Source organism: Zea mays, chromosome 3, assembly GCF_902167145.1.
Source record: "Zea mays cultivar B73 chromosome 3, Zm-B73-REFERENCE-NAM-5.0, whole genome shotgun sequence".
NCBI lineage: Eukaryota > Viridiplantae > Streptophyta > Magnoliopsida > Poales > Poaceae > Zea > Zea mays.
The window spans coordinates 7,117,087-7,189,000 of record NC_050098.1 but is presented as its reverse complement, the minus strand read 5'-3'; the positions used below and the strand labels follow the sequence as shown (position 1 = coordinate 7,189,000).

Below are 71,914 nucleotides of genomic sequence, written 5' to 3'. Positions count from 1 at the left end.
CAGATCAACCTCTGCACAAGGTGGTTAGACAGCTCACCTGACTCCATGTATATGCTTGTTCAGCAGTGCATTCAGAATGCGAGGTTGGGTTTGACAGTGAAAAGATGATAGGCCTCTGCATTTACAGTTAGCAATATCAGAGGTTAGCTTTCCATCCTCACAATACACCGCCAACAATGTCAGGAAAACAGAAAAAAAAAAGTTACCTCGTTGAAGGAAGACATGGCCTCAATGATTTCTTTTGTGAATGTTCTTCCAACTCCAGATGTCCCGATCAGAACTGTAGGTTTGATGGACTGGAGGATATGACGAAAGGTTAGCAAATTCCTTTTTTTTTGGTGAAAACAGCACAAACAGGACATCTCTAAGTGAAGGCAGCAGCTGCTAATGAACTGAAATACGATCTTAAATGCACATGAGCGTGACTACCTGAACAGCATCATACAAGGTTTTCAAGGGCTCGTGCTCATGCGCCCAAGGTTTCTTGAATGGCTGAAGGGAGCCTTTACGAGAGTCAACAATCAAACCCTGTATACAAAATATCGTGTTAGAGCAACTTCAAGAGATTAGCTAAAAAGACTAGCCAAATTTACTGATTTAGCTACTCTCTAAAATAGATTTTAGAGAAAAAGTGTAGGCTAATCCAACAGACTCGTTAAACCTACGAACTGAATAGAGAGTGAAGCAGGCTATCGAAAATTGGAGAGCGAAGATGGAGAAATAGAGAGTCACTAAATTTGAAGAGTCGTTTACAGAGTCTATTGGATACAATTTTCTTTTAATATTAGCTAAATTTACCTTAACAAAACCATATACCTAGTCTTTTGGAGTTGCTAGGACGTCAAATAAATAGGTGAGCAAATATTGCGCGCATTTTCCTTTGGATACACACCTTTGAGTCCACCAGCCAAACCTTCTTGCGGCACTCTTCAATTGGAGCATTCGTCTATAAATAGACCCGACCAGTACATGTCAGAGTAAGAACTAGGACAAAGGAAACCCACCATACATTCAGATGCTAAAACGATTAGCTAGTTAGTTACCTGTTTCGAAATCTCAAGAGCAATAAGTTCTGCAATACCAGTTCCAGCCTGAAATCAAATACATTACCAAAATCTTATTGATGGGTCTACTTTCCTTGATAAAATAGAATCTTACTAATGGTCGCAATCTCAATTCAAAAGATCCTAGTACATAGTATGCTTCCACTGTTCCACAGTTGGGTGACAAAGGAAATAACAGTTCACCAAGAGATGTTTTAACTAACCTCCCCAGCACCAAGGAACAAATACGTCTGCTCTGCCAGGGTCCCACCAACCATCTTGAGTGCTGCTAACAAACCTGCAAGGACCACTGATGCTGTGCCCTGCAAACATTCATATTTCCAAATCAGTACAAATCACAGAAGGCAATAAACTGAAGGATGACGATCTCAATTAATTAAGGCTGCCCCATGGTAGCAGCAAAAATAAAAAATACCACAGCTGGTTCCATTTACCTGGATATCATCATTGAAAACAAGATGGCTCTTGCTATATTTTTCAAGCAAATCAAAGGCATTGTGATTGGCAAAGTCCTCAAACTGTCCAAAATTTAGAGCATTACATTTTGGGATAAAGACTAAATTGATCCGCCATAGCAAAAGCACAGTGTTGAGTCTAACTCACCTGAATGAGGACTTTCTCACCATAGAATTGCTTAACAGCAGACATGAACTCTTCAATAAGCTCATCATACTCCTGCCATTAAGAAAAATGCACAGGTAAGATCTCAAGCGTCACATATTTTGTCAATTCCTAACTCCTAGCAATCTTGACAGAATTACATACCTCGCCAGTCGCACGTTTTTGCCGGAGTCCAATGTAGAACTCATCATTAAGCAGTTTCTCGTTATTTGTACCAACATCAATTGTGATAGGCAAGCACTGCAACGTAATTTAGAATTCACAACTTGAGATACTTTAATTGTTTGTTGGTACCAAACATACAGCACCATTACAAGAGATGCAACCAAAAAGGGGACAACAGATATAAACACTTACAACTGATGGGTCAACTCCTCCTAGAGCAGTGTATAGAGCAAGTTTGCCTACAGGAATTCCCATTCCCTATAGAAGGATTCAGTATAATATAAGCAAAGGCCCTCAAGTAATAAGAAACTAACGAGACAATCATACCTGACAACCCAAATCTCCAAGTCCCAAGATTCGCTCACCATCAGTAACACAGATAACTTGAATGTTCCTATGTGGCCAGTTCCTTAGAACTTCTAGGACCTTCCCCCTGGAATGCACCCCGAGGTCAGTCCAGATCAAACAGGTAGATGGTAGACAGCTAGATCTTATTGTAAAGTTCAAGCAAATATAGGCACACATACTTGTCCTTCAGGCTGACATACAGACCCTGTGGTCGTCCAAAGATGGACCCATACTTCTGGCAGGCCTCACCTACAGTTGGTGTGTAAACAAAAGGAAGCAGCTCCACCACATTATCAATTAAAAGCTTGTAGAAAAGCCTCTCGTCCGTTTCCTGAAAACAGGAAGTGTTAAGCACAACGATCCAACCAACCATTCATTCTAAATGATCATCTCATATCAATTACGCTGGCCATCACAAGCTTTCATATAAGAGTAGAAAGGATAAACTGGGACTACCTGAAGGTTCATCATAGCTATATACCGCTGCAAAGGGGTCTGGTACTGCCGCAGGGTGTTCATGAACTTCTTAATCTACATATACAGTAAAGTGACCTTCATTAAGTATAAAAAGAAAAAAAGCGCAGCACAAGAACATGTACTGTTTAATGTGCCCCATACTTGGAGTTCCTGAGATAGTACTGCCGGAGGAAGCAGTCCACGCAAGTAGTGTCCATCCCTTTCCTCCTCTGTGAAAGCAAGACCCTTGTTGTGGTGTGGATCCCTCAAAAGGGTGTAACCGCTGATTTAGAAATAAGAAATGTTAGCATGTTTTTTCAACCAGGTGAATGAAGCTTATTCAGTGGAAAGAATTAGGGTCGTAGATTCAAAGAAAAGCTTTGCATCCGGCCACGAACATTCTAGAGCCCAGATTTTTTTTTTCTTTGTTTGACACGACCATATTGATGCTCCACAAGCTATCATTCTGCGGGGCGAACGTTGTCATTCACAGTAGATTACGTGACAAATTCGATCATCGTATTTCACTGTCCAAGGCGTAGTGGAAGAAACCAGACAAATTCGTCATAGCTGTGGGCCAGCTTAGAATATACTTGGACGGAACAGGACAAATCCAAAGCAAAGCAGACAACTCCTAGCTTTTTGTTCAACAACTGTGGACCAAACTCAGCATGAGGTTATCTGACTCCAACCCGATTCAGAAGGATTCAGAATTCTACGACAAGGCCAAAAAAAAACATTCCAAAACTGAAACTTGCTAGAAACTCCCATGTGACATACGGTGATCTAGTCTAGTATGTAACAAATCTAGACTATATATATATCAGGCTGGAGCTTCTTAGTTAGGCTGAACTGAAGCATGTTTCGATAAATCGGTATTGAAACTAAAATAAAAGGCAGACTAATTGTAAAGCTGACTTGGGTGAAGGCGTCAGGGCAGGATAATGCAGCTAGTCAAAAGCACGCGAGCAAGCAATTGTTAGACGATTGGGCGCGGCTCACCTTGCGACGGAGGTGGCCCAGGGCATGACGGGCAGCTCCTCGCTGGCGGCCGCCGCCTCCTCCTGCTCCTTCTCCGTCTCCGTCTCCGCGTTGGAGACCATCGCGACCGCGTCCACCCGCCTGGGCGGCAAGGCGCGCACCTTGGCGGGCGCGGCCCTCCTCCGCAGGGTGTTCCTGTAGGTCCGGCATCCGTCGCAGCTGGCGCCGCCCTCGCTCCGTCCTCCCAGCTTCCACTGCGACACACACACACACAAGCCCAAACGATGAGGCGGTGGCAACCTGCGATGCCCAAACCGCGCGGGAGAAGCACCGGGAGGGAGTCGCTAGCGGAGGGAAGGTGGTGGCGTCGAAAGGTGGTTAGTTGGGCCGGGCCGGGCGCTCGTGGAACGGTCCGGAACGTACCGGGGAGGCGGGGGACGCGGAGGCGGCGACGGCGGCGGTGCGCGTGGACAGCATGGTGGCGTCGAGTTCCCGCGGAGGGAGGGGAGACGGGAGCGGCGCGGCGCGGCAGTGGCAGTGGCAACCGGCGTCGTCCTCCTCCCTCTTCGGAGCGAGTTGGCAGTGTGGAGAGGGGGGGATGGAGCAGGGGGATGCGGGTGGCGAGGGGTATAAAAAGGGAAAGCCAGGGGCCTCGGCGGCTGCGGCTCGGCGCGGTGCGGTTTTGAGCAGTTGCGCTTGCGCGTGTGCGGCGCACGCGCACGTCGGGACGGACGGGGAGTGGAGGGCTGGCTGGAGGTACTGCTGCGCGGTCTGCGGTCTGCGGGGGCTGCTGGCTGCGGGCTGCGGGCTGCCGACCACGGGTATTGACTGCGTGCTTCCCCCGCTGTAGCCGACGGGATGATCGATCATTCGTTGGGCGGGATGATCATATCCTTAGTCAGTGGGGTGCACTGCTGCGTTATTAATCTAGCCCCCCATTCGTTCTAAACCACACCATACGTCCATACCACGCTTTAGCTTTTACCATTCCATACCATCGTTAGGAGAATTAGGACACCCAAATTTCCTATCTTTATATGTTGCTGGTGATGATGTAAAACAACGAGGAAAATATATTTGAATGACACAGACGAAAGTTGCTGTTTTTCCTTGGGCTTTTCACGTGTGACGGGGCCACTACGTACGTTAATTTCCCGTTGAAAACAACGTCACGTTTATGATGCCGCCAATTTCCAACACTGCGCCTCGGCCTCATGCGGCAGCCGCGTGTGGCACCTTAGCCAAAACACGCCCCTATGTACGTGGAAAGCTATATATATGGAATAAGTTTGTGACGACTCCATGTTTTGGTTGGACATTGTGATTTTTTTTCTGGCTGTGAAAGGAAGCTGTAATGTTGAGACTAGCACGCCCCTATTTTTCATCGCAATTCTTCAACCAGGAGGGAGGGCCGCTGGATGAGCTTGGCTAAAAATCGCTGTCGTTGGCGGACCAGCTAGCCTGACGCCGTGGTCCTGCCCACTAATCAAGTCGCGCAAAGGCGGTGGTGAAAGGATCGCCGCCCCGTTTCTTTTGCTACTCATCACTGATCACCGATAGAAAAGCGGGGCGGCCTCATCCCGCTCCTTTGGTTGCCGATCACTGATCAAAAGAGAGGCTAACACGTACCGCGCAGCCGTGGCGTGCTCGCTCATATATCTAGCTAGCTACCGCCTCTGGAAGAAGACGCAGCATACTACCCATACGATTTTGGGTTGGGCCAGCGTTTCAGCTCGTCTATCTTGCCTAGGCACCGTCATCTTATCCGTCGTCACGCGGATGGAGGCAGTCAACTACCAGCATCAGCGGACGGCCACAGAGATCGACCAACACCCCCCACTGGCTGTTGCCTGTTGCCTGTTGCCGGATGGAAGCGGTGGCACTGAAGCGTGGGCAAACTTGCCTGCATTTCTTTCGTTAAAGCACTAGAACATCGGGCGCCCAATGCAATGCAATGACTTCAAAACATTGGGTACTTACTGTATAAATCAACCAAAAAAAAACATATCGTACCACCACTGCCTCTTTATAAATAAACAGCCTTATTTGAAGTGCATGGCAGCATGGCATACATAAGCCAAAGCAAGAGCTTGCCGCCTTAATTCTTCGCGAAGTTGAATCTTTTCACCAGTCTTTTTTTTCTTTCCATTGCGTCCAATTGATCGGCACGCAATGTTTTCTGCTTTTTGGTGTCTTTAACATAAACTCTGACAAAATCAAAACGTGTGTGGTGGCTCAGGACGAAACGGTGCAGATAACTAATCAGACGAATAATGAACCCGACAAATGGGTGGATCGACGGACTCACCCAGAACTAAAAAAACAGGAAGGGCATTAGACTGTGTTCAGCGGTTACCTCTAAATTTTCTTCCTCTATATCTCACTCACGTGTCACGTCAGCGTTCTCTTACCTCCTATATCTCTACCCTATACAGCGGTTCCCCCTAAATCATTCCCCTATACCCCACTATAATCATAAAATATCATTTTCCATACCTATTCACTATCTATTATCAATTTTTTCCCAACTACTAAATACATGTGTGCACTAATAACGAGGAAAGGGGGCTAGCAGCCGCGCCCTTCATCTAGCGTGGTGCTGTGCCAACCGCTACCACTGTAGCAGTGGTAGAGGGCACCGTTGAATGCGCTAGCGGCAAACTGTAGCCATCACAGAGAGGGGAGGGGGACGCTAGCGTCAACCATTGAAGACAGTCTTAGCACTTTATTTAAGTATAGCATGTGCTAGAAAATGACAGCCCTTTTGGCTGTAACTAATAAGCAAAGAAATATTGATTGCACTTCAATAAGTAATACCCCGTTTGGTTAGAGGGACTAAAGTTTAGAACCTAGTTTTTAGTCCTGTTTAGTCCTTTTTACCAAACGGAAGGACTAAAGTGTGGTTTCCTTCTTTTCTTCTGTTACCTTGAATGCAATGAGTTGTGGCTCGGAAGTTGAGGTGGCACCATGAGCCTATGTGTTTGGAGTTTTTGACCATAAGTTCAAAGCTCACAAACTTACCAATCACCTCATCGGGAGACATCTCTTCATACGTAGGATTTTCATGAATTAATTCCACTTGTGTAAAATTGCGAAGAACAAGTGACCTTAGGATTAGCTTGACGATTTCGTGGTCATTCCACTTGTGTCACACCCAGATTTAAGGATAAATCTAGACGCGTCTCAAATGTGTGCTAGGATCAATTATTACAAATATGATGACTCATGGTACAAAAATCAATGTCACATGTTTATTATAGAATATGAGTCCTGTAAAAAAAGGTAAATAGATTACATCATATGACAACAACGATCCTACTCAACCATAGTTGACTGGAATACGGCAACCTAGACCTCTTCGAACTCATAGTATCATCATTCATGTTCCTCATCTTGCGGTATATGTTCTTGATCTGGTGTGAGTTTAGCAAGAGTGAGTTCTCATACATTCATCGCTCAACAAGTTGTGGAGAATAATATACATGAACTCATTTACAGTGGGGGCTCATGTGAAGTGTGAGGCTTACCAAGAAGAATGTGAGTTTGCGTGTCTTTACCTGAACGTGAGCATTCTCCTCCCCCTCTAAACTTATATAGTCATATGACTCTCCAACTAAACAAAGAACGGAGCGGCTCCGCTCTATTGTACTCTTTAACCAAATAAAAAATAGAGCGGCTCTATTCTGCTTGCCAAAAACAAAATAGAATGGATCCGTTCTCAAAAAATGGAACGAAAATCCTTCATTCTAGTTAACTCTCTAAGTAAACGCACTCTATATGCGCGCTAAGGATCAATAACTTTGTCAAAGATATATGCGAACTGTCGTACCATTGATTGAGCTAATCGGGATTGAGAGATGAAGTGTGTGATTGGTTTCCTTCTGGTACGATAGTTCCCATCGTGTTGGGCTGAGCCCCAAAAGTTGTTTTGGCTTTCCTGGCCCAAACTCGTTTGTCGGGGACCATAATTAGAGGTACCCCCAAGACTCCTAATCTCAGCTGGTAACCCCCATCAGCACAAAGCTACAAAGGCCTGATGGGCGCGATTAAGGTCAAGGCTCAGTCCACTCAAGGGACACGATCTCGCCTCGCCCGAGCCCAGCCTCGGGCAAAGACAGCCGACCCCGGAAGATTCACGCCTCGCCCGAGGGTCCCCTCAAGAAACAGACGCACCATCGACTCGCCCGAGGCTCAGCTCGGGTAGGCTTCGCGGAGAAGCAACCTTGGCCAGATCGCCACGCCAACCGACCGTATCGCAGGAGCATTTAATGCAAGGATCGTCTGACACCTTATCCTGACGCGCGCTCTTCAGTCGACAGAGCCGAAGTGACCGCAGTCACTTCGCCGCTCCACTGACCGACCTGACAAGAAAACAGCGTCGCCTGCCCCGCTCCGTCTGTCGTGCCACTCGCCAGAGTGAGGTCGACAGCGGCTAAGTCTAGCCTCGGGCGACATAGGAAGCTCCGCCTCGCCCGACCCTAGGGTTCGGCCCCCCGTCTCGGCCTCGGAAGATGGACTTCGCCTCGCCCGACCCCAGGGCTCGGCCTCAACCATGACTTAGAAGACGACGAACTCCGCCTAGCCCCACCCCAGGGCTCGGACTCAGCCTCGGCTCCGGAAGACGATGAACTCCGCCTCGCCCGACCCCAGGGCTCGGACTCAGCCTCGGCTCCGGAAGACGACGAACTCCACCTCGCCCGAGCCCAGGGCTCGGACTCAGCCTCGGCTCTAGAAGACGATGGACTCCGCCTCGCCCGACCCCAGGGCTCGGACTCAACCTCGACCTCGGAGGAATCGCCACCTCGCCAAAACTCGGGTCCGGACCGGCCACATCGCCAGGGGGGCCATCATTACCCTGCCCCTAGCTAGCTCAGGCTATGGGGAACAAGACCGGCGTCCCATCTGGCTCGCCCCAGTAAACAAGTAATGATGACACCCCGCATGCTCCATGACGACGGCAGCTCCCAGCCCCTTACGTCAGCAAGGAGACGTCAGCAAGGATCCGACAGCCCCGACAGCTGTACTTCCGCAGGGCTCCAGCGCTCCTCCGACGGCCACAACATCACATGAACAGGGTGCCAAAACCTCTCCGACTGCCACGACGGCGTGTACTTAGGGCTCTAGCTCCTCTCTGCTAGACACGTTAGCACACTGCTACACCCCCCATTGTACACCTGGATCCTCTCCTTACGCCTATAAAAAGAAGGTCCAGGGCTCTCGTACGAGAAGGTTGGCCGCGCGGGAGAACGGGCCGACGCATAAGGCTCTCGCTCTCTCTCTCTCTCCCACGCGAACGCTTGTAACCCCCTACTGCAAGCGCATCCATCCGCCCTGGGCGCAGGACAACACGAAGGCTGCGGTTTCCCCTTACTGTTCTCCCCCCTTTGTGTCCCGTCTCGCGCCGACCCATCTGGGCTGGGACACGCAGCGACAATTTACTCGTCGGTCCAGGGACCCCCCGGGGTCGAAATGCTGACAGTTGGCGCGCCAGGTAGGGGCCTGCTGCGTGTTCATGAACAGCTTCCCATCAAGCTCCAGATGGGTAGTCTCCAGCAACCTCTCCAACCTGGGACGATGCTCCGTTTCGGGAGTCTCGAGTTCATGTCCCTCGACGGCAGCTACGACATGATACTCCTTCCTCCACCGCGCGACAGCGGCAATGGCGGCCGTCAGCCCGCTCACCGGCGGCGGAATCAACGACGTCTTCCCCACATGGCGGAAGAACAACATCCGGATTTGTCCCGTCACCTCCCCCACCGACGGAGGAGAAGGCGGGGCAACCATGGCCAAGCAGGAGGCAGCACCTCGTCGGATGTCGAGCAAGTCGACGACGCCGGCGCCCCAGCGGGGGACACGTCGGGCTTCGACCTTGCGTCTGAGACGAAGACGAGCGCCGTTTCCCCACAACACGCCAACCCCAAGCAGACGGACGACGCCAGCACGCTCGCGAAGGACTTGCTGGGCGTCGCCCTCGTACCTAAGACAATGGTGCAGTCCGCCCCTAACGCGACTTCGTCACTGCCCGTCGACCAAGAGGTACCGACCGATTCCCATCTCGTGCCTTTTGGATTCAGCTTCGACCCACCAAGCGACCTCGCTTCGGTGGAAGCCTTCATAGAGGCATGTACTGTAACACCCTGAATTTGGGGGTATAAAATTTCTTTGCTCATATTCACAAATTCAGGTGTTACTTCCCTTTTCTCATCCTTCCTCATTCTTTTCTTTCTCATTTCTATAGGAGAAAAGTGCTTATTTTATTTGTAATTATAGTTTAATAGGTTAAACCCTAAGGGAGTATGAATTGTTGCATCATGTTGAACCCTAGATTTCACTTTTGCTTGGTGCATAATTCTTGGAAAGTCTAATTTGAATTTGTGGCTTATTTGGATTTGAATCAAATAGAGAAAATAAAAAGAAAAGAGAAAACAAATTTCAGAATAAAAAGAAAAGGAAAGAAGCCCAACCCCGCCGCCCCCTCAGCCTTTCGGCCCAGCTAGGCCCATCCCGCGCGCGCGCTCTCCCCCCCCCCCCCCCCCCCCCCCGCTCTCTCTGCCCTGGCGGGCCCACTCGTCAGCGCGACCGCCTTCCGCGCGCCCGCCCCCGCTTTCCCCTCTCTCTCTGCTCGCGGGCCCGGCCTGTCAGCCCCGTCGTCCTCGCGTAACCGCCGCCCGAGCTGCGTGTGGCCGCCTTCTCCGCGCCCACGTCGCGCGTGGAGCTCGCAACCGCCCCGCCCCTGGCCACTTGAGCCCAGGACCCCACTCTCCCTCTCCCCCTCCCTCATTTGCGCACCCGCAGACCCCTCTTCCACCTCCCCCTCACCGCGCGCACGCCCGAGCGCCACCGCCATAAACCCCCGCCGTCCCGAGCTCGTTTCCCCGTCGCCGTTGGAGCTCCGCCGTGCCCTTTGCCACGGTGAGCTCCGCCTCGACGTCCGCAACCCGGGACGCACCCCAATTCCCCCTCCCCCTCCCTATTTCTCTCTGCCCGCGCTCACCCGACGTCCTCTGTGCAGCCGCGGAGGTCCGCCACCGTCGCCCTGGGCCACCGTCGCGCCATTGCCGCCGCCGAGGAGTCCCCGGAGCCCGCCTTGAGGTAAAGAACCTCTCCCGCCCCCTCCAAACCCGTGTATTGCCTTCTGCCACGTTTGATTCCTCGCCGGAGTTGTTTTATGCCGCCGCCGAGCTGCTCCGCCGTGAACCGCCCCCCTCCGGTGTCCCTGCCCCGATCCAGCCCCACCGGGCGATTCCCCGTGCCTTCCCCAACCTTCCCGGCCGCTCAGGTCGCCCCAGAGACCCACCGAGCGCCCGCGCCCCTCGTCTCCGGCGAGCCCTCCGCCGCGGGGACGAGCGCCGCCGCCCCAGCTAGTCGTAGGAGAAGCCAAGGCCGGCCACCCGATCCCCACCATCCGTCCCAGATCGGGCGGCCCCGTTTTAATTAGGCCGAGCCCAATCCTGGCCGTCCGCCGGAGATCCAGCGGCCCAGGCCCGCTTCCCCCACACCCCGCCTCCCTGCCGTTTGGGCCCCGCCTGTCAGCCCGCTCGCGCTCGCGCTGCCCGCCCGGCCCCGCCTGTCAGCCGCGCGCTCGCGCTGCCCGCCCGGCCCCGCCTGTCAGCCGCCCAGGCCGCCGCGCGCTCGCGCTGCCCGCCCGCGGATCTAATCCTGGCCGTCCGCCCGAGATCCGACGGCCGTAGGAGCCCGATACCCCTTCGCCCGCGCGTTTTCTTAAAGAGACCCCCGGTTTTCTGGAATTTAAACCCGCCGTCCCTGGTTTCTCACAGTTAGGTCCTCGGACCTTTTATTTAATTCAAAATAGGTATTTAGGGTATATTTTTAACCCCTAAACTTGTAAAATTCATAACTTTGTCATATGAACTCCAAATTAGGTGCTTCAAATTGCAAAATGCTCATGATGTTTTTGTCTATCTATTTAAACAATGTTTCCCTGCTGTTTCCATGTACCAATTAATGGTTAATCATTAGGATAGGATTAAGGTTATTGGAACCCTATTTGAGATAATTAGAAATTGGTAGACTTTAATAAAAGTTGGAGTACTTAAGTTTATGGACTTAAACACCTAAGTTTAGGAACTAAAAACCAGGTAATGATTTAATCCCACCACTGACTTAGACCTGATTAGTGGATAATGAATCACTTTGTATAGTCCTCTACCCCAGACCTAGGGAACACCAGAGTGCCTATCCTTTTTCTACTATGAACTTGTGATCTCTTTGCTGCATATGTTTGGTATGTTGCTTTTGTTTGTTATCTTCCCAAGTGCATAGTGTGAATGATTACTTTACGTAGACAACGAGCAGTCTGTGTTTCCCGAGGAGGTTGCAGAGGAAGTCCCTGATCAGCAGTTTGGTGAAGGCAAGTGTCCTCTGTCCCATTATGTCCTATTCATTTATAACTTACCACCCTGCATTACTTACTTGAAACCTAAGGATTGACTAGCTTTACACTTTACTTTATCCTTGATGACCTTATGGGCTGTTATGGTTAGCACTCTGCTATTGCCTCAACTTAATCAATGAACATGATGTGACTATTTATGATACTGTTATCCTGATGATGTTGATGATCTTGTGATACTCTAGAGGGCTCAGGCTGTTTCCTGAGTACCTCTCCGTAAGGACCTGTTCGTTGAGAGACCACCCGGGATAACAGTGCAACCATGAGGGTGAAATGGGATGCCCTTAGCTAATTAATTAGAGGAACTAGAGGTGTAGTTGCTTCGCCGTCGTGCCGTCAATGGGGTCCAGGCACAGTGCTTGCTCTGCCGAGGCTGAGTGCCGAGGTTCTTTCGTTTTGCTTTTTGTTAGTCACTCTCCTGCGGGGAGGGGTACTGTGTTTATCAAACTGGAGAAACCTAACGGGTAGCTATGATCTCTAGGGAATCTTTGTAACAGCTACGTAGTGATACCCTGCCGGACCACCTAGGTAGTGGTCAATGGGGATTAGCTCTCCCCGGGTAGAAAGGGAATCATGACTCATGGGTAAAGTGTGCGACCTCTGCAGAGGGTAGTGAAACTGATATATCAGCCGTGCTCACGGTTAAGAGCAGCCTTGGGATCCTCTTTGATTAGAGATACAGATGGTTCGAGATACAAGGATTGTGTTATGGTTTTGGCTCGACTATGATGATGATGTTCCTCGATGAGGAAATGGTTTACGGGTTGGTTAATGCTAAAATCTGGCTTCTACTAATGATAAATACCTGACCAACTAAAAGCAACTGCTTGAGTCTAACCCCACATAAAGCTAGTCCACTTCAGCCAAACGGGACATTTGCTGAGTACGTTGATGTGTACTCATCCTTGCTTTACCACAAAACACCAGGTTGCCCGCACTGTAACCACTGCTCAGGAGAAGGTGAAGCCGTGGAAGGAGACTTCCAAGAGTTTCAAGACTACGACGAATTCTAGGTGTGGGTTGGCGGCAACCCCCAGTCAGCTGCCTGTGAAGGCCTTATCTTTACTGCGTTTCGCTAGTACTTTGATTTACCTGTTAAGACAATGTCTATGTGGATGTCTATGACTCTGTGATGTAATAAGTTAATACTCTTTTATGTTATTATTCGAGCATTGTGTGATGATGTTCATTTATGTAATCGCTGTGTACGTGAGTTCTGATCCTGGCACGTACATAGTTCGCATTCGGTTTGCCTTCCAAAACCGGGTGTGACATAAGTGGTATCAAAGCCGTGCTGACTGTAGGACCGCTGACCTAGAGTAGCACTGGTCGTACTAAGGACTATTGACCTTCCCTCTCACCTTGACCTCTGATGTTACTTCAAAAGTCGGTCACCTCGACCAACCCTATGTTTTACTACATATATATATATACTATATTATACCTTGTTAAAATTTTTATCTTGTTCTGTCTATGGTTTATTCACTTGTCATATTAGTTCTGCACTTACTCTTATGCTTACGGTGTCTTTTGTAGATGGCTCGTCTTAGACACACTGCACGTAAGTCGGTGATTCCTTTCCTGCCATCTCGACTTGCGGAGCGTCCTCTGCACCGCACCGTGTCCGGTCAGTCGAGTCACCTAGAGAGACTGCACCACCGCCTGCGTGAGGAGCAGGAACGCCGGCGCCAGCACAGAGAGCAGCAGGGCTCTTCCTCCCCACCCCAGCGAGAGGTGGAGTCCGTGAGGCCCCGTTCCTCTGTTGCCCAGCTGGAGGCGCCCCCTGCACCACCGCGGGACGTTCCGGCTGTCGGAGGAGCTACTGGAGGAGATCCTGGAGGAGACCCCGACGACGACGACTCAGACCACAGCACGGAGTCTTCTGAGCCGCAGGAGGCGGAAGGGTGGGTCGCCCGACCCATCACCCGTGACGCCGCTCGCGGTTGTCACTTCCACGACACACTCGACACCTTGCTGCGCCAGGCTTTCGACCGGCACACCTGGTCGATCGAGTATCGTTGTGTAGTCTACCAGCACAGTCGCGGGAGGTACCCGGACCGCTGGGAGGCTACCTGCCTTGTTCGCCGTCCGGAGGAAGATCTCCGGGGTGCAGAGGCCGTTTCGGAGCACTACTCCATCTCCGAGAGGGACACTGCAGAGGCGGCTATGCAGGATGCAGCACGGCGTGCACTCTCCTAGTACTGTTCTTTGTTCGGTGGGGTGGCCGACGGTCTTAACCTTCGGTACTACCCCCGCCGCCCTACTGGCAGCACAGAGAGTGTGGTTGTCTCACCTGTTGGTGAGGCTAACCCTAGGTTGAGCAGCACAGTCAACCTAGTCGCAGTGCTTAACACTGAGCTGGATCACTCTCTGGACGAGCTAAGCAGGGCTCGAACGGAGATTGCAGAGTTGCGTGCTGAGCTGGCAGAGCGCCATCACCAGGAGGGTGGTTCCCCCGCTCCTGTTGGGACTCAGCACCCATACCGCTCGCCGCCACGTGGTCACCACACTTATGGTTCCCCTGCCTGTAAGACCAGGATAGATCTGGATCCTTAGATCGTTAGCGTCGAAGTTTGTAATAATTCTTGAGTCAGATGCCTCAGTCTTAGGTAGTCAGTTTAGTTTGCTTATCAGTCGCTTCCATTTAGTTTAGTTTGCTTATCAGTTGCTTTCATGCTTGTTATGATGAACTTGTGCTGGATTCGAATCTTTGTAATGACTGTTGCCAACCTGTGGGTTCCCCTGCAGTTTGGCCTAGCTAGTAATGTTAATAAAGTCAGTTGCTTAGTTGGGAAACCATTTACTTCTACTTTCCTTTCTATCTGAGAAGCTGTGTTGAATCATAATAAGGATCAGTGAAGCTCTTTGTTCACTCGGTGTCATGAAGAATTCTGTATTCTCTTTTCTTATGCTGAAGGGTTGTAAGATCAATGCTGATGTATGAATGTCTTCCACAGATGTCTGACAACAGGCGCCGATGCAACAGGCGTGCTCAGCAAGAGCAGCATGACCAGCAGGAGGAACATCAGAGGCAGCCTCCCCCACCACCCCCGATGTCAGTGGAGCAGATGTTCTTGATGCAGACCCAGGCAGTGCAGGCCATTGAGCAGACTCTGGCAGCCATGCAGCAGGCTCAACAACAACCCCAACCCCAATTGCAAGTGCAGATGCCCCAGATGCCACGGGATAAGCGTGGCGAGTTCATGAGAGGGCATCCTCCTACCTTCGCCCATTCTGCTGACCCCATGGATGCAGAAGACTGGCTGCGCGCAGTGGAAAGGGAACTGCGCACCGCCCAATGTGACGACAGGGAGAAGGTCCTGTATGGTCCCCGCCAGCTAAGGGGAGCAGCCCAGTCCTGGTGGGAGTCCTACCTCGCCACACATGCTGACCCCCGAAGCCATCACCTGGGAAGAATTCAGCGAGAGTTTCCGCAGGTACCATGTGCCAGAGGGACTGATGATCGTGAAGAAGGAGGAGTTTCTGGCTCTGAAGCAGGGACCCCTGTCTGTTAGTGAATACAGAGACAAGTTTCTGCAGCTGTCTCGTTATGCACCTGAAGACGTCAACTCTGATGCTAAAAGGCAGTACAGGTTCATGAGAGGTTTGGTGGATCCCCTGCATTACCAGCTGATGAATCACACCTTCCCCACCTTCCAGCACCTGATCGATAGGGCAGTTATGACTGAGAAGAAGCGTAAGGATATGGAAGATCGGAAGCGCAAGATGAGTGGACCCCAGACCGGAAGCATCAGCCGTCCCCGTTTCTCAGGCAGTTCATCTCAGCAAGGCAGGCCTGGTCACCCACAGGGATACCAGAATCAGAATCAGCGTCCGCATCAGCAGCAGTTTCAGAGGCAGTACCCGCAGCAGTAGCAGCAGTATCGTCAGCACAGCCAGCAGGGGGGTAATCAGTATCAGAAGCAGAACAACCAGGCACCTCGCCTTCCTGCCCCAGCAGCAAATCAGAGCAACCAAGCAGCCCCAGCACAAGGAGGAGGCAGAGGATGTTTCCACTGTGGAGAACAAGGCCACTGGGCGATGCAGTGCCCAAAGAAGATGGCGCAGCAGCAGACCAACCCCAATGCTCCAACAAGGCAAAGCGTACTGCAGCCGGTAGCAGGCAATCGTAGCCAAGCGTACAACCGTGGAAAGGTGAACCACTTGGAGGCCGAAGCAATCCAGGATGCACCAGATGTGGCAGTAGGTATGTTCTCAGTCGAATCTCATCCCGCAAAAGTGCTATTTGATACTGGTGCAACTCATTCATTTGTCACTGCAACATGGGTAGAATTGCATAACATCTCAGTAGAGGCAATGATGCCGCCCATGAGGGTTAATTCGGTTGGTGGCAAGGTGCAAACAGATAGAATATGCTCAAATATAAGGGTGGAAATAAGGGGGATAGGGTTCCCCAGTGATCTAATAGTAATAGACACCCTTGGGGTGGATGTCATCCTAGGGATGAATTGGTTAATGAAATATGAAGCAAATGTTAGTTGTGACAAGAGGACCGTAACATTGAAGTCCCCGTCAGGAGAAGAGGTAGTGGCCAAGCTAAGGATGCCTAAATCAGCGGAGGGAGTCTGTCACCAGATTTCAGTTGATAGTAAGGAGCCTAACCCGCTCAAGGCTATCAAGGTTGTGTCGGACTTTCCGGATGTGTTTCCCGAAGAGCTAACGGGCATGCCACCCGAGAGAAAAGTCGAATTTGCCATAGAGCTTATCCCTGGTACCGCCCCCATTTCCAAAAGAGCCTATCGAGTGTCTGGACCAGAATTGGTGGAACTCAAGAAGCAGATAGATGAGATGTTAGAGAAGGGTTACATCAGGCCAAGCACCTCGCCTTGTGCCGCTCCAGTGTTGTTTGTAGAGAAGAAAGATGGTACCAAAAGGATGTGCATAGACTACAGAGCCTTGAATGAAGTCACTATCAAGAACAAGTACCCCCTGCCAAGGATAGAAGATTTGTTCGACCAGCTCAGAGGTGCCAGCGTATTCTCGAAGATAGATCTGAGATCAGGTTACCATCAACTCAGAATCCGACCCTCGGACATACCGAATATGGCATTCATCACCAAGTACGGGTTATATGAATTCACAGTTATGTCCTTTGGTTTGACAAATGCGCCAGCCTTCTTTATGTATCTGATGAACAGCGTGTTCATGGACTATCTAGACAAGTTTGTGGTAGTGTTCATCGATGATATTCTCATATACTCTCAAAGTGAGGAAGATCATGTGGAGCATTTGAAGATGGTATTGCAAAGACTTCGAGAGCATCAGTTGTATGCCAAGCTGGGCAAATGCGAGTTCTGGATTCATGAAGTCTTATTTCTGGGTCACATCATAAACCAAGATGGGTTGGCAGTGGATCCAAAGAAAGTAGCAGATATCCTGAACTGGAAAGCACCGAAGGATGTTCGTGGGATCAAGAGCTTCATCGGAATGGCCGGATACTACAGGCGTTTCATTGAAGGCTTCTCAAAGATTGCTAGGCCAATGACAGCGTTACTAGCGAAGAAAGTTGAGTTTAAGTGGACCCAAAAGTGTCAGGAAGCATTTGAAGAACTGAAGAATAGATTGACTACAGCTCCTGTGTTGGTCCTGCCTGATGTTCACAAGCCATTCTCAGTGTATTGCGATGCTTCTTACACCGGATTGGGATGTGTGCTAATGCAAGAAGGAAGAGTTGTAGCATACTCATCTCGACAGCTGAAGATCCATGAGAAAAACTATCCCACACATGACCTAGAGTTGGCAGCAGTGGTTCATGCTTTAAAGACCTGGAGACATTACATGTACGGGCAGAAGTGTGATATCTACACAGATCATAAAAGTCTGAAGTACATATTCACCCAGTCAGAGTTAAACATGAGGCAGCGAAGATGGTTGGAATTGATCAAAGACTACGAGCTGGAGATACATTACCATCCAGGCAAAGCCAATGTTGTTGCAGATGCTCTGAGCAGGAAGAGTCAGGTCAATATGATGGCCACGTACCCGATGCCGTATGAGTTAGCCAAAGAGTTTGACAGACTGAGCCTCGGTTTCCTGAACAGTACGCAAGGAGTAACAGTGGAATTAGAGCCCACCCTAGAGCGGGAGATCAAAGAAGGGCAGAAGGATGATGAAAACATCAACAAGATCCGACATCTGATCTTAGAAGGAAGAGGCAAAGACTTTCGAGAGGATGAAGAGGGAGTAATATGGTTCAAGGACCGATTGTGTGTTCCCGACCTCAAACCTATTCGGGAACTGATCCTCAAGGAAGCTCATGAGACAGCCTACTCCATACACCCAGGGAGCGAGAAGATGTATCAGGATTTGAAAAGGAGGTTTTGGTGGTATGGCATGAAAAGAGAAATCGCAGAATATGTCGCCATCTGTGATAGTTGTCAAAGGACCAAAGCAGAGCATCAGAGGCCTGCCGGATTGTTGCAGCCATTGCGGATTCCTCAGTGGAAGTGGGATGAGATCGGGATGGATTTCATAGTTGGCCTACCTCGTACCCGGGCCGGCTATGATTCCATCTGGGTGGTTGTGGACCGCTTAACGAAGGTGGCCCATTTCATACCTGTGAAGACAACATACACCGGAGCAACGTTAGCTGAGTTATACATGTCACGGATAGTCTGCCTTCATGGTGTGCCGAAGAAGATAGTGTCAGATCGAGGAACGCAGTTTACCTCTCATTTTTGGCAGCAGCTACAAGAAGCTTTGGGCACACATTTGAACTTCAGCTCAGCTTATCACCCTCAGACAGACGGTCAGACTGAAAGAACTAATCAGATCCTGGAAGATATGTTGAGAGCCTGTGCGTTGCAAGACAAGTCAGGATGGGACAAAAGATTACCTTATGCAGAGTTCTCCTACAACAATAGTTACCAGGCCAGCTTGAAGATGTCGCCGTTTCAGGCACTCTATGGACGGAGTTGTAGGACTCTGCTGCATTGGGACCAGCCTGGAGAGAGACAGGTGTTTGGCCCCGACATCTTGCTTGAAGCCGAAGAGAATATCAAAATGGTTTGGGAGAATCTGAAGATAGCCCAGTCAAGGCAGCGAAGCTATGCGGACCGAAGGAGAAGAGAACTGAGTTTCGAAGTGGGGGATTACGTCTATCTGAAGGTGTCACCTATCAGGGGAGTCAGAAGGTTCGGAGTTAAAGGCAAGTTAGCACCCCGGTACGTTGGACCATATCAGATTCAAGCGAAGCGTGGAGAAGTGGCCTACCAGCTCAACCTACCAGAGAGCTTGTCAGCAGTGCACAATGTGTTCCATGTGTCCCAACTGAAGAAGTGTCTGCGAGTACCAGAAGAACAGTTGCCAGTGGAGGGTTTGGAAGTCCAGGAGGACCTGACTTACATAGAGAAGCCAACGCAGATTCTGGAGTTTGCAGACAGAGTCACCCGGAGGAATACCATCAGAATGTGCAAAGTCAGATGGGGCCACCACTCGGAGGAAGAAGCAACCTGGGAACGAGAAGATGATCTGAAGGCCAAATACCCTGAACTCTTTGCTGACCAACCTTGAATCTCGGGGCGAGATTCTTTTAAGGGGGATAGGTTTGTAACACCCTGAATTTGGGGGTATAAAATTTCTTTGCTCATATTCACAAATTCAGGTGTTACTTCCCTTTTCTCATCCTTCCTCATTCTTTTCTTTCTCATTTCTATAGGAGAAAAGTGCTTATTTTATTTGTAATTATAGTTTAATAGGTTAAACCCTAAGGGAGTATGAATTGTTGCATCATGTTGAACCCTAGATTTCACTTTTGCTTGGTGCATAATTCTTGGAAAGTCTAATTTGAATTTGTGGCTTATTTGGATTTGAATCAAATAGAGAAAATAAAAAGAAAAGAGAAAACAAATTTCAGAATAAAAAGAAAAGGAAAGAAGCCCAACCCCGCCGCCCCCTCAGCCTTTCGGCCCAGCTAGGCCCATCCCCCGCGCGCGCGCTCTCCCCCCCCCCCCCCCCCCCCCCCCCGCTCTCTCTGCCCTGGCGGGCCCGCTCGTCAGCGCGGCCGCCTTCCGCGCGGCCGCCCCCGCTTTCCCCTCTCTCTCTACTCGCGGGCCCGGCCTGTCAGCCCCGTTGTCCTCGCGTAACCGCCGCCCGAGCTGCGCGCGGCCGCCTTCTCCGCGCCCACGTCGCGCGTGGAGCTCGCAACCGCCCCGCCCCTGGCCACTTGAGCCCAGGACCCCACTCTCCCTCTCCCCCTCCCTCATTTGCGCACCCGCAGACCCCTCTTCCACCTCCCCCTCGCCGCGCGCACGCCCGAGCGCCACCGCCATAAACCCCCGCCGTCCCGAGCTCGTTTCCCCGTCGCCGTTGGAGCTCCGCCGTGCCCTTTGCCACGGTGAGCTCCGCCTCGACGTCCGCAACCCGGGACGCACCCCAATTCCCCCTCCCCCTCCCTATTTCTCTCTGCCCGCGCTCACCCGACGTCCTCTGTGCAGCCGCGGAGGTCTGCCACCGTCGCCCCGGGCCACCGTCGCGCCATTGCCGCCGCCGAGGAGTCCCCGGAGCCCGCCTTGAGGTAAAGAACCTCTCCCGCCCCCTCCAAACCCGTGTATTGCCTTCTGCCACGTTTGATTCCTCGCCGGAGTTGTTTTATGCCGCCGCCGAGCTGCTCCGCCGTGAACCGCCCCCCTCCGGTGTCCCTGCCCCGACCCAGCCCCACCGGGCGATTCCCCGTGCCCTCCCCAACCTTCCCGGCCGCTCAGGTCGCCCCAGAGACCCGCCGAGCGCCCGCGCCCCTCGTCTCCGGCGAGCCCTCCGCCGCGGGGACGAGCGCCGCCGCCCCAGCTAGCCGTAGGAGAAGCCAAGGCCGGCCACCCGATCCCCACCATCCATCCCAGATCGGGCGGCCCCGTTTTAATTAGGCCGAGCCCAATCCTGGCCGTCCGCCGGAGATCCAGCGGCCCAGGCCCGCTTCCCCCACACCCCGCCTCCCTGCCGTTTGGGCCCCGCCTGTCAGCCCGCTCGCGCTCGCGCTGCCCGCCCGGCCTCGCCTGTCAGCCACGCGCTCGCGCTGCCCGCCCGGCCCCGCCTGTCAGCCGCCCAGGCCGCCGCGCGCTCGCGCTGCCCGCCCGCGGATCTAATCCTGGCCGTCCGCCCGAGATCCGACGGCCGTAGGAGCCCGATACCCCTTCGCCCGCGCGTTTTCTTAAAGAGACCCCCGGTTTTCTGGAATTTAAACCCGCCGTCCCTGGTTTCTCACAGTTAGGTCCTCGGACCTTTTATTTAATTCAAAATAGGTATTTAGGGTATATTTTTAACCCCTAAACTTGTAAAATTCATAACTTTGTCATATGAACTCCAAATTAGGTGCTTCAAATTGCAAAATGCTCATGATGTTTTTGTCTATCTATTTAAACAATGTTTCCCTGCTGTTTCCATGTACCAATTAATGGTTAATCATTAGGATAGGATTAAGGTTATTGGAACCCTATTTGAGATAATTAGAAATTGGTAGACTTTAATAAAAGTTGGAGTACTTAAGTTTATGGACTTAAACACCTAAGTTTAGGAACTAAAAACCAGGTAATGATTTAATCCCACCACTGACTTAGACCTGATTAGTGGATAATGAATCACTTTGTATAGTCCTCTACCCCAGACCTAGGGAACACCAGAGTGCCTATCCTTTTTCTACTATGAACTTGTGATCTCTTTGCTGCATATGTTTGGTATGTTGCTTTTGTTTGTTATCTTCCCAAGTGCATAGTGTGAATGATTACTTTACGTAGACAACGAGCAGTCTGTGTTTCCCGAGGAGGTTGCAGAGGAAGTCCCTGATCAGCAGTTTGGTGAAGGCAAGTGTCCTCTGTCCCATTATGTCCTATTCATTTATAACTTACCACCCCGCATTACTTACTTGAAACCTAAGGATTGACTAGCTTTACACTTTACTTTATCCTTGATGACCTTATGGGCTGTTATGGTTAGCACTCTGCTATTGCCTCAACTTAATCAATGAACATGATATGACTATTTATGATACTGTTATCCTGATGATGTTGATGATCTTGTGATACTCTAGGGGGCTCAGGCTGTTTCCTGAGTACCTCTCCGTAAGGACCTGTTCGTTGAGAGACCACCCGGGATAACAGTGCAACCATGAGGGTGAAATGGGATGCCCTTAGCTAATTAATTAGAGGAACTAGAGGTGTAGTTGCTTCGCCGTCGTGCCGTCAATGGGGTCCAGGCACAGTGCTTGCTCTGCCGAGGCTGAGTGCCGAGGTTCTTTCGTTTTGCTTTTTGTTAGTCACTCTCCTGCGGGGAGGGGTACTGTGTTTATCAAACTGGAGAAACCTAACGGGTAGCTATGATCTCTAGGGAATCTTTGTAACAGCTACGTAGTGATACCCTGCCGGACCACCTAGGTAGTGGTCAATGGGGATTAGCTCTCCCCGGGTAGAAAGGGAATCATGACTCATGGGTAAAGTGTGCGACCTCTGCAGAGGGTAGTGAAACTGATATATCAGCCGTGCTCACGGTTAAGAGCAGCCTTGGGATCCTCTTTGATTAGAGATACAGATGGTTCGAGATACAAGGATTGTGTTATGGTTTTGGCTCGACTATGATGATGATGTTCCTCGATGAGGAAATGGTTTACGGGTTGGTTAATGCTAAAATCTGGCTTCTACTAATGATAAATACCTGACCAACTAAAAGCAACTGCTTGAGTCTAACCCCACATAAAGCTAGTCCACTTCAGCCAAACGGGACATTTGCTGAGTACGTTGATGTGTACTCATCCTTGCTTTACCACAAAACACCAGGTTGCCCGCACTGTAACCACTGCTCAGGAGAAGGTGAAGCCGTGGAAGGAGACTTCCAAGAGTTTCAAGACTACGACGAATTCTAGGTGTGGGTTGGCGGCAACCCCCAGTCAGCTGCCTGTGAAGGCCTTATCTTTACTGCGTTTCGCTAGTACTTTGATTTACCTGTTAAGACAATGTCTATGTGGATGTCTATGACTCTGTGATGTAATAAGTTAATACTCTTTTATGTTATTATTCGAGCATTGTGTGATGATGTTCATTTATGTAATCGCTGTGTACGTGAGTTCTCATCCTGGCACGTACATAGTTCGCATTCGGTTTGCCTTCCAAAACCGGGTGTGACATGTACCAACCCTTCGGGGTACCATATGCGGTCGCCCTGGGACAGACTGACGGCCGTCTCGACCTACGGACCCTCGGGTTCCGAGGAAGATGACGAGCCCGACTTTTGTTGGGATTTCTCCGGGCTCGGTAACCCTAGTGCCATGCAGGACTTCATGACCGCATGCGACTACTGCCTCTCCGATTGTTCCGATGGTAGCCGCAGCTTCGGCGACGAGGACTGCGGCCCAAGTCATGAATGTTTCCACGTCGATCTAGGGGGTCCCAGCGAAGGCAACCATCTTAGTATGCCAGAAAACGGCGATCCCCCTAGGCCTGTGCCTCGCGTTGACATCCTTCGGGAGCTAGCTGTGGTCCCAGTCCCTGTGGGGGGGTCAGGATGCACAGCTCGAGCAAATCCGCGAGATGCTGGCCAGGCTCGACGAGGGAGCAGGAACACTTGAGCAGTTCCGGCGGAACATCGGGCAGGAATGGGCAGACCAAGTTCCGGCCGGAGAAGCGCATCATCTACCCCAGGGCATCCAGCACCGCATTACCGACGACGTTAGGGCAAGGCCGCCACCAGCTTCCAGTGGGGTCGGCCAGAACCTAGCTGCAGCAGCAATACTACTCCACGTGATGCCAGAACCATCGACCACCGAAGGGCGGCGTATCCAGGGAGAGCTCAAGAATCTCCTGGAGGACGCCGCGGTCCGACGGGCCGAAAGCTCTACCTCCCGAAGGCAGGGGTACCCCTCGAAGCATCACGCCGCGACTTCCTGATTCATGCGGGAAGCCTCGGTCCACACCGGGCGCACGCGCAACACGGCGCCTGCGGCCCCGGGTCGCCTCCGCAACGAGCACCACCACCGCAACCGTCGAGCCCACCTCGACGAGAGGGTGCGCCGAGGCTACCACCCCAGGCGTGGGGGACGCTACGACAGCGGGGAGGATCAGAGCCCCTCGCCCGAACCACCCGGTCCGCAGGCTTTCAGCCGGGCCATACGACGGGCACCGTTCCCAACCCGTTTCCGAACCCCGACTACCATCACAAAGTACTCGGGGGAGACGAGACCAGAACTGTGGCTCGCGGACTACCAACTGGCCTGCCAGCTGGGTGGAACGGACGATGACAACCTCATCATCCGCAACCTCCCCTTGTTCCTCTCCGACACCGCTCGAGCCTGGCTGGAGCATCTGCCTCCGGGGCAGATCTCCAACTGGGACGACCTGGTCCAAGCCTTCGCTGGTAACTTCCAGGGCACGTACGTGCGCCCTAGGAAATCCTGGGATCTCTGAAGCTGCCGCCAGCAGTCAGGAGAGTCTCTCCGGGACTACATCCGGCGATTCTCGAAGCAGCGCACCGAGCTGCCCAACGTCACCGACTTGGACGTCGTCGGCGCGTTCCTCGCCGGCACCACCTGTCGCGACCTGGTGAGCAAGCTGGGTCGCAAGACCCCCACCAGGGCGAGCGAGCTGATGGACATTGCCACCAAGTTCGCCTCTGGCTAGGAGGCGGTTGAGGCCATCTTCCGGAAGGATAAGTAGCCCCAGGGCCGCCAGCCGGAAGACGTCCTCGAGGCGTCCGCTCATCGCAGCACCAAGAAGAAGAACAAGAAGAAATCGCAAGCGAAACACGACTCCACCGACGCGGACCTTATCGCCGCCGCTGAGTACAAGAACCCTCGGAAACCTCCTGGAGGTGCCAATCTCTTATATAAGATGCTCAAGGAGTCGTGCCCCTATCATCAGGGGCCCGTCAAACACACCCTTGAGGAGTGCGTCATGCTTCGACGCCACTTTCACAAGGCCGGGCCACCTGAGGAAGGTGGCGGAGCCCACAACAGCGACAAGAAGGAGGATCACAAGGCAGAGGAGTTTCCCGAGGTCAACGACTGCTTCATGATCTACGGTGGGCAAGTGGCGAACGCCTCAGCTCGGCACCGCAAGTAAGAGCGTCGGGAGGTCTGCTCGGTAAAGATGGCGGCGCCAGTCTACCTAGACTGGTCCGACAAGCCCATCACCTTCGACCAGGGCGACCACCCCGACCGCGTGCCGAGCCCGGGGAAATATTCGCTCGTTGTCGACCCCATCATCGGCAACGTCAGGATCACCAAGGTCCTCATGGACGGAGGCAGCAGCCTCAACATCATCTACGCCGAGACCCTCGGGCTCCTGCAGATCGATCTGTCCTCGGTCCGGACAGGCGCGTCGCCTTTTCACGGGATCATCCCCGGGAAACGCGTCCAACCCCTCGGACAACTCGATCTACCCGTCTGCTTCGGGACTCCCTCCAACTTCCGAAGGGAAACCCTCACGTTCGAGGTGGTCGGGTTCCAAGGAACCTACCATGCAGTACTGGGGAGGCCATGCTATGCCAAGTTCATGGTCGTCCCCAACTACACCTACCTCAAGCTCAAAATGTCGGGCCCCAACGGGGTCATCACCATCGGCCCCACGTTCCGACACGCGTACGAATGCGACGTGGAGTGCGTGGAGTACGCCGAGGCCCTCGCCGAATCTGAGGCCCTCGTCGCTGACCTAGAGAGCCTCTCCAAGGAGGCACCAGATGCGAAGCGCCACGCCGGCAACTTCGAGCCAACAGAGACGGTCAAGTCCGTCTCTCTCGACCCTAGCAACGACGCCTCCAAGCATATACGGATCGGCTCCGAGCTCAACCCCAAATAGGAAGCAGTGCTCATCGACTTTCTCCGCACGAACGCCGAAGTCTTTGCGTGGAGTCCCTCGGACATGCCTGGCATACCGAGGGATGTCGCCGAGCACTCACTGGATATCCGAGCTGGAGCCCGACCCGTGAAGCAGCCTCTGCGCCGATTCGACGAAGAAAAGCGCAGAGCCATAGGCGAGGAGATCCACAAGCTGATGGCCGCAGGGTTCATCAAAGAGGTATTCCATCCCGAATGGCTTGCCAACCCCGTGCTTGTGAGAAAGAAAGGAGGGAAATGGCGGATGTGTGTAGACTACACTGGTCTAAACAAAGCATGTCCGAAGGTTCCCTACCCTCTGCCTCGCATCGATCAAATCGTGGATTCCACTGCTGGGTGTGAAACCCTGTCTTTCCTCGATGCCTACTCAGGGTATCACCAAATCAGGATGAAAGAGTCCAACCAGCTCGCGACTTCTTTCATCACACCTTTTGGCATGTACTGCTATGTTACTATGCCATTTGGTTTGAGGAATGCGGGTGCGACGTACCAAAGGTGCATGAACCACGTGTTCGGAGAGCACATTGGTCGGACCGTCGAGGCTTACATCGATGATATCGTAGTCAAGACGAGGAAAGCCTCCGACCACCTCTCCGACCTTGAAACGACATTCAAGTGTCTCAAGGCGAAGGGCGTAAAACTCAATCCCGAGAAGTGCGTCTTCGGAGTCCCCCGAGGCATGCTCTTGGGGTTCATCGTCTCCGAGCGGGGCATCGAGGCCAATCCGGAGATAATCGCGGCCATCACCAACATGGGGCCCATCAAGGACTTGAAAGGTGTACAGAGGGTCATGGGATGCCTTGCGGCTCTGAGCCGCTTCATCTCGCGCCTCGGCGAAAGAGGCCTACCTCTGTACCGCCTCTTAAGAAAGACCGAGTGCTTCACTTGGACCCCCGAGGCCGAGGAAGCCCTCGGGAACCTGAAGGCGCTCCTTACGAACGCACCCATCCTGGTGCCTCCCGCTGCCGGGAAGCCCTCTTAATCTACGTCGCCGCTACCACTCAGGTGGTCAGCGCCGCAATCGTGGTCGAAAGGCGAGAAGGGCATGCATTGCCCGTCCAGAGGCCGGTCTACATCATCAGTGAGGTACTGTCCGAGACCAAGATCCGCTACCCACAAATTCAGAAGCTAATGTACGCGGTGATTCTGACGCGGCGGAAGTTGCGACACTACTTCGAGTCTCATCCGGTGACCGTGGTGTCATCCTTCCCCCTAGGGGAGATCATCCAGTGTCGAGAGGCCTCTGGTAGGATTGCAAAGTGGACGGTGGAAATCATGGGCGAGACAATCTCGTTCGCCCCTCGGAAGGCCATCAAGTCCCAAGTCTTGGCGGACTTTGTGGCTGGATGGGTCGACACCCAGCTCCCGGCAGCTCCGATCCAACCGAAACTCTAGACCATGTTTTTCGACGGGTCGCTGATGAAAACAGGGGTAGGCGCGGGCCTGCTCTTCATCTCGCCCCTCGGGAAGCACCTCCGCTACATGCTACGCCTCCATTTCCCGGCGTCCAACAACGTGGCTGAGTACGAGGCTCTGGTCAATGGGTTGCGCATCGCCATCGAGCTAGGGGTCCGACGCCTCGACGCTCGCGGTGACTCGCAGCTTGTCATCGACCAAGTCATGAAGAACTCCCACTGTCGCGACCCGAAGATGGAAGCCTACTGCGACGAGGTTCGGCGCCTGGAGGACAAGTTCTACGGGCTCGAGGTCAACCACGTCGCCCGGCGGTACAACGAGACTGCGGACGAGCTGGCGAAGATAGCTTCGGCGCGAACAACGGTTCCCCCGAATGTCTTCTCCCGGGACCTACATCAACCCTCAGTCAAGACCAACGACACGCTCGAGCCCGAGAAGGTCTCGGCCCTGCCCGAGGCACCCTCGGCCCCCGAGGGTGAGGCACTGCGCGTCGAGGGAGAGCGGAATGGGGTCCCGCCTAATCGAGACTGGCAGACCCCGTACCTGCAATATCTCCACCAAGGAGAGCTGCCCCTCGACCGAGCCGAAGCTCGGCGACTGGCGCGGCACGCCAAGTCATTCGTCTTGCTGGGTGACGGGAAGGAGCTCTACCACCGCAGCCCCTCCGGCATCCTCCAGTGATGCATATCCATCGCCGAAGGCCAGGAGCTCTTACAAGAAATACACTCGGGGGCTTGCGGTCATCACGCAGCGCCTCGAGCCCTTGTTGGAAATGCTTTCCGACAAGGTTTCTACTGGCCGACCGCGGTGGCCGACGCCACTAGAATTGTCCGCACCTGCCAAGGGTGTCAATCCTACGCAAGGCAGACGCACCTACCCGCTCAGGCTCTGCAAACAATACCCATCACCTGGTCGTTTGCTGTGTGGGGTCTGGACCTCGTCAGTCTCTTGCAGAAGGCACCCGGGGGCTTCACGCACCTACTGGTTGCCATCGACAAATTCTCCAAGTGGATCGAGGTCCGACCCCTAAACAACATCAGGTCCGAACAGGCGGTGGCATTCTTCACCAACATCATCCATCGCTTCGGGGTCCCGAACTCCATCATCACCGACAACAGCAACCAGTTCACCGGCAGAAAGTTCCTGGACTTCTGCGAGGATCACCACATCCAGGTGGACTGGGCCGCCGTGGCACACCCCATGACGAATGGGCAGGTAGAACGTGCCAACGACATGATTCTACAAGGACTCAAGCCGAGGATCTACAACGACCTCCACAAGTTCGGCATGCGATGGATGAAGGAACTCCCCTCGGTGGTCTGGAGTCTGAGCACGACGCCAAGCCGAGCCACGGGCTTCACGCCGTTTTTTCTAGTCTATGGGGCCGAGGCTATCTTGCCCGTAGACTTAGAACATGGCTCCCCGAGGACGAGGGCATACGACGCCCAAAGCAACCAGACAAACCGAGAAGACTCACTGGACCAGCTGGAAGAGGCTCGGGACATGGCCTTACTACACTCGGCGCGGTATCAGCAGTCCCTGCGACGCTACCACGCCCGAGGGGTTCGGTCTTGGGACCTCCAGGTGGGCGACTTGGTGCTTCGGCTGCGACAAGACGCCCGAGGGCGCCACAAGCTCATGCCTCCCTGGGAAGGGCCATTCATCATCGCCAAGATTTTGAAGCCCGGAACATACAAGCTGGCCAACAGTCAAGGCGAGGTCTACAGCAACGCTTGGAACATCCGACAGCTACGTCGCTTCTACCCTTAAGATGTTTTCAAGTCGTTCATACACCTCGTTTACATACGCCAATAAAGTCTAACCATCAAGGAAGGGTCAGCCTTGCCTCAGCAAAGCCCGACGCTCCCTCGGGGGCTAGAAGGGGTGAACCCCCTCCAGGTCAAAATTTTCCTCGAAAAAAGTCTTCCATCATAACGACTTTCGCGTCTCCCGGCTATATCAGTAACAGGACCCCAAGAAACGAATAAGAGTGCATGTAAGTGGCAAGGCTGGCCGAGCCGAGGGACTCCTACGCCTCTGGGATACGGATACCTCACTCGTCGCCTACCGCGAAAAATAACTCTTGCTTGGGTAAGCAATCCTGCTACTGACGAACGAGTCTGGATACGCAAAGCAGGAAGAAAAGAGACACAACCTTATATTACGATGATAAAGTGTTCGGGCCCCGACAGCCACAATGAACAAACACTGGCACTCAAGCTGCCATTACAAACGGAACTCCGGTTCCACTCCCGCAGGTACGAACAACCCCCCACATTGGAGGGCCTGCGGGGCGACAAAACCCCTGGTGGCTCGCCGACGCCCGCTCCGGCAGCAGCGACAACGACCTCCGCTCCGAGTGGCCAAACAGCAGCAGCGATGACCTTAGAGCGGACGCTGCTGCGACGAGCTCCTCGCCCACATCCCCACTCGAGAGGCGAGGACAAGCTATCAAAGCCAAAGAGCCGGAGGCCCGGAGCGCGGATGGTGGCGGCGATCTCGTCGGCAACGGGGACTTCTTCAGCCGCCACCACCTCAACGTCGACGACGGCAGCCATCTGCCCACCGGCAGATCCCCATTCGGATCCTCCCGGACAGGCGAAGCACCAACCTCCATGCAAGAGGCGTCGTACCGGAGCAAAGGCAGGACAGCCCAAGAACACGAATGCCGCCCTAGCAGCGCGTGACGTCTTGGGCGGCCCTCCGGTGCGCGTGGCGCGGCGACCGCTCGTACGACGGGAGGGGGCACCGGGAGCCGAGCCAGAGCCAACTGAGCCAGCGAGCCCAACGCGCTGAAGCTGACGACGCTCGCGGCCGACCAGCCCCGCGTTGTCGCAGTCCGCCCCTTCCGCTAGGACAGTGAGCACCCTCTCCTCTGAATGCTGAAGGAGAGGGTGACCCACAAACCCGTGCGGGAGGTAGAGCTCCAGCTCAGCCCGCCCTCCGCCCCAGCAAGGATGATGAAGATCCTTGAAGCTGAGGGCAGGGCAGAGGCCGCAGCCCGGCTCGCTTCTCCCCACCAGCGAACTGGTGGTCACCATCTTGGGTGACCACCGGCGAGGGGATGCAGTCGGGCTGCCTGATGAAAATCCTTGAAGCTGAACGATGGCTGAAAGGTACCAACTTTCGCGAAGTTGCATTCCTCCGACGATGACGAGACGAAAGCAACGCGAGCGCTCCCCATCCGGGGGCTCGGAAGGTGGAAGGGCGTGATGCATGAGGAGAGTGCGAAGACATGGTTGTCGTCCAAGGGGGTCGCCCTCCTTTTAAAGGCAACTCTCCCCACTTGCGTCCTCAGCCGGCGCGGACTGAGTCTTCTCCAACACGCTCCAAAGTCCTCCCCCTACGACACAGGGGCCGGGTCCCACGCGTCATGCAAGCTGACCCAGGACAGAAGAGGCCAAACCACCGCGTGCGGCGGCATGCAACCGCACCAAGGGGGTGCACCCTTTCGACTTCGACGCGTCCAGCATGGAGGCCCAGGCCCACACGTCATGTAACCGGCGCGCCGGTTACTACGTGCGAGAAACTGCACCGCCACTCATGCCAGTACCGCGCCTTCTCGGCTGCGGAACCGGTGCCGCGACTCGAGGCGACCCTGCGCATGGCCCAACAGTGCCAACCGAGCACATCGGTCACGGGTCAGTCAGCCGCAGGAGAAGGCGCGACGATCGATATGGCCAAAAGTGGGCCGGCAGTAATGGTGGCGGCAGGCGGGCGGAAGCAGCAGTCAAATCGCCTGCAGGCTCCCGTCCCCTCCTGGGACAGCGAGAGAACCCTCTCCCACGGCGTGAAGACGACGCGCCCGTGTTCCGTTCCTCGAACGGCTCGCGCACGCACAACGACTGCCCCGCGAACCACTCGTCCCATCGCATTAACTCTGCGGCGGGACAGGCGGCACCTTTGGCAGGCAAAGCAGGCGACGCTTCACCTCCTCCATAATGACCGCGTCAAAAAAGGTGCGCCACGTCGCTCAATTTCGTATCCTTTTCCTCTTCCCCTTTCTCTCTCTTGCTACAGGGACCGGGAAAGGGGATACTCCGAAAGGGACCCTTCTCCGCGAAGGAAGCGGGCCCCGAGCCCCCCTACTGATTAGAGGTTCGAACGCTGGCCCCTCGGAAGGGTTCAACAGCCGCCTCAGAGCACTCGGGCTCCACGCCCACTACTGGTCAGAGGTTCGAAGGCTGGCCCCTCGGAAGGGTTCAACGGCCGCCTCAGGCCACTCGGGCTCTGCACCCACTACTGATCAAGGGTTCGTAGGCTGGCCCCCGAAGGGTTCGACAGCCGCCTCAGAGCACGCAGAGCGAGGGATGACTCTGGGTACGTTTGATACACAACCAAGGCTCGGGCTATGCTCCCGAGGTACCCTAGGACATTTTCGAGACCAGCGGGAGCGATTTCGTAACGGAATCCCACCAGAGGGAGGCATCGAGCCCTCGGACCCCATCAAAGAGGGACCGGGTCCGGCGAATCACCCGCAGGTACTTTTGGAGCGCGCTTCCGGGCCACTAGCCGACCCCTAACGAATGGGGCACGGGCGTCCACTTGGATTACCCATTAGCAACTCACTAGAGACACCATGTTCGGCGCCCTCCAAGGGCAACATGGCGCTTTCCCCCCTCCTCCTTGCGGAAAGGCGACGCAGGGGCGTATGAAAAAAGCCGAGTCTGTCCTTGACCGTCCTCTCGCTCTGTGCGGAGGCTCGGGGGCTGCTCTCACAAACCTGGCTCCGGCCAAACCGTTGACAGCGTCAACATACCAGCCCAAGAACTTGGGACTCGACTATGCACCTGGGCAACGACCAGTTCGTATGAGGGAACAACCAAACCGGCCGAGCCATCACGAAAGGCACTAAGACCTCGAAGGAGTCAAAACACTTCTCTGAGGCCTCGGGGGCTACACCCGGCGGGTGCACTCGCGCGCACCCACCGGAACAAAATGCAACCGAGAAAGGCTGGTCCCCTTGCAAAAAAGTGCGACAAAAGCCTCCAAGCGAGTGTCAACACTCCCTTCGAGGCTCGGGGGCTACTGTCGGGGACCATAATTAGGGGTACCTGAAAGCTCTCTTGTGAGTTTTGGTGTTTGGATGACAACTCAATTAAAGGACTAACAAGTGTACTAAGTGTTGAACAGGTGCTTAAAGTAAAGCCTACAGGGTTCAACGCAAGTGAACAAATGTGATGGTCCAAGAACTGGATTATGGATACATAATGGACATCACAAGTAAGATGGACATTGCATAAAGTGAGACTCGGGTGCGTAGCTCGGAGACAACTGATCAAGCCAAGGACGGAGGCAAGAAGAGCTTCGAGGTACCAAGTGCACGGGAGAAGGTCAAGGAGGCTGAGGAACCCAAAGCCAAGGGTGAAGAAGGAGGCTTGCAAAGTCAAGGGTGATCGAGTTGAGAACAGCTATGGCACATCAAGGATCACTACATAAGGACGTGACTTACAGCCAATGAGGTAACAACCGCAGTTATGTGGTGTAAGTCATAAGGCTCAAGATCAAGCTCTAAGGAGGAGATCAAGGTCACTAGAAGGTGAACAAGTGTCAAAACCAGAACTGGAAGCAGCCCAAAAGAGCTAAGTTCACCTTGATCTTTAGTTTGGTTTGTTCCTATGTTTGGAGATGTTCTATGAGACCTTTACAGGATGTTGGAGCCAAGTAATGTCAATCTAGATCAAGACAAGCCGACTTGATGATTTATGAGTCCAACATCAAAGCTCAAGCATGTGGAATGCTATAGATTTAATGTTTAAGAGAAGGTATGTTTCTATACTTAGTACATTGGTTTTGTGGACTAATATACTTGTCTAAGTGTTAGAAACAGAAAGAAGAAGAAAAGAAGAGAGGTGCAAAGGGCTTGGCTATGTACAGCCAAGGCAGCTCAGACTGGCACACCGGACTGTCCGGTGGTGCACCGGACAGTGTCCGGTGCGCCAGGCTGAACTTTAGCGAACTGGCCGCTCTCGGGAATTCACCGGCGACGTACGGCTAAAATTCACCGGACTGTCCGGTGTGCACCGGACTGTCCGGTGAGCCAACGGTCGGCCGCGCAATCAGCGCGGGACACGTGGCCGAGCCAACGGCTAGAAGATGGCACCGGACTGTCCGGTGTGCACCGGACATGTCCGGTGCGCCAACGGCTCCAAGATTGCCAACGGTCGGCTTCGCCATAGAAGGAAAGAAATCGGGCACCGGACAGTGTCCGGTGTGCACCGGACTGTCCGGTGCGCCACCCGACAGAAGGCAAGATTTGCCTTCCTGGATTGCTTCCAACGGCTCCTAGGCTCCTTGTACCTATAAAAGGGACCCCTAGGCGCCTCCAGCAATATACAAGAACAGCCAACAAGTGTAGACTTCACTCGAATCAATTCTCACTCTCCCTCTTGTGTGTAACTCTATAGTTTGTGTAGAAGGCACAGCTATAAGCCTTAAGAGAGAGGAGAAGTGCTGCTTAGAGCTAGAGCAAGGTCTTGAGCGTATCGTTACTCTGCCGGGGTGCTGCCAAGAAGTTTGTAAGCAGCCGCGGTTCTGTTGTAACCCCACTCAATAGTGAAAGGCTCTATCTGTCATACTGACAGATCTGAGCAAACGGAGGAAGGAGTTGAAATAGACTCCAAGCCCAGGTGTGGCTAACTCCAACGAGGACTAGGCAAGCATTTCAGGCTTGGCCGAACCTCGGGATAAATCCTTGCGTCTGTGTGCTCTGTTCTGTATTGTATCCTGACTCTCTGTCTTACTCGTCTTTATATCTGCACTTCAATACTTATCTGTGGTATAAGCTTTATTTGAAGTGCAGGACATTTTGAGACAGGATCTTCCATTCCGCTGCAACCTACTCGAAGAGTCTTCTCACTCCACTGCGTACTAAGTCTTCGAGTAGAGTAAGAATTTAAGTTTTAAAGTAATAAGTTTTATTCGCCTATTCACCCCCCCTCTAGGCAACATCCAGATCCTGTTCCCGGGTCAAAGGGAACTATCAGTACCCCTAAGACTCCTAATCTCAGCTGGTAACCCCCATCAGCACAAAGCTGCAAAGGCCTGGTGGGCGCGATTAAGGTCAAGGCTCAGTCCACTCAAGGGACATGATCTCGCCTCGCCCGAGCCCAGCCTCGGGCAAAGACAGCCGACCCCGAAAGATTCACGCCTCGCCCGAGGGTCCCCTCAAGCAACGGACGCACCATCGACTCGCCCGAGGCTCAGCTCGGGTAGGCTTCGCGGAGAAGCAACCTTGGCCAGATCGCCACGCCAACCGACCGTATCGCAGGAGCATTTAATGCAAGGATCACCTGACACCTTATCCTGACGCGCGCTCTTCAGTCGACAGAGCCAAAGTGACCGCAGTCACTTCGCCGCTCCACTGACCGACCTGACAAGAAAACAGCGCCGCCTGCCCCGCTCCGTCTGTCGTGCCACTCGCCAGAGTGAGGTCGACAGCGGCTAAGTCCAGCCTCGGGCGACATAGGAAGCTCCGCCTCGCCCGACCCCAGGGTTCGGCCCCCGTCTCGGCCTCGGAAGATGGACTTCGCCTCGCCCGACCCCAGGGCTCGACCTCAACCACGACTTAGAAGATGACGAACTCCGCCTCGCCCCACCCCAGGGCTCGGACTCAGCCTCAGCTCCGGAAGACGATGAACTCCGTCTCGCTCGACCCCAGGGCTCGGACTCAGCCTTGGCTCTGGAAGACGATGGACTCCGCCTCGCCCGACCCCAGGGCTCGGACTCAACCTCGACCTCGGAGGAATCACCACCTCGCCCAAACTCGGGTCCGGACCGGCCACGTCGCCAGGAGGGCCATCATTACCCTGCCCCTAGCTAGCTCAGGCTACGAGGAACAAGACCGGCGTCCCATCTGGCTCGCCCCAGTAAACAAGTAATGATGACACCCCGCACGCTCCATGACGACGGCAGCTCCCAGCCCCTTACATCAGCAAGGAGACGTCAGCAAGGATCCGACAGTCCCGATAGCTGTACTTCCGCAGGGCTCCAGCGCTCCTCCGACGGCCACGACATCACATGAACAGGGTGCCAAAACCTCTCCGACTGCCACGACGGCATGTACTTAGGGCTCTAGCTCCTCTCTGCTAGACACGTTAGCACACTGCTACACCCCTCATTGTACACCTGGACCCTCTCCTTACGCCTATAAAAGGAAGGTCCAGGGCTCTCGTACGAGAAGGTTGGCCGCGCGGGAGAACGGGCCGACGCATAAGGCTCTCGCTCTCTCTCTCTCCCACGCGAACGCTTGTAACCCCCTACTGTAAGCGCATCCATCCGCCCTGGGCGCAGGACAACACGAAGGCCGCAGTTTCCCCTTACTGTTCTCCCCCCTTTGTGTCCCGTCTCGCGCCGACCCATCTGGGCTGGGACACGCAGCAACAATTTACTCGTCATTCCAGAGACCCCCGGGTCGAAACGCCGACATCGTTTGGCACGAAGCACGATGGGCTCGAGCCATGCTAGCTCGACCCGGTCCAATTCTCAGTACTAGTTACACCCGTGTAGTTCCCTTCCCTACACACAGGATGAGGAGATAAAAAAAAACCCCACCGGCGGGGCCCGCGCGAGATGCTCTGCATATACAGCAGCTGCATGTAGCGGCACATAAACCGAAAGTGTTTTTTAGATTATTTTTTCATTATATCTTCCAAATAAAAAATTTAATCACCAAACTAATTTTATATTCGTGTTTCTGAGCTTATTATAAATAAAACTAGATCATACATATTGTATTTTATTTGAAAATTTATTTATATACTCTTTTCTAGTACACTTTAACCAAACACTATCGGTTTCTGTCCTAAATACATTAATGCAAATTAACAACCAAACACAAACATATACAAGTACCTAGCTGTGTACAGTAGACTTGGCTCCTCACATACAGACCCAGGTTGTACAACAACCAAACGGATGGGAAATGGACAAATGGTTTTCCACGTGAAAGGACCTGATCATGAATGAGCTCGTTCGTGCACGCGAGAAAGAAGATGCGGTGGGACCGTCTTGATGCGTGTCTGTTCGCCTGCTTGGAGAAGTGGCCTGTATGATGCACTTTCTCCTGTTTGGGTATCCACCACGTCCACATGTTATCTGGATGAAGCAATGAGCCAGGCCGCACGTTTTTAGAGTGTCTAGCTCTACATAAACTGGTTTGGACGCCGTTTCTCTTCACCCTAGCTTGCATAATGTTGCTGTCTTGGACCAATTGAAGGTGTTCCTTGTAAGGCTAACTCCAGTAGAGCCTACTTATCATCGTCTCTCATTTCAAACAACACTATATAAACAGTACAGTATACAACCTAAAATAACATTTTATACGTTCATAGCCTAAATATAGTGGGATTAGGATCATGATTATGCATGCAAACAAACATATTATACGCTCACATAGGCTTATATCTGGTGCATGCAGTTCAAACATTAGTTACATTATTTACACCTACCATTTCTAGTGCTTGCCAAATCTAAGTTACAAACTACTTTAACAAACACGTCCTCATTCTCTTTTGGTCACTAGACCGCACGACCACAAAACTTAAAAGTGTCCGCTCTCGATAAAACAAAGCATGCCACATCATCTTCGACCACAAACAATATACTGAGTCGTGTGTGTCACTATTTACACCTATCTCAACTAGTGGTGGTCTAATCCACAAGTTACGACCACTTTGGTATATACAAACAAACATATCCTCGTTTTCTCTCCACCGCTACACCATAAAACTCAAAAGTGTCAGCTCTTGAAAAAAACAAGTTGTGCTATCTCCATCCACAGGATACAAGTGTGTGCCTGGTCACCATTTGTTTAGTCTCTATTGTTTAAAACTCCTAATTTTCCTCTCTAGGTAGTTACCTCTTGTACCAGGAGATCTGTAGCGATTTTTGTTTGTCGACTATGCCTGCGAGCTGTATCGTTTCATTGGAGGAAGGGTCGTCGGATCGGCCCGCAAATTTTGGTTGGCTTTAATTTCAATTTGTGCCCTTGCTAATTTTTGGAGTCTTTTGCTCTTGAGTTCCCTTCTCTTCTCTTTGTGATCTTGTGAAGAACCATCGAGTTCTTGTGTTCCGGGTGCTGTTGGAATTTGTTGGTGGGTGAGATATACTTTTATGATCACTACTTACGCCCTGATGGTGCAGTTTGTGGTTATGATCTTAGCTGATCTCGTTTTAGGTTCGTTATAGAAAACCCCAACAAACCCACATTTCTGTTAGTATTTTCAGATCTGCGGTTGATTTACAAGTCCGATTGAGCTTAAAATCTGCGGAGACCTTGGAAACATATTTTTTTAGGTATGTGTAAAATGTCATCTCAATCTTAGTTTGTTTGCTTTAGTTTCACATCCGATAACAGAATTTCATGCTGCTGAAATCAGCATTTGTTCGCGACATGGTTTTGGACCGATTCGGACTTTTCAGTGTCCGATTTGCGCTCCGTTTGTTTTGTTGGTCTCCTGTGGGTTGTAGGAACATTTTAAAATCATAAGATCACTGGTTTGCTGATGTAATTTTGGTTTAAGTGCTTACTTCTTTTGAAATGAAGTACTCATTTTCAGTGTTCGGCGGCAAAATTTGATTGACTCCAGTTCACCCCTCTAGCCGCCTCGCCGGTGCTTCACACTAATTCTTTCTCCATCAATACAATGCACCACCACAAAACTCAAAAGTGTCTACTCTCGAGAAAATAAGACACACCATGACATCTCCATCCAGAAGATTGCACCTGCTGGCGGCAACCATGGTAATTAATTGTGTGACTTCCAAATTTGATGAGTGGAAAAAGGGGTAAAAGAACTAGTAAAACAATTATACTTTGGAAACCATATGTGAGTTTTGGAGGGGTCGCCGCGCAGTGCAAGGCCAGTGGCATTGTATACTGTAATAATCTCTTTCAGAAAAACGTGAGGCTCTTGCTACCAAAAGACATAGGGGCTGTACGTAACCGGACGTCACCACCTTGTCACTTCGTCTTGCAATACGGGTGTCTACGGCAATAAACGAGCTTGTCACCTCTTGTATTAGTCAAAACAATGTAGGGGTTATTTGCTCACTTTTATAGCCGATATCCCTAGGACTACCCCAGATCCAAAGATGGGATAAGAACCAAGCAAAAGTTTCTCTGTTGATTCTCAAAAACCAACAGATTATGGAAGCAAGAGCCTCTATAGCTAAACCTGTATATAGAAGCCACAGCGACATATAGATACCTAACTATGTGATCTATTATGTGATACGTAGAAACCGTAGCGACGCAAGAGCCTCTAACTGTTTCGTTTAAACAAACAACATACGTTGCACCATTTACAAATGACTAACTGGTGTTGGCTCAATTCAATTCTGGTTTAGACAAACACACACACGTACTCATTATTTCTTGGTCGTCACAATGCATGACCATAGATCAGGGTGCGCATATACGTACATCCGAACGGAGTGAAAGTGATAGAAGATATAGCAAAGGGGTGCTCTTTGTAAAATATACTCCCTCCGTTTCTTATTGCACTATCCAGTGACTAATAAAAAGAAACGGAGGGAGTACAAGACTTTAGGATCTGAGGTGGTTGAACATAATTTAATATGTGCAACCATGTATAACAAAGTACGTACCATATGCACCGGCCTGATATATATTTTCAAAAGGTTGCGATCAACGGATCAAGGATGCCCACAAAACCACAAGATGCCAACGTGTGGCCGTGTGGGTGTGCGTCGCCGCGGTCAAGGATCGATTGGCTAGCTGGCTGGTGCCTAGGCGTCCGGTACAGTGTGTCTTGGGTCATCTTCCGCCCACGAGATGCGATTGCGTTTTGTGCATCGCCGCCGTGTTGGAAGTGGAATCCGTCGTCGATCGACCAAGCCAAGATGTGGCTGGCTGGGCGCCTTTGTTTCACTGGTGGAGCAAGCAGCCTTGTCGCTGCAGCTTGCCATATGCAGGCGCCACACAGCCGCGCGATGCCAACTTCTTCCGAGGTGCCCACTTCCCCACTGGGAAGAGCAGGCGGACTGCAATAATACTGCAACCACTAGTCGCTAGCAAGACTCTTTTTTTCCTTGCTCTTTTTTCTTCCTTAATAATAATCCCGTCACATTATTTTGTTATTTGTTAACGACGTACGAACTCCTACTAATAACTATTCATATACAACTATATGTTAAGCAGACAATTTCTGTCATAATTTTTTTTCGCCCAGCTCCAACCCCTTCTATGTACGTACGCCTACTAATACCTGGCTCCACCCGTTCCCTAAGCATTGTGGCAAAAACCTTATATAGATGAGTGCCGGTTGCCATAAATAAACGAGGCAAGTACCGGCAATAATGCGTGTACCGGGCACGGGCAGCCGCTTGACGCGCTCACGCTCTTCTGTGGTTCTGAGCCGTGCCCGTGCTCGCGGTGTTCTCGCTCACCGCTGCAACGCCACTGGCACAATGAGGTGAGAGAGAAAGAAGGTAGGCATGGCACCGGCGTGCGCCTGGAGAACCAAAGAGAAAATGTGTGTGTTTGTGTGGGCAGATTCCTAATCGATCGGGCGTGTGTGTCCTGCTAACTGAAGCAGCGCACACATCATCGAGGGCAGCGTGGGCGGGGCTGCCCGGCCGGCTGGGGACATCCTGACGAAGAAGACGACCTGAGAAAGAAGAAACAAGGACGAAGTGTGCGCCGCCCGTATCTATAGCGCCGCGCGCGTCAGGTACGAGGGTTTACATTTCATTTGCTGCCCACTTGAGTAGAGTAGCAGCTACAGCTACAGGTATTTGTCTTTGTAGTTTTGTCAATAGATAGATACGGGAAACAACGACCCAGACTGCGCATTGACGAGTGGGTGCGGAACATCTGTATCTCTACTATTATAATGCAACAGTTTCAAAATTCTTGAGTCATATATGAAGTGCGAAGGTATATGTTTGTTTCCCTCTTTCCTTTTCTCGCCTAATGGGTCCAATAAACTATTATACCATAGATAAGTTATGAGAAACCATATAAGACCAACACAATAGAAACCCACATATAATGTAGCGCTCCTATATAACACTATCTCGCTAGCTGAGAGAAGACGAGTGACCGATCGAGCTATAAAAAAGTCGACATTTTTTCCAACTCATACCTTTCTTCGTCTTTTGACTAAGATAAAGTGTAATATTTATTCTACCAGTTTAATATCTTATGTATGAACCATATGTTTACTTTGATATTAAATTTATTTTATACATTCCCACATAGTACCACCTCGCTATCTGAAGCAGGACGAGCGATCGAGCGAGCTATAATAAAAGGTGTCGAACTCATTTTCAACTCATGCCTTTCCCAGTCTTTTGGCTAAGATAAAGTGTAATATTTGTTCTATCAGTTTAATATCTGATATGTGTACCATATATTACTTTAATATTAAATTTATTTCTTACGCTTCCACATAGAACCATTTTGCTGGCTGAGGGAAGACGAGCTGAGGAAGCTATAAAAAAGGGTTAGTTGGAAACATGCCACTCAAATTCTTGAAAGATTGAAAATTAGTTTATTTTCATGCCACTCTGTAGCATCAAATGAACTAGCCGTCTAATTTTATAAAGTTGAGTGGCATGTATATAATTAATTCTATAAAAAAGGTGTTGTGTTCATTTTCAACTCATACTTTCTCGGCTTTTTGCTAAAATAAAGCGTAATATTTGTTCTATCAGTTTACTATCAGATATGGACCATATGTTTACATTAATATTAATATTAAATTTATTTTTTATAATTATAAAATATTATCGGGTGTCATAATTAGGGGTACCCCCAATACTCCTAAACGCTGCTGGAAAACATCTTCAGAACAAACCATAAACAGCTGATAAAGCGCGGTTCAAGTCAGGGCCTCGTCTACCAAGGGACGCAACCTCATCCGAGCCCAACCTCGGCCTCGGGCAGAAACGGTAGTCCCGGACGGATTCACGCCTCGCCCGAGGGTCCCCTCAGTCAGCAGACGCACCCTCGGCTCACCTGAAGCCCAGCTCGTGCAGACTTTGTCGTGCAGCGACCTCGGCCGGATCGCCCTACCAACCGACCGTATCGCATGCGCATTTAATGCGGGGATCGCCTGACACCTTATCCTGACACGCATGCCTCAGTCGGCAAGGTCGAAGTGATCGCAGTCACTTCGCCCCTTTACTGGCCGATCTGACAGGAAAACAACGCTATTCACCCCGCTCCGGCTACTGTGCCAACCACTAGGGCAAGACTAGCAACAGTAAGTCGTGACCTCTCCCGAGTTCAGCCTCGAGCGCAGCAGGGAGCTCTGCCTCGCCCGACCTCAGGCCTCGGCCTCGGGAGAAGGTCTCCGCCTCGTCCGACCTCAGGCCTCGGCCTCAGCCTCGGCCTCGGGAGGAGTCACAACCTCGCCCGACCCAGCCTCGGCCTCAGGAGAAGTCTCCGCCTCGCCCGACCTGGGCCTCGGACCGACTACGCTACAGGGGATACATCATTACCCTACCCCTAGCTAGCTGCCTCAGGCTACGAAGGAACAAGACCGGTGTCCCATCTAAGGTTACTCCGGTAACAGGTAATGATGGTTCCCCGCATGCATCCATGACGTCGGTTGCTCTCAAGCCCCCTACGGAAGCAAGACAACGTCAGCAGGATCCATGCCGCCGACAGCTGTGCTTCTACATGGCTCAAGGCACTTCTCCGACGGCCACGTTAGCTCGCGTACAGGGCTCAAGGCGCTTCTCCGCCAGCCACGTTAGCACATATATAGCTATACCCCATTGTACAGCTGGGCATCTCCTTGTATCTATAAAAGGGGATGTCCAGGGCCTTCCTAAGGCACGTGGACAGAGAGACAATAAGTTCACGTTCACGTTCACGTCGAGATACGTTCAAGTGGGCAGACGTTCACGTGGACACACGTTGACATAGAGGGAGGCGGGGCAGACGAGACAGGCAGAGACGGACGCACGCAGGGACTCTCTCTCTCTCTCTCACTCTCGCCCTCGCTCTCTCTCGACGCTTGTAACCCCTACTACGAGCACCCCGGTGCGAGATAACATAAGCCTCATTTCCCTCTTGTGTTCCATCTTGCATCAACCCATCTGGGCAGGGACACGCAGCAACAAATTCACTGGTCGGTTGACGGTCCTCGCGGGTCCGAAACATCGACAAATGATTGTGCCGTTGCGGCGCATGATCATTGTACTAGTGATTTTTTTTATTTTTGAGGAGAATTACAATGCATTTTCGGGATTAAAAATAGAGGTAATGGTAGCTAATGGTTTAGATGAGCTCGGGACATGGACCTGGACCTTTGTACAAATAAATTAAATTATTTTTAGGACCTAAATAAAAGTTAAGGGGCTAAAAATAGGTTTGGGTACAAAAAAAAGAAATGTTGAGTAGCATTTTTGATATACGATTATTGGGAACAAACTCGAACTAAAAGAGTTCAAATAATAAAAAGGCATGAGAAAATGTAGAATACGGCATTTAATTTCATCGCATTTCTATAAATATGGACAGTGCATTTCAAATTATGGCAAGCCACCACACAATCTATTGCGCATGGACGAGGAGGGTAGTCCGCGATTGTGATGCCCCAAATCGCGTGGATTCTCCCCTCAGCCTAGATTCTCGCCACAGCACGAAAAACTCGTCGGAAAAAAGATGAAACAAACAGACCCCTTCTAAATTATCTATAAAAGTTTAAAAATATGAGAAAATGATAGATAGACAATATTTTATTGTGAATTTTTATTTCTCTAACTACTCGTGTCTCGTACGATTTGGATTTTTTTTATTATGATGGCCTTACCGACGTTAGCGCACAGACAGACAGACTGAACAACTTTCTGCACACCCAAGGAGGTGTTCTCGAGCTTTTGCGGTGAAAGTAGGATACCAAATCGGCTGAATCAATCCTGTGACCTATCTCACTGATCCTGGAGTTGTTTGATGCGTATGACACAGGTCGTGTGTGACCTCGAGCGTAATAGTCCTTGCTGGTGTGTGATCCACATTATGTGCTGGGACGTGATTGTGGTCACTAGCATGTTGTTTCCCATCTCAATCAAGTCCATTTACTATGACTGATGAGTCCATGTTATGCTCAATTGCTCATTAAAATTCGCTTGCGTTCGTGGACCAGCGCGGCACGCCGGCGTCCATCAACGGATGATCGTTCACCTGTCAGCCCGCCTGATTCCGTGGCCCTGGTGCAGGCCACTAATAATCAACTCCCGCGCAGAGGAGATTGAAAGGATCATCCTGTTTCTTTCCTCACCGATCACTGCGGTCTGCGGGAGAGAGAGAGGCCAACGCCAACGCCGATCTGCCTACAGTACGCGGCTGTGTTGTGTCCAAAACCAGGCACCCTCCTGTTGCCGCCTTGCCGGACCGGACGGGACTGCTGGAAGAAGTGATGCCTGCACAGCGCACGCAGGCACAGAACAGACAGCACGTGACGGCTGGCGACGAGCGCGGGGCGCCGGGCCCATTCCTCGCACCACCTCCCCGCCCCACGGCGCGCGGTTTTCCGAGCCGCTACACGCTCCCTCAGGCACGCGGTGGTGTTCCCCACATGTCAGTGGATTGTGCAGTGCAGCCAGGCGAGGGTTTTGAGCGAGCCGGAGTTGAGGCCTTCCCTGGGTACCCCTACCAACACGCCGCACATGCGGCCGCCGCCCGCCGCTTGGACGGTACGCTGCCGACTGTCGCGTTTGCTTCCCTGTTCCCTGCTCATTGCCAGGTAAGGCTAGTTTGCTAACCTCCCATTAGGGATTTAAGCCGATTTAGTGAAAATTAGTTCATTTCCCTAAACTCTCTTCAATTCTTAAAAACTAGTTTGGAAGCTCAAATTCCCTTCGAGATTTGAGATGGCAATAAAATAATTTCTCTTCGATCATCTCAAATCCTAGAAATCTCGATTGAATTTCCAAACTAGTTCTAAAAGATAAATATGCTATTTTTTATCAAAAAGATAAACATATGATGGCTCGATGAATTCTTAAGCCGTGCTACATGTAGAATCCCAACAAGTTGATGAGGCAGCTGATTTATAATCTAGCGCCGGTTCTTAGCCTTCGATACCATCTGACATCTCATTGGTTAATCGACAAATAAAATTTGATTTATTGGTCAGGTTCTATTTTTTGGATTTCTTTTGGACTTCAAATGGTGTAAAAAGGCGACATGGCGCACACAACATACGCGGATTAATTAGATTATGTCACGTCACTAAACATGGTTGCCACCGAACGGTTCGTGTCAGTATCGATGACACCATCCAATGCAACCCCTCCCCCACGGTCGACAACGAATCTAGTTGGGCCTAGCCTTAGATCAATAAATCGTCACAAGATCTCGCCCTAGGTGTTCGTGTCTTTTATAAGACCAATCACAGTGGAAATTCCGTTATAATTTTAATGCACATTAGATAAACAGTAAAACGTTGTTATACCATACCCTTCAACGGTGGTTAACGTTGAAAATCACGGGTTATAGCAAATAGTGACGCCTTTTTAGGAGTCATAAAGCTGTAGCAATGTTATTACATATGATGTTTTACATGGAAACCATAAAAATATGAGCACTAAGGTGCATATTTTTGGATCTCGCCTAACGACTAATTGGGGTTTTTTTGGGCTATAAATACGTCTTTAGACGACCTAGACAAACAACAATAATTGTGCTTTCATTCCCAAACACTTGTGCAACATCTCCAAGCAATTCTAAAAGTTCCAAGCGCCACATTCGAGTAGAAGTGCATAGAGATAGTCTTTTTAGAGTGAAGAGAAGGCTAATGTGCTTAACTTTCAACTCTAATGTTAAATAAAAAAGGCCTCAACTTTCGATGATTAATAATTAATCTGTAAGACTGAAAAATACACATATATAATATAAGGACTAACACTCTATACGTTATGGCTACAATCATCTAACTAACATGCACTCAGCGTGTTGTTGTGTCACGTTATAAGTCTACGGCGATTTGTTTCCTTTATGACTATGTTAGACTCATCGATTTATTTATTAGATTCCTAACAAGGTGCGGCTAACAAAGGGACTACCGAATAATGATTGAACCGAGACTAATTACTAAAAGTTTATACTCCCTCCGTTCTAAAATATAGTTCTTTCTAGTTCTCTTATTTTTTGTCCTCATTCGAAATAAATGATTATATATATATATATAATATAAAATGAAATATATTTTGTAACGAAAGGAGTAGTATACATAAGGCTATTCTCAATGGAATTTCATGGAGAATTTTATGGCATTAATTACTATGACACATCAACATTTTTGATGACATGTCACTGATTTAATGAGAGAAGAGAAGGAACCAGTTTCATCCACATGAAACCCTGCCAACCCATTTCCAAGGCATGTGAAATCGTGTGAAACTCTTATTGAGACCCATATCGTTTCATCCCGAGATCCAGTACGGCTTCTCCTGTCCCACCCCGCACGATTGTTGCATGTGAACTGAAATGTCTGTGTGAACTGAATTGTTTTTTAGATGATAAGTCTAGTACGAACTGAATTATTTCTATGAGATGAAAAGCCTAGTGCGAACTGAATTATTTTTTTCAAGATGAAAAGTCTACCTATATGTATATATACAGGACTGACATGTGTATACCAGTCCTCACCATTTGACGCCACCACAAGATGTCAGATGTCCCATCTAGTAATGCTTTGTTAGATGATTTTCTCGCTGAGGATGACATAATGAATGATGTTGTTACTGAGGTCACTGTTTTTTGAAAGCCACTATCGAAACTATTCATGAAGTGGCATCAAATCATCATCTTCGTCCGAGGAAGTAATCAGAAGACCACAGAAGAGATTCAACGAAAAATTGTATGATGATTACTTCTCCAAAAATCCTCTCTACCCTCCATCTTTTTTCGTAGAAGATATCGTATGTCGAGACCACTTTTTCTGCACATTATTGAGGAGCTAGGCAAGTGGTCTGACTATTTCACTACAAGGACATATTGTACTAGTCGTCAAGGCCTGACACCATTACAAAAATGTACAGCAGCAATACGCCAATTGACCAATGGCAGTGCAGCTGATCACCTGGATGAATATTTGAAGATTGGTGACACAACTGCATTAGAAGCTTTGAAAAAAATTGTGGAAGGTATTATTGCTGTTTTTAGTGAAAGCTATTTGCGACGGACTCCGGTGGAAGACATTGAACGTTTGCTAAAAGTTGGACAGAGTAGAGGATTTCCTGGCATGTTGGGGAGTATTGACTATATGCACTAGCAATGGGAAAGATGTCCTGTTGGATGGAAAGGTCAATTCACTCGAGGTGGTCAAAAAGTACCAACTCTGATTCTCGAAGCAGTGACCTCACATGATCTTTGGATTTGGCATGCATTCTTTGGTGTTGCTGGTTCTAATAATGATATCAATGTCCTACAACAATCATCAATTTTCATCTGAGAACTCAAAGGGCAAGTTGCTCGGGTGAAATATACGGTTAATGGGAATAAATATGACCAAGGTTACTGTCTCGCTGATGGAATTTATCCGGAATGGGCTATTTTTGTTAAGTAAATATCCATGCCTATCAATGACAAAGATCAGGAATTTGCTAATCATCAAGAAGGCGAAAGAAAGGATATTGAACGAGCATTTGGTGTCCTACGACATCGATGGTGTATTTTGAAGCGACCAGCTCGTCTACATGATAAAAACAGTTTGAGAACATTATACTAGCTTGCATCATACTTCACAACATGATAGTGCAAGATGAAAAGAAAGAGAATATTGAAGAGAATCTTGACTTGAATGAGGCTGCAAGTTCTGCCATCGTCGAACAACCCAAATTCTCCTTTGGTGAATCCATTCCATTTGAAAGAGTGCTAGAGAATCAAATAGATCTTCAAGATCGTACAACTCATCTAAAATTGAAGGACTTGGTTGAGCATATTTAGCAAAAATATGGGCGTCGTTGAAAAGTATTTACAAACTCATGGTAGATATTATCTTTATATGTTGAAAATGTGGGCCTCGTAAAAAGAATATATCTCATTTGTTTCAGATATGGCTTTCAAAAAAACATGATTTGCGTCCATTTGTACTTGGAGGTGCACATTTATCTCAAAGATGTGTACTATTGTTTGGCTACAAATATATATGTCATACTAGATCATGAGACTTACTAGCATTTAATTGCATTGGTTAGCTTAGGAAACAGTGAAACGAAACTCTCCATTGAGACATGATGTTTCAATCGTTCTCCAAACTGATGTGGCGTTCTTGGAAACAAGGACGTGAAACCCCCCATTAAGAATAGCTTAATATAATGGTACATTTTTTGGGGCCCATAGTTTTGGGCCCAGACGGCTGCCCACCCTACCGCCCTCGCGGAACACGAGGCTTATTATAATAACTATTTTTAGGAGTCTGAACTCTGAAGCTGACCACGGCCAGGTTTGGCTGTCCACGTCATCCCTCTGCCCAGAGCATCGTTCCGAATTCCCAACGAAACCGGAGTACCGGACACCTCTCGCACCGCACCCACCGCTGCTCCACCTTCTCCACGAGCCCGGCAACGGGAACCAAGGAAACCGAAGCCGCGATGGCGAGCTTCTTCAGGGACGCGCGCCTCCCGCAGCAGCGCGTCGTCGAGGGCGTCCCCTTCCCGGCGGTGCTCGTCCCGAGCGCTCGTGCGGGCTCCTGCGCCGGCGGGGTCGACAAGTTCCTGGCGGCCGTGCGCTGCGAGAGAGCGTCCCGGCTGGAGCCGCTAGTGCGGGACGCGGGGGCCCTGCTGCTGCGCGGGTTCCCCGCGACGACGGCCGCCGACTTCGACCGCGCCGTCGACGCCTTCGGGTACGAGGAGCTGCCGATCGTCGGCAGCGTCGCGCCGCGGACCAACGTCGTGGGCCGGGTGTTCACCGCCAACGACTCGCCGCCCGATCAGAAGATCCCCTTCCACCACGAGATGGCTCAGGTAATCGACTGTTGAACCATCTCCCCCTGCAGTCTGCAGTCTGGTGGCACTGGCACTTGGTCTTTGAAACATTGCCTTTGGTCTTTGACCGTATGTACCTTGCCTACCAGCACGTACGTACTCGCATGGGCGTGGGGCGACGTCGTTGGACGCTGGCTGCCTAGCTCCCAATGGCATGAGTGAGGGGCTGGCCGTATGTACGCTGGCTGTCTGAGGGGCTGGCCGCTGGCAGTTGGTGGGACTGAGAAGGCTCCAAGCCCGCATGGCCAGCCCATGGGCGGGACGGGATGGAGGCCAAAATGGGAGGGGCTAATAGTTCGGTTTTTGTTTAAACCGAAGTAAAAACTGAAAAAACAAACTAAATTTTGGTTTCTAAAGAATGGTAACCAAAGAATATTACGGTTTAGTCCGTTTCAGTTTTTTCGGTTTCGGTTTTCTTGGTTTTCGGTTTTCATGTCTAGGCCTACTCCTATATAACGAAAGTTAACTAAACATCCACAAAAAAGGAGAGATCATGTGAAGGAACTAATCAAGTGCCCTCTAGTCTAGTATTATATCTCTATCCACGGCTTGCAAAGATATCCATGACCACCACACCTTATAGTCGACACACCGTAAGGACCTCGTACTGATCTTCTTCTTTCTGCAATAATCTTCAAAACCTGAATCAATATGTTTTCTGAAAAGAACCTGTATGGTTGATAATATTAGTTTACTAGAAAAGACCACATCATTATGATAAAGCTAAATAGTCCAAAACATTGCTACCACCCTAATTAGGAGTCTTTTTTTACATGTGGTTCCCTTGTTAGCATATCAATTTCTATTTAGATGATTAATACTAGAAGCTCTCTCTATATGTAAAGCAAAACTAATGATTCTCCAAATATTTCTAGCAAGGTAACAATAAAAGAAAAGGTGCTGAATATTCTTAATTTAATCACAAAAGTTGCATTCCATACTATTTTCCACCTGTGATTGGCTAAATTATCTTTATTGTTTCTCCATAAATACCATAAGAAAATTTTAATATTGAGAGGGAATTTTAGCTTCCAAAGCACTCTATCGAGTTTAGGGGGGGGGGGGTATCCATTGAAAGGAAGTAATTGATCGAATCGAGAAAAGTCCATCTTCGTGGGGCCCCATAGAAATTTGTCTCCATTTTGTCGTAAAGGAACATTTACCAATAAATTTGATAAATTCTGTAGCTCGACCTGTTTTACCCCAACAATAACTCGGCGAAAGGATATATTTTTTTTCATGTAGAACAAAGTTTGATGAGCAAGATGGAATCACGGTACATACAACTCGCTTTGTTTTTTTAGGTTCCAACATTTCCGTCCAAATTGTTCTTCTTCTGCGAAGTGGAGCCAAAGAGTGGCGGAGAGACGCCGGTTGTACCGAGCCATTATGTCTACAAGAGGATGAAGGAGAAATTCCCCGGATTTGTGGAGAAACTGGAGAAGGACATGATTGTATATACAAGGGTTTTAGGAGAGGGCGATAACCCGTCCTCGTCAATCGGTCGTGGATGGCAATCGACATTTCTCACTAAAGATAAAGCTGTTGCCGAGGAAAGGTAACGCCATTGCATCTTATAGTAAGATGGTTTTGTCATGGGTTTACATTGTCGTCGAAAGAATTGGGGTGTTTGTCACACCTTCTCGTGTGATTGAATGACCTTAGTCAATAGGCAGTCGTACGTCTTTGTCTGAACAGGGCCGCAAAGCTCGGGATAAAGCTAGAATGGACCGACGACGGCGTGAAGACGGTCATGGGCCCCATCCCCGCGGTGAAGTGGGACGAGAGCCGAGGGCGGAAGATCTGGTTCAACAGCATTGTCGCCGCCTACATTGGGTGGAAGGACGCCCGGAACGACCCCATGAAGGCGGTGACCTTCGGCGACGGCTCACCCCTGCCCGCTGACGTCATCGACGCGTGCGGCCAGGTCCTAGAGGAGGAGTCTGTGGCCGTGCCATGGCAGCACGGCGACATCCTCCTCATCGACAACTGGGCCGTCCTGCACTCCCGGCGCTCGTTCGAGCCACCGCGTCGCATCCTCGCCTCGATCTGTAAATGATGTGTGTAGATGCGCTGCGGGTTTGCTGCTCCGACGGGCGACGAAGGCCTGAAACTGGGAATACTTTCACACGTTGGAAAGAGCGGTGTTTAGAATATTAGAGGTGTGCGTGCAGGCGAAATAATTGGTATTTCGCCGCTCAAAACGTTGTCTCCTGGTTATAATTATCATTGTATCTATGAGTTGTGGGTCCATTTGAGTCTACAAAATGTAGCTTGATGGCAAATTTGTGAACCCTTTCGTGGTGATGGCAAATATCGTAATCTCCCGTTTATCGGTGCCCAATGAAACGAATCCGTGTAAGGGGCCATTCGTTTCTTCCGGAACGGAGGCATGGAATAATTTCTAGCCGGTTTGTTTCTCTAATTTATACTCTCTCCGTTTCTTTTTATTTGTCGTTGGATAGTGTAATTTTATACTATCCAGCGACAAATAAAAAGAAACGGAGGGAGTATAAGTTTTGATTAGCTAGAATGATTTCTGGTCCAATCCTGAACAAACGAATAAGGCCTAAGTAATACACAATGATCGCACGCGAGAGATTGGAAGTAGCAGCAGAAGGAAATAATATTGGGAGCGGGCCGTTTGGTCAACATGCCTAACAGTACGCTGTATCTCTGTGGGTCTGGGGTCATGCTGAATCTTGGCTTCTGTTCAGTGGACCGGCATTTGTTTTGGGCCCATTTCACTTGGGTGTCGTTAGTGTAATACACAGTACAAAAACAAAGCTCATATTTTACACGAAACTACTGAAGACATATTTCGATTTAGTAATATTAACATTTTCTTTAGATGCTTGGATACTTCAAGTACAAGCTATAGACGTGAGCACAAACTCGCACCACGTGAACGCAAACGCACACATACTGACATAACGTAGCATATATTCCCTTTGTCTGATTATATTATTCGACTTGGCAATGTTTTGGATTATTTAGATTCACAGTATATTCTTTGTATCTAGACGCAAGTAATGTCCAGATTGACCTTATCAGAATGCTGCTGCCGGATCAATCGAAGGGGGTGCTGGAGTGGAGGAGGAAAGATCTGTTTGCTCAGGTCTAGATGTGCGGAATAAATGTGCCATGGCCGATGCTCAGCCGGTAAATTATTATGTGTCAAAAAAAATTATGTCCTGCACCCACTCGTTGTATTAGTTTGGTCGTATTTAGTTTTTTGGGCAGATCTGTTCGCGTTGGTCGGGTCAGACAACTCATGCTCAAGTCTGGATGTGAGGAATAAATGTGCATGTGCGAGATGTGAGGAACTGGAGACGAAAATAAATAAGAATATTTTTCTTGGGATAGTCTTTTTTCCAACCATGACTGTAAACTAAAAAACTATATCTAAGTGATCATTCTGTTTTATACCATCATGTCGTTGCAACCAAACACATCAAGAGGAGTCTGAGGTCGAAGCTGGTAGCCAGATAGCGGCCCGTAATCATCTTTCAAGAGAAAGTTCAATTCTGTCCTGCTGCATCTGTAAACCACATTTGTAACAATTACTGAGCTTGTGCAAACTGCAAACTAGTCAGGAACATATTTACATGTTTGGTCTCACGACCGTATAGGTTGTTTAGATGCTAGTTAGAATTATTAAATATAGTCTAATTATAAAATTAATTACACAGATGAGGACTAAACGATAAGACAAATTTATTAAACATAATTAGTCTATGATTCACTCATTTTATTAATCATAGACTAATTATGTTTAATTTTGTCTCATTCTTTATAGTCTTCAGCATAGTAATTGGCGCGGACTGAGCTTTGGCTAAACAAACACTCTCTTGGCCAACATACGGAAGTGATAGTAGTGTGGTTTGGTAGGGATGAAAAACGGACGGAAAACCTCTCTCTCCATTATGTTTCTGTTTCCGTATTTTATCACCGAAAACGGAATCGGGTCTGGAATAGTCGGGAACAGAACAGGAGCGGGATAAACATGTGTACGAAAACAAACAGGAGAGAAAATATTATATGGAAACTTATATTTTAATATAAGCACACATGATATTAATGATAGGCTAGCAGGGTAATAACATGAAACAAATTATAATATTTCATTATTGTTTGCTTGCTAGTGGTGTACATATAACTACGGTTGATGTCATTTGAGCCTTTAGACCACTTGTCATTTTTTTGAAAGATCAGGAGGGGGAACCTCTGCTGTAGATTTTTTATTATTACTGGAAAATTACAGTTCATAAAAAAACAATGAGCAAATTACACAAGGAAGATCTAATTAAGGCTGCCATTGCTGAAGCCAATTAGGAATGGAGGAATCATATCTTCCCCGCGATCTGTGGATGACCAAAAGCAATTCCTTTGTGAAGTCATGCTTGTATTGCTGCACTGTTGGGTCTTTGTTCTCAAATAGCCATGCATTTCGGCACTTCCATATGCTCCATGTCATGAGGATAACTATCTCCATAGAGAAGGGAACGTTGAGTTGCTGTTTGAGATTTGTCGAAGCCTCCTCGGGATTAGTAATTCTGGGGGGCGTTATAGCAATGGAATTCCAGCAGGCCTTGGCAAAGTTATATCTGAGGAAAAGATGGTAGAGTGTTTCCTCTTTTTGCCAGATACAGTTTTCGCACGAGTATGACTCAAGTGTCATGTTTTTCCTTCTCAGCATATTCCTTGTGTTCAATCTATTTTTTAGCTATAACCAGTAGAAAACTTTATGCTTTGGTTGTCATTTGTTTTTCCATAATAATTTGTAGATGTAATGAGCCTGGGTATGTCCCATAAGATGCCTGTAAGTCTTTTTTGTAGTAAAAATCTTTGAACCCCAAATATATTTCCATTTGTCCTTTGAATTGATTATAGTAATTTGCTCCCAGACTTCATTTAACTCCATATACTGCTCATAAGCTTGTTCAGACAGGGGTAGCTGAAAAATGTGAAAAAGGTGTTCGTTTTGTTTAGCCTCTTTGATAGAAAGTTTAGTGTTGCAAGCAAAGGAGAATAATTCAGGATATTGTTATGCTGGAATGCCCCTATTCCACAGATCGTCCCAGAAAAGGATGGTTCTTCCATTGCCTAGTCCCTTGAAATTTTGTAAAAGGCTTAGTAAACTTCTCCACCAAAAGGATCCAATTCTTCTACAACTAGGAAGTCTGCCCGTCCTGTAGTAATTATTCCAGATGAGATTCACCCCAGGTAAGTCATAATTGTTAAAGAACTTGTGCAAATATTTCAGGAGTAACGCTTCATTGTGGGTCTCCAATCTGACCACCCCGAGACCCCCACTGCTTTTTGGCTGAGTAATCATGTTCCATGCAGCTAGCGGCGGTTTTTTGAGTTCACGTCATTTCCTCTCCAAAGGAAATGCTTTCTGTATGAGTCTATCTGCTTGATTGTAGAACATGGATTTTAAGCGTGCACATAAGAAATGTTGGTAAAGCTGAGAAAACTGAGTTAACCAACTCCAATCTCCCAGCTTGAGAAAGGAAATTAGAGGTACATGACAGTCTCTTTTCAATTCTTTGGATAAGGGGTAAAAATGTTGAATTCGGGGTTTTGACAATCCTAGAGGAAGTCTAAGGTAAGTGAAAGGCATTGATCCTATCTGACAGTTAAACGTTCTTGAAAGAATCTCCATTTTCTCTGGGTTAACATTGATCGGATACATACTTGATTTATTGATTCACCCTGAGCCCCGTTGAAGTTGCAAAGGAATTGAGAACTGCTTTTAGAAAAAATAATTGTTTTGGGCAGGCTTCCATTATCAGTAGTGTGTCATCAGCATATTGAACAATCGAAAAATCTTGGCCACAATTTTCAGCCAAAGGTAACTGAAGCAAATTCTGGTGTCTTGCTTTATTGATAATACTCATAAGTAGATCTGTCACCAAGACAAACAACAAAGGTGAGAGAGGATCTCCCTGCCTGACCCCTCGCTTGCAATGAAAGGTTTTCCCTGGTACTCCATTAAGTAAAACCGATGACATGTTAGATTGAAGGATATTTCGAGTCCAGCTAAGCCATTTAGGTCCAAATCCTCTATGAAACAGCACCTGAAGGATAAGTTCATGCTCCAATGTATCAAAAGCTTTTTCAAAGTCAAGCTTAAGCACAATAATTTCTTTTTTGAAGTATGGCATAGATGAATATATTCATAGGCCAAGCAGTCTTGAATGGTTCTCCCTTTTATGAAGCCATATTGATTCTTGTGAACTAAAGAGGTCATCACTGTTTGCAGGCGATTGGCTAGAAGCTTTGTGATAATTTTCATACTATTATTTAGAAGCGAAATTGGCCTGAAATCTCCCACCGTTTGTGGATTTTCCTTCTTCGGAACCAGAACGATAAAGGACCCATTTATGCTTCGTAGACAAACATCTTCTTGATAAAACTTCTCACATAAATCGTAGAAATCCTGAGAAATGATATGCCAACATTTTTTGATAAAATTGGTGTTGAAGCCATCTGGACCCGAGGATTTATCCGAGGGGAGTGCTGCAATAATGCTATCGATTTCTTGCTTGGTGAATGGCGAATCCAACCATTGTAAACCATCCTGCATATTTATAAGATTTGACAGATCAAAGACATTCTCCAAGAAATCAGAAGTACCCAGACGAGTTTTGAGAGCATTCCACAGAAGATTTGCCTTTTGATCATGCTCCGAGAAACTTGTCCCATTATCATCAGTGAGCGAGGCGATTGTGTTTCGCCTATGCTTTACCGTTGCATGTGCATGAAAAAATCTTGAACAAATATCCCCATCAGTAATCGATTTGATAGATGCCCTTTGTTTCCAGTATATTTTCTGAATGTGGAGAAGTTTGGCAACTTTGGTCTACATAAGATCTCGGAAGTTCCATTCTTCAATTGACAGGTCCCGGTGCTCTTCAATGATGTCAATAAACTCAATTAATAACTTAATGTGTCCTACCGTTTTATCAATCTTTAGCAAAGATCGCTGCCACTCCTTGAGAACTTTCTGAGTGATCTTAAATTTTACTGTTAAGTTCTTCGCTTTATCAGGAAGATTCTGCTGACCTATCCAAGTATTTTGGAAGACAGACATAAATTCTTCAAAATGCAGCCAAAAATTTTCAAACCTAAAAATCTTAGGTTTAGGGATCTTTGATTTCAAAGAAACAAGGCATGGCACATGATCAGAGATATCACATGGCAAAGTTTTTGAGCGAGTTTCAGGATAATCCACCGACCATTCCTGTGAAATGAAAAACCAATCGAGTCTTTGAAGAAGGGGCTCCCTCTGCCTATTTGACCAGGTGAAGGATAGGCCGTGAAGGGGAATTTCCATCAGGTCTAGACTGCTATTTGCTTCATTGAACTTCAACATTAGGTTAATATATCCCCCAACTAAATTTTTGTCTTCCGACCTACAAATAAGATTGAAATCCCCAACAATCAACCAAAGCTTATCTGAGGGCATATTGATATTAGAAAACCAATTGAGGAAGTCAATTTTCCCCTGCGGAGTACATGGCGCGTAAATGTTCGTGATAATCCAGGAATCATTCGATGAATTAGAGAAAAATTCGACCGAAAGAGCATATTCGTTCTGAAAAATAACATTGCCCACCAATTTTGAGCTATTCCAAACAGTAATGGAGCCACCCAAATTTCCCATCGAGGGGACAAAAGCAAATGAATCAAAGGAATTAGGGCAGAATTTTTTGAGGTTAGCCGCATCAAAGCATTCCTTCTTAGTTTCCTGCAAGCAGATAACATCACATCTAGACTCCCGAATCGCACAACGAATATCGTTCCATTTAACACTGGAATTGATCCCACGGACATTATGGCTTAAGATAGACCACTAAGAGTAAATAACAGCATTGTGATTATTCATCAAGGAAACTTCCAGGTTCGTTGGCGATAGTAAAGCCAAGCCCAATCACTGGGTGGGTTATCAAGTATCGGTCAATAAAGGACATAGTAATACGGTCAATAAACATAAAGTTCAAAACCACGACAGTTAAACATAGTCGCCTGAGCAGAACCGACCAAAAAGCCCAACAATTCAAAGGCATGCAAAATCTCCCAACCCAGTGCATCACCATCACATTACTTGTCTTCATCTTCATTGTCCTTTTTCTTGTCATTTTTGTCTTTCTTTCCTGGCTTTTGGGGCCGACACATCCTGAGGAATTCTTCTTCTTCTTCAAAATCTTGTCAGACAAATCATCCTCTGACATACTGCAAAATTTTGTCCCTAGGTTCCAGATGACCTTAGCAGACAAGGATGGTGGGCCCTCGAATTTATGTTGACACATTAAACAATTCTTTTTTTTTGGCAAGAACCCTGCCTGAAACCAGTCCTAGCTTCTCTCAGTCTTTTACTCCGCCTAAGGTCAGACTCCACAATTGTTGGTCTGGAGGGAAAAGAGCCCACATCTTTCAGTTCATAGATTCTGTCACTAGGATCCTCCGAGAGAACAGACTCCAGGAACTTGCCATCTGGACAGCTCTTGGGGATAGCAAAAGATAGAACCTCCAGCTCAGGCTCCAGCAGAGCGAGAGGTATTTATGAGGATAGAAACGACTTTGACCAGCTGAAGGAATCTTCCTGAAGCAAATTCGACAGAAAGAAGGATGACCACTTCTTTGAAATCTTCACTGAAATATTTGGATTACCAACAGGAGCAAAATAATTTGCCCAAATCCTGTAGAATTGAGCCCTCCTTTTCCTTTCCATGTGAATTAGGAAAAAGGGTCTAGCTGCCAATCCTGAGCAAACATATAATTCATCTCCACATTATTGAAATCATTGTTCATTTGCCCCCCGGTTGGGCATCTGGGAGCAGGATATCCTCCAGTTCTTGGTGGTCCCCCTGATTAAGTGGGCCATCAATCTCTTGAGGCCCATTCGGATGTGCAGCACCCAGAGCAAGGATAGCAGGAACATTATTAGGCACCACCGGCCCAACCAATCCCAGGCCATCCAAAATTTGCCCATTCTGCACTGGAGCACCCGGGTTGGGACCAACAGAACTGTCTGAAGACAAGCCAGAGAGATGATTACTAATATGCTGCTCATCAGGTTGCAAGTCCTGCTAAAACTGCTGAGCAGGAGGAGCATTAACAATCCACTGATCCCATTCCCCCTGAATATCATCTGCAGGCTAAACCTGAACATCCTCCCCTGGCGAGAAGTTAAGGTCCCATCCCGCAGCGGGCAAAGATTGGCCCAGACTAAAGAACGCGAGGGGAAGCTGTTGACCATCTTCAGGGACCATCGGAACTGGGTCTTCATCTTGAGGCTGACCACCCAGCAAATTTTGCTGAATGATCTCGCATTGCACAGTCCAGGAATCTCCGAGGAAACCATCTGCTTCAGAAAAGACAATGAACTAGGGGACTTCCTCAAGAGATGTGACCCGAACCCTAAGCATAGTCCTAGTCACATTGTGCCTGTCCTCCTCCCACAAGATTAATCTGCCGAAAGAGCCAATGGCAGCCTGCAAGTACTCAGAGGAGCGATAGTCTAGAGGAAATCCCAACAGCATTAGCCAGCACTCACGGTTAAAAAAAAGTGCCATGTGGTTCCAGGCATCATTATGCCTTTGAGCAGTGAAAGTGGCATCAAGATATTGCTGGGGCCCAAGCAAAACAAGGTTTTCTCTATCTAGCACGCTGTTAAACTGCACCAAAACCTGACCCAGGTGTGAGCGCTGAATATCCCTCACCCCGAGCCTTCGATGCTCAACTAGATATTCTCAGACCACATCTCTAACCGCAGGGAAAAGCACTTCATGTTCTGGCAAAGGTTGAATATTGGTGATAGCCCAATCTTCGTGCATTGGAGGGAGCCTCCTAGTCACTGACCTAGCCATAATCTACCGATGCTGCACCGCCATTGCGCTGAAGCTCGGAGGAAGAAAAGGCTCTAGATCAACGCGCCAATACGCCATTGAAGAAGGGAGCGAAGATCGCCAGCAAGCGGGAGAAGAAGTAGCACTTTGGGGTTTTGATGAAGTGACACCCAACGAAAGCGCCAGGGACTGGAGAGGTGTCGTTTCGGATTTTTTTAATAAGACTACCTGGGCGAACTCTTCGAAGCAACCGTACTTAGGAGGTCCACCGATCAGAGGCTGTCACACCCGGGTTTCAGGGGTCCAAAGCTCGGGCGCGAACATAATCACCAGGTGTGCTAGGACCAAGTCTCACACATATGATGAATCATGACACAGGATCGAATGTCACATCTTTACTATATAATAGGAGTTCTATACAAAATAAATAAATAATTACATTATAAGGAGACAACGGTCCAGCAACCCAAAGTTGACTGGGAGACGACGGCCTAGACCTCTCACGAACACATCGCAACATCCTCCATGCGCCTCATCCTGTGGTACATGTTCTTGACCTGTGGGGGGGTGTGAGACAGCAAGAGTGAGCTCACATACGTTCATAGCTCAACAAGTTGTGGGGAATAATGTGCATGAACTCGCCAAAGGTGGGAGCTCACGTGAAGTGTAAGGCTTACCAAAGAGGATGGTTAAAGCTGAGCATTGCTTTTAAAGTTGATCAAAATTTTATTAGCAGTTACTAAGTATAAGTAAATACCAACCCAATTCAGTAGAACAAAAGTAACAACATCACCTGCGATGCAATGCATATGACAAATTGAATTTAGTTCCATAAATTAATCATGTGAGGGTTCGAGCTGCTCATGACCGTGAGCACGACTGATATACCAGTTTTACACTCTGCAGAGGTTGCACATCTTTACCCACAAGTCATGTTACCCATCTGCCAAGGGATCGCGACTTCCCATACACCTCTACCGAGGAGGCGAGGCAGGGTAACACTACGAGGCCTTTACAAAGTTCCACTAGCTTCAGAAAACCCGCTACAGTTTATAGGAAGCTCCAATGCAGGGTTCTTGCCTGACCGCCATCGCAGCAAAATCAACCAAGGACCTCCCTACACTGACCACTCCCCTACTGCCCTTGCCCCTTTCGGGTAAGGTAGTCTTCCACTAGCTTTCCTAATTAATCAGCCAAGGGCGTCCCATTAAACCCTTGTGGTAGCACTGTTTTCCCGGGTGGTCGCTCCATGTTCCAATTAATATAATGATCTTATCATGAACAGTAATAATAAATAGATAATAAAAGTGTGATCATGTATAATGTACCTTCATATCCAAAACCACATAAAGCACTAGCAAGTACTACCCAAAAAGTTCAGTGGTAAACAAGGTATAAAGATAGACAAACTAGGGTAACCTATTGGGTCCCATCAAAATTAACCTATGCAGATCATTATGATTAATCAGAACATGGCTGGGTAAAAAGAAGTGATCAAGGGCACAACTTGCCTGGGACTTGAGATTTCCAGGTACCAGGATGATCTTCAGATGACACGTGTCCTCACCGCTAAACGTAGCAATACAGACATACATGGTATATGCAAAATTAACATCACACCAAACATAAGAACAAAATACATATTAATAATCTACATATTAAAATAAGATCATAAGAATAGGAATCATAATTTTTCGAGTTATAGATTTTAAGTTATGAATTTTCAAAGGTTTTATGTGTTTAAAATAGGATTAAGTGTGGGATTAATTTTTTTACTGTTGTCATAATAAAACAGAGACTCTAAGTGGTAGGGAATAATATTACAAAATTTTAGCAACTGGAATGAAGTAATTTGGAGTTCATATGCATTTTCTATGAATTATTGAAGTTCTAGTAATTATTTTCTCATTACAAACCATTTCCTGATATTATTTATTCAATTTCCCATGACCTGGACTGCGCGCATATTTAAACAGAGATGCAGGGGGCTCGGGGTAAAATTGCCTAGACACAGATCGGCTGGCGCCAGGACTGCGGGTTGAATCCCCAGAAACGGAGGGGCTCTAATGCAATATCCCCGACCGAAGGGGTATCGCGCGAGATGAGCCCTACGATCAGACACCGACGGCTCGGATTAAATAATTCATCGCATGGACCTGCATGCGCTTTCCTCCATCAGATCCCGATCCAACGGTCCTAGCGCAACCCAGCCAAAAACGTCATCCCTTGACTTGATCTTGGCCGGTCCCGGCCAGATCAACGGCTGGCGTGCATCTTCCCCCTCGGGCCGACCACGGCGGCGCCCGTGCGCCCAAAGGCGGAAGTTCACCGGCGTGGATCCTCTGCCCAGGCGTCCCCAACTCACAACAGAAGATGCTACACGACGCCGAGGACAGAGCGACACAGATTAGGGTGTACTTACCCGAAACAGTGGCGTCAGCGAGGTTGCCCGCGGACCAGACGGATCTACGACGATATGGGTACAACGGTGAGGGATTACCACCGTCAACACGGTAATACGGCCACGGGATGCCAATGAGAACCTAGGAGACAACTCATAGAGGCCTTGCGACACAGTAGGAAGACTCCCGTGGAGGCGCTCGCGATAGTCAACAATGGCGATGGTAAGCTTGGCTCGGCGATGGAAGCACTGTGACCCGGCACCACAACGTGTATGTCTTGCGAGGCACCCGATGAGTATGGTCATGAGGCACCTCGGCTCAGGATTTATACCCCCAAGAGCCCGAAGCTGCCTAGGAATCCCTATGGGAACGCACCGACCAAGGGAGGAGCTCGGAGTTCTCGGCGCGTTGAGCGGAGGTTGTTGTGAGGAGGGAGATAAGTCTGACGAGCGGGCCCCATGCGGCAGCGACAGCGCAAAGAACGCAAGTGCACGCGGACATCAACTAAAATCGCTGACATGCGGGCCCCGCAGGCAGAGTCAGGAAGGGAAGCGCGTGTGTGAGCAGCGTGGGCCAGTGGAGTGGTGAGCCGGATGGGCCAAGAGGAAAAAAAATTCGGCCCATGCAGCACTCTTTGGTGTTCTTTTCTATTTTCTTTTATTAGTTTTCTACTTGGTTTCAAATTTCAAGTACTCAGTTCAAATTCAAATTCTCATCTTTGAATTTCAGATTTATGAGTGCCAAAATAATATAATCCCTGTTGTTTACTATATTATTAATTTTTTCCTTGTTATTCATTCATGGGGGAAATAATAGGGTTTCATGAACATTTCCTTCCTCATCTTAATTCCAAAATTATTCAAACTCAAATTTATACTCCTATTTTAATTTTTTAGATTTTCCAAATATAACTCATATTTGAAATCCAAATGTGAATATAAATCATATTATTTTAAATATTTTATTCTCCTTCTCATATTTGACTCTAATAATAGTTGACTTTATTACAAATTTCTTTATTCATTACCTAATTCCCAAAACACTATAATAACTGTATTGGTTAAAAAAAATTCTACTAATTTTGGGTCTTACAAATCCTACCCCCTTAACAGAAATCTCGTCCTCGAGATTTGTAAGGAAATGGTGTATACTCATATTATCTCAACACATTTACGCAAACAAAATCTCAACATGATGCATACTTCATTAGCAAGACATGGGGTCGATTAGACCTTATTATTCCTTCTTAAAATAGTATCATATCATCCACTAGCTAATGTAACATCTAGATCTTACAAATAGTAGTAATTTATATATATGTTTATGTAGCTTGGTGGAGTTGGTGGTGGTGGTGGAGGTTGTTGTCGTCGTTGTCTCTCCAACTGCGCTTGGCTTATTTCTTGGCGGACCGGACGTATTTCCTCGCGTCCTTGTCTTATCTGATTTTGCATCACTGTCACTAGGTCTGTCAATTGTTGTATTACCAGTCTTTGGGCAGCAACCACTTGATCGATTTCAACAGGTGGAGGATTTGGAGGATTCATTTCTGTTTGCTGTTGCATGATAATCTTTCCTTTCCTGGTATTGACCATGAAAGTTAGAAGCATATGGGAATATAGTTATTATTATTTAATTTTTTTTTGCAAGGAAAATTATTTGGCAGGCAAACGAACAGGCCAATAACTGGTTGATCTGAGGATTCTTTGGCACGACTTAATCTTTATTTTATACCAAGCTTGGAATAACTAGTCGTATAAGGTGAATATCCAAGGTAGGATAGAATTTTGTTAAGATGAGATAGTCTACATGATGTAGGTTAAAAGTTTGTTAAGTGGGGACAGATAGATTATACCTTTCATCATGACTCTATGGGTTGGATTAGCTCATGGTTGAGTTGATCCAATGTGCTAAGCTAAGTTAATACATGGCTAGTAGGGTCTAACAGGGTAGAATATTGTATTATTAAGATATGTTAGAATCTTTTGAAATTAGTTAGATATGTTATGATAAGATAGAATCTCTTCAAGATAAGATGAATTTATTAAGGTAAGAAGAATCTTTTAAGATGAGGTGGATCAGTAAGATAAGAGAGAATCTTATAAGATACGATGAATCTATTAAGATATGGGAGAGTCTTTTAATATTAGAGGGATCTCTATGAGATAGATACATTTTAATGGAGGATAATCTAAGTTGCTTAGTTTTCTTATGAATTCTATTTATGCATATACGTATATGCAGATGTAATTGTGGACATTACTCCACAACCCATCACACTCAATCAAGAATCCAAATCATACAAGTATCATAAGAACAAACATTCAAGCATACACAATATTAAAAAAAGAATAGTTTTTATTTTGTTCGTAAGAGTAGGTCTCCTATTCCTAAAGTCACTTTAGGCACAAGATTTCAAAGTGTGAAATCCACATTTGTCTTTTAGAGTGAAAAGGTAAGAATAATCAGAGTAAAGCGGAAATAGATGAGAAGAGATTAAGATAAGTTTAGAAAAGAACCAGAGTAGCAAAGGTAAGTAGATAATGGTTGCCCAGTTCTATCTAGGTTTCGTCCTACAGTCAACATTCCTCCGATACCACTTCTGTCACACCCGGGTTTCAGGGGTCCAAAGCCCGGGCGTGAACATAATCACCAGGTGTGCTAGGACCAAGTCTCACACATATGATGAATCATGGCACAGGATCGAATGTCACATCTTTACTATATAATAGGAGTTCTATACAAAATAAATAAATAATTACATTATAAGGAGACAACGGTCCAGCAACCCAAAGTTGACTGGGAGACGATGGCCTAGACCTCTCACGAACACATCGCAGCATCCTCCATGCGCCTCATCCTGTGGTACCTGTTCTTGACCTGTGGGGGGGTGTGAGACAGCAAGAGTGAGCTCACATACGTTCATAGCTCAACAAGTTGTGGGGAATAATGTGCATGAACTCGCCAAAGGTGGGAGCTCACGTGAAGTGTAAGGCTTACCAAAGAGGATGGTTAAAGCTGAGCATTGCTTTTAAAGTTGATCAAAATTTTATTAGCAGTTACTAAGTATAAGTAAATACCAACCCAATTCAGTAGAACAAAAGTAACAACATCACCTGCGATGCAATGCATATGACAAATTGAATTTAGTTCCATAAATTAATCATGTGAGGGTTCGAGCTGCTCATGACCGTGAGCACGGCTGATATACCAGTTTTACACTCTGCAGAGGTTGCGCATCTTTACCCACAAGTCATGTTACCCATCTACCAAGGGATCGCGACTTCCCATACACCTCTACCGAGGAGGCGAGGCAGGGTAACACTACGAGGCCTTTACAAAGTTCCACTAGCTTCAGAAAACCCGCTACAGTTTATAGGAAGCTCCAATACAGGGTTCTTGCCTGACCGCCATCGCAGCAAAATCAACCAAGGACCTCCCTACACTGACCACTCCCCTACTGCCCTTGCCCCTTTCGGGTAAGGTAGTCTTCCACTAGCTTTCCTAATTAATCAGCCAAGGGCGTCCCATTAAACCCTTGTGGTAGCACTGTTTTCCCGGGTGGTCGCTCCATGTTCCAATTAACATAATGATCTTATCATGATTAGTAATAATAAACAGATAATAAAAGTGTGATCATGTATAATGTACCTTCATACCCAAAACCACATAAAGCACTAGCAAGTACTACCCAAAAAGTTCAGTGGTAAACAAGGTATAAAGATAGACAAACTAGGGTAACCTATTGGGTCCCATCAAAATTAACCTATGCAGATCATTATGATTAATCAGAACATGGCTGGATAAAAAGAAGTGATCAAGGGCACAACTTGCCTGGGACTTGAGATTTCCAGGTACCAGGATGATCTTCAGATGACACGTGTCCTCACCGCTAAACGTAGCAATACAGACATACATGGTATATGCAAAATTAACATCACACCAAACATAAGAACAAAATACATATTAATAATCTACATATTAAAATAAGATCATAAGAATAGGAATCATAATTTTTCGAGTTATAGATTTTAAGTTATGGATTTTCAAAGGTTTTATGTGTTTAAAATAGGATTAAGTGTGGGATTAATTTTCTTACTGTTGTCATGATAAAACAGAGACTCTAAGTGGTAGGGAATAATATTACAAAGTTTTAGCAACTGGAATGAAGTAATTTGGAGTTCATATGCATTTTCTATGAATTATTGAAGTTCTAGTAATTATTTTCTCATTACAAACCATTTCCTGATATTATTTATTCAATTTCCCATGACCTAGACTGCGCGCATATTTAAACAGAGATGCAGGGGGCTCGGGGTAAAATTGCCTAGACATAGATCGGCTCGCGCCAGGACTGCGGGTTGAATCCGCAGAAACGGAGGGGCTCTAATGCAATATCCCCGGCCGAAGGGGTATCGCGCGAGATGAGCCCTACGATCAGACACCGACGGCTCAGATTAAATGATTCATCGCATGGACCTGCATGCGCTTTCCTCCATCAGATCCCGATCCAACGGTCCTAGCGCAACCCAGCCAAAAACGTCATCCCTTGACTTGATCTTGGCCGGTCCCGGCCAGATCAACGGCTGGCGTGCATCTTCCCCCTCGGGCCGACCACGGCGGCGCCCGTGCGCCCAAAGGCGGAAGTTCACCGGCGTGGATCCTCCGCCCAGGCGTCCCCAACTCACAACAGAAGATGCTACACGACGCCGAGGACAGAGCGACACAGATTAGGGTGTACTTACCCGAAACAGTGGCGCCAGCGAGGTTGCCCGCGGACCAGACGGATCTACGACGATATGGGTACAACGGTGAGGGATTACCACCGTCAACGCGGTAATACGGCCACGGGATGCCAATGAGAACCTAGGAGACAACTCATAGAGGCCTTGCGACACAGTAGGAAGACTCCCGTGGAGGCGCTCGCGATAGTCAACAATGGCGGCGGTAAGCTTGGCTCGGCGATGGAAGCACTGTGACCCGGCACCACAACGCGTATGTCTTGCGAGGCACCCGATGAGTATGGTCATGAGGCACCTCGGCTCAGGATTTATACCCCCAAGAGCCCGAAGCTGTCTAGGAATCCCTACGGGAACGCACCGACCAAGGGAGGAGCTCGGAGTTCTCGGCGCGTTGAGCGGAGGTTGTTGTGAGGAGGGAGATAAGTCTGACGAGCGGGCCCCATGCGGCAGCGACAGCGCAAAGAACGCAAGTGCACGCGGACATCAACTAAAATCGCTGACATGCGGGCCCCGCAGGCAGAGTCAGGAAGGGAAGCGCGTGTGTGAGCAGCGTGGGCCAGTGGAGTGGTGAGCCGGATGGGCCAAGAGGAAAAAAATTCGGCCCATGCATCACTCTTTGGTGTTCTTTTCTATTTTCTTTTATTAGTTTTCTACTTGGTTTCAAATTTCAAGTACTCAGTTCAAATTCAAATTCTCATCTTTGAATTTCAGATTTATGAGTGCCAAAATAATATAATCCCTGTTGTTTACTATATTATTAATTTTTTTCCTTGTTATTCATTCATGGGGGAAATAATAGGGTTTCATGAACATTTCCTTCCTCATCTTAATTCCAAAATTATTCAAACTCAAATTTATACTCCTATTTTAATTTTTTAGATTTTCCAAATATAACTCATATTTGAAATCCAAATGTGAATATAAATCATATTATTTTAAATATTTTATTCTCCTTCTCATATTTGACTCTAATAATAGTTGACTTTATTACAAATTTCTTTATTCATTACCTAAATCCCAAAACACTATAATAACTGTATTGGTTAAAAAAAATTCTACTAATTTTGGGTCTTACAGAGGCACCACGGGAGAACGAAACCAAGAGTTGAGGTAAAGGAATTTTAATTTTCCCACCGAATTGGTTCGGCTCTCAAAGGAAGGGAATGAAATTAAAGGAAATCTGAAATCTGATTTCTTTAAGTGACAAAATAATTCCAAATGCCCCTTCATTTTACAAAAATGGCAGAGAAAAGCAGATGGGCCAACGCCCGGTGATCCAAGACGGCAAGCACCCGACGGCCCAAACGGAGGCCCGACGGGCCCCCTTTTTCGAATAGGACGCCATTGAAGGTTGCGGGGCCGAGTTAAATCAGAATTTGAATTCTGTAAATTTGAGCGCCCACGAAGCCTGCTGCCATGAACACCTCCATTAAGGCCAGAGTAATTCACCGAGGAAGACGTCCCGGCGAGGAACATTCATGGGAATTGACTTAATCTTCGCAATCATCGGATTCCGAAGTCCCCGAGGTCCTAAAATCCGTGGAGAAGACGAATACCACAAGCCTGAAATCCTGAATTACGAACAGAAGATCCCAGACGTCTGAATGCAAAAATTCTAGCCTGATCCGGATGCCCAACACAGCAAGATATCTCCTTTTTGTTGAGAATCGAGACCGCATTAGTACCAGAGAGAGGGAGCTTAACAATATCTGCATAAGAAAACTCTTCTTGCCCCGAATAGCCCACCAGGAAGCATTCTCTTCACCAATAAATTTTTTGTACTCATGAATCCAGTTAGGGCCACCATGATTCCAAAGATTGAAAAAGGCTCTAAATTCCGCGCGATCAATACATTTTGAATTATAGATATGAAAACCCACAGCCTTGGAGGAAACTGAAAATCGGAAAACCCGATCAGAAAGCTGAAAGGGAAATAGGGTCAATCCTTTTACTATATGAATTTTGGTGGTTGAATTGCCCAACACAAATTATTGGACTAACTAGTTTGCTCTAGATTATAAGTTCTACAGGTGCCAAAGGTTCACAACAAACCAATACAAGTCAAAAGAAAGGGTTCAAAACAATGGAGCAAAGTATACCGAAGGCAGCCCTGGTCTGGCGCACCGGACTGTCCAGTGTGCCACCGGACAGTGTCCGGTGCACCACCGGACAGTGTCCGGTGCACCAGGGAGGATCCACTCGAACTTGCCAGCTTCGGGAATTTGGGGAGCCGCTCCGCTATAATTCACCGGACTGTCCGGTGTGCCAGCGGAGCAACGACTACTTCGCACCAACGATCGTCTGCAACGAGCATTAAATGCGCGCCTGCACGCGCAGAGATCAGAGCAGCGCTAGAAGGCGCACCGGACAGTCTACAGGACCTGTCCGGTGCACCACCGGACTGTCCGGTGGCCCCACTTGTCAGAGCTCCAACGGTCGGAACCCAATGGCCTGGTGATGTGGCTGGCGCACCGGATAGTGTCCGGTGGCGCACCAGACTGTCCAGTGCGCCATTCGACAGAAGCCCTCACCAACGGTTCTTTTGGTGGTTGGGGCTATAAATACCTCCAACCACCACACTTCAAGGTATCCAAGTTTTCAGCCTTCAAATCTCATACAAGAGCTATAGCATTCAATACAAGACACAAACAAAGAGATCAAATCATCTCCCAAGTCCGGAATCACTCCAAACAAATTAGTGACTAGAGAGAGAGAGATTTTTGTGTTCTTTTGAGCTCTTGCGCTTGGATTACTTTTCTTCTTCCTCTTTCTTGTTTCCATAACACTTGTAATCAAAACCCCGGCTTGTAGTTGTGCTTAAGTTTATAATTTTTAGATTCCGCCTATTCACCCCCCTCTAGGCGACTTTCAATTGGTATCGGAGCCCGGTGCTTCATTAGAGCCTAACCGCTCGAAGTGATGTTGGGAGAACACGCCAAGAAGGAGATGGTGACCGGCGAGAAGCCCGCCACAAGTCACGGGAAGGCTCCATCAGGAGAGTCCCGCAACAAGAAGAAGGAGGAATCACCTCCTCACAAGTCGCATCGGAGTGGTGAGAAGAAAAAGAAGACCAAGAAGGTGGTCTACTACGAGACTGATTCTTCGTCGCCATCCCCATCTGGCTCCGACGCGCTGTCCGTAACTTCTAAGCGCCATGAGCGCAAAAAGTTTAGTAAGATTCCCTTACGCTATCCTCGCATTTCCAAACAAACTCCATTACTTTCCGTTCCATTAAGCAAACCACCGGCTTTCAACGGTGAAGATTATTCTAGGTGGAGTGAAATGATGAAATATCACCTAACCTCACTCCACACAAGCATATGGGACATTGTTGAATTTGGAGCACAGGTACCATCCGTGGGGGATGAAGATTATGATGCGGACGAAGTCGCCTAAATCCAACACCTCAACTCCCAAACAACTACTATACTCCTTACCTCTCTAAGTCGAGAGGAGTATAATAAGGTGTAAGGGTTGAAGAGTGCCAAAGAGATTTGGGACGTGCTCAAGACCACGCACGAAGGTGATGAGGTGACCAAGATCACCAAGAGGGAAACGATCGAGGGGGAGCTCGGTCGCTTCATGCTCAACCAAGGAGAAGACCCGCAAGCCATGTACAACCGGCTAAAAACCTTGGTGAACCAAGTGCGCAACCTCGGGAGCACCAAGTGGAATGACCATGAGATGGTCAAGGTTATTCTTAGATCACTCGTATTTCTTAACCTCACTCAAGTTCAATTAATTCATGGTGATCCAAGATATAAACTAATGTCTCTCGAGGAAGTAATAGGAAAATTTGTGAGCTTTGAGTTGATGATCAAAGGCTCCAAGAAGATCATCGAGCAAGGTGCCTCCTCCTCCGTACACGAAGCACAACCTGTTGCATTCAAGGCAACGGAGGAGAAGAAAGAAGACTCTACACCGAGTAGGGTCCCCATCGACGCTTCCAAGCTCGACAATGAGGAGATGGCGCTCATCATCAAGAGCTTCTGCCAAATCCTCAAGCAAAGGAAGGGGAAAGATTACAAGCCCCGTTCCAAGAAGGTTTGCTACAAATGTGGTAAGCCCGGTCATTTTATCGCTAAATGTCCATTGTCTAGTGATAGTGATAGGGAAAACGACAAGAGGGGAAAGAGGAAGGAAAATAAGAAGTATTACAAGAAGGGTGTCAACGCACATGTTTGCCGGGAGTGGGACTCCGATGAGAGCTCCACCGACTCCTCCGACGACGAGGACGCCACCAACATCGCCATCAACAAAGGCCTCCTCTTCCCCAACGTCAGCCACAAGTGCCTCATGGCAAAGGACGGCAAGAAGAAGAAGGTAAAATCAAAATCCTCCACTAAGTATGCAACTTCTAGTGATGAGGATAATTCTAGTGATGATGAAGATAAGTTGCTTACTCTTTTTGCCAATCTTAACATGCAATAAAAAGAGAAATTAAATGAATTGATTAGTGCCATTTATGAGAAGGATGAACTCTTGGATAGCCAAGAGGACTTTCTTATCAAAGAAAACAAAAAACATGTTAAGACTAAAAATGCTTATGCTCAGGAGGTAGAGAAAAATGAAAAATTAACTAGTGAGCTAAGTAGTTGCCATGACACTGTTTCCAACCTTAGAATTGAGAATGCTAATTTAATTGCTAAGGTTGAGAAGTCAAACATTTGTGATGATTCAATTGTCAATCTTAAAAATAGTAATGCTAGTTTAATTGCTATGATTGATAAATTGAATGCCTCTCTTGCTAGCCTTAGGAATGAGAATGAAAAATTAATTGCTAAGGCTAAAGACTTAGATGTTTGCAATGTTTCCATTTCCAATCTTAGAAATGAGAATGCTATTTTACATGCTAAGATTGTTGAATTAAATACTTGCAAACCCTCTACATCTACCGTTGAGCATGTTACCATTTGTACTAGATGTAGAGGTATCAATGTTGATGCTATTCATGATCACATTGCTATGATTAAACAACAAAATGAACATATAGCAAAATTAGATGCTAAAATTGCCGAGCATGAGTTAGAAAATAAAAAATTTAAATTTGCTCGTAGTATGCTTTATAGTGGGAGACGCCCTGGCATTAAGGATGGCATTGGCTTCCAAAAGGGAGACAATGTCAAGCTTAATGCCCCTCCTAAAAGATTATCCAACTTTGTTAAGGGCAAAGCTCCCATGGTTCAGGATAACGAAGGTTACATTTTGTACCCTGCCGGCTATCCCGAACACAAAATTAGGAGAATTCATTTTAGGAAGTCTCACTCTGGATCTCATCATGCTTTTATGTATAAGAGTTAGACATCTAGTTCTAGGCAATCCACTCATGTTAAATTTTCTAAGAATAAAACTCCAATTGCATCAAATGAACCTAATATTTCATTTAAGACTTTTGATGCTTCCTATGTGCTTACTAACAAATCAGGCAAGATAGTTGCCAAAATTGTTGGGGGCAAACACAAGGGATCAAAGACTTGTGTTTGGGTACCCAAAGTTCTTGTATCTAATGTCAAAGGACCCAAAACTGTTTGGGTACCTAAAATCAAGAACTAAATTTGTTTTGTAAGTTTATGCATCCGGGGGCTCAAGTTGGATCATCGACAGCGGGTGCACAAACCACATGACAGGGGAGAAAAGGATGTTCTCCTCCTATGAGAAAAATCAAGATCCCCAACGAACTATCACATTCGGGGATGGAAATCAAGGTTTGGTCAAAGGATTGGGTAAAATTGCTATATCACCTGACCATTCTATTTCCAATGTTTTTCTTGTAGATTCATTAGATTACAACTTGCTTTCTATTTCTCAATTATGCAAAATGGGTTACAACTGTCTTTTTACAGATACATGTGTTACTGTCTTTAGAAGAAGTGATGATTCAGTAGCATTTAAGGGAGTATTAGAGGGTCATCTATACTTAGTTGATTTCAATAGAGCTGAACTCGATACTTGCCTAATTGCTAAGACTAACATGGGTTGGCTCTGGCATCACCGACTAGCCTACGATGGGATGAAGAATCTTCACAAGCTTCTAAAGGGAGAACACATTTTGGGACTAACAAATGTACATTTTGAAAAAGACAGGATTTGTAGCGCATGCCAAGCAGGGAAGCAAGTTGGTGTTCATCATCCACACAAGAACATCATGACGACTGACAAGCCACTTGAGCTCCTCCACATGGACCTATTCGGCCCGATAGCTTACATAAGCATCGGCGGGAGTAAGTACTGTCTAGTTATTGTGGATGATTATTCTCGCTTCACTTGGGTATTCTTTTTGCAGGAAAAATCTCAAACCCAAGAGACCTTGAAAGGATTCTTGAGACGGGCTCAAAATGAGTTCGGCTTGAGGATCAAGAAAATAAGAAGCGACAACGGAACGGAGTTCAAGAACTCACAAATAGAAGGCTTCCTTGAGGAGGAGGGCATCAAGCATGAGTTCTCTTCTCCCTACATGCCACAACAAAATGGTGTAGTGGAGAGGAAGAATAGAACTCTATTGGACATGGCAAGGACCATGCTTGATGAGGACAAGACTTTGGATCGGTTTTGGGCATCTTATGAACTTCTCACCGGTAAAAAGCCCAATGTTTCATATTTTAGAGTCTTTGGTAGCAAATGCTTTATTCTTGTTAAAAAAGGTAGAAAATC

The 71,914-nt window shown here is 48.4% G+C and overlaps 2 protein-coding genes, 1 long non-coding RNA gene and 2 pseudogenes across 3 annotated transcripts in view; 4 read left to right on the top strand and 1 right to left on the bottom strand.

The window, feature by feature from the left end:
* Positions 1–4,226, bottom strand: part of LOC542233 (NADP malic enzyme 3) — a 5,198-nt gene extending 972 nt beyond the window's left edge. The window contains 16 exon segments of the mRNA NM_001111843.1: positions 38–115; positions 207–296; positions 430–528; positions 893–946; positions 1,044–1,091; positions 1,268–1,366; positions 1,499–1,582; positions 1,668–1,739; positions 1,830–1,925; positions 2,043–2,108; positions 2,178–2,283; positions 2,378–2,529; positions 2,655–2,729; positions 2,817–2,937; positions 3,657–3,889; positions 4,059–4,226. Of these exon segments, the coding sequence (NP_001105313.1) occupies positions 38–115; positions 207–296; positions 430–528; positions 893–946; positions 1,044–1,091; positions 1,268–1,366; positions 1,499–1,582; positions 1,668–1,739; positions 1,830–1,925; positions 2,043–2,108; positions 2,178–2,283; positions 2,378–2,529; positions 2,655–2,729; positions 2,817–2,937; positions 3,657–3,889; positions 4,059–4,112 (1,527 nt within the window). The 5' untranslated portion in view covers positions 4,113–4,226.
* A 35,345-nt stretch (positions 4,227–39,571) lies between these two features.
* On the top strand, positions 39,572–47,331 carry LOC118476627 (uncharacterized). The gene is made up of 2 exons (XR_004857073.1): positions 39,572–39,993; positions 45,900–47,331. It is a non-coding gene; the product is annotated as an uncharacterized lncRNA (long non-coding RNA).
* On the top strand, positions 40,404–40,569 carry LOC111591259 (uncharacterized; annotated as a pseudogene).
* LOC111591249 (uncharacterized) lies at positions 40,599–40,759 on the top strand (annotated as a pseudogene).
* Positions 47,332–47,828: 497 nt separating the features above from the next.
* LOC100280172 (Clavaminate synthase-like protein) lies at positions 47,829–50,517 on the top strand. Its single transcript, NM_001153104.2, has 3 exons — positions 47,829–48,244; positions 49,570–49,823; positions 49,964–50,517. The coding sequence occupies exons 1-3, from the start codon at positions 47,873–47,875 to the stop codon at positions 50,322–50,324; spliced, it is 987 nt and encodes a 328-aa protein (NP_001146576.1). The 5' UTR covers positions 47,829–47,872; the 3' UTR covers positions 50,325–50,517.
* Positions 50,518–71,914: the final 21,397 nt, after the last annotated feature.

Coding starts and splice junctions, on each gene's coding strand:
- LOC100280172 (NM_001153104.2), top strand. CDS start 47,873: ATGGCGAGCTTCTTCAGGGACGCGCGCCTCCCGCAGCAGCGCGTCGTC. Junction 48,245..49,569: donor TCCACCACGAGATGGCTCAG/GTAATCGACTGT, acceptor TTGTTTTTTTAG/GTTCCAACATTTCCGTCCAA. Junction 49,824..49,963: donor AAAGCTGTTGCCGAGGAAAG/GTAACGCCATTG, acceptor TTGTCTGAACAG/GGCCGCAAAGCTCGGGATAA.